General features: G+C 43.8%; 1 protein-coding gene across 2 annotated transcripts; it reads left to right on the forward strand.

The window, feature by feature from the left end:
• Positions 1–30,691: 30,691 nt before the first annotated feature.
• On the forward strand, positions 30,692–55,651 carry NAPG (NSF attachment protein gamma). Of its 2 annotated transcripts, none has more exons than XM_075920983.1 (12): positions 30,692–30,849; positions 36,624–36,691; positions 38,434–38,518; positions 39,369–39,386; positions 41,515–41,545; positions 43,494–43,603; positions 43,739–43,805; positions 44,458–44,528; positions 48,807–48,885; positions 49,705–49,784; positions 50,833–50,962; positions 52,559–55,651. In XM_075920983.1, exons 1-12 carry the CDS (start codon positions 30,794–30,796, stop codon positions 52,703–52,705), a joined length of 942 nt encoding a protein of 313 aa, XP_075777098.1. In that variant the 5' UTR covers positions 30,692–30,793; the 3' UTR covers positions 52,706–55,651. The 2 variants fall into 2 exon arrangements, with proteins under 2 accessions (XP_075777098.1, XP_075777099.1); XM_075920984.1 differs by lacking the exon at positions 30,692–30,849 and adding an exon at positions 33,994–34,794.
• Positions 55,652–72,089: the final 16,438 nt, after the last annotated feature.

Consider the following 72,089-nt stretch of genomic DNA (forward strand, 5'->3'; position numbering starts at 1 on the left):
AGGTGACAGCTTTATGGATTTCATGTGGGACCTCTTCCCAGTCATAAGGGGCAGCATGGGAAAAAGCACGAATGTCTTTACAGGCAGCAGGGGTTGGCAAAATTGGTGGAATAAAGGCAGGAATTGACTTTATAATAAGATATTAGGTCTGATAAGGCAGCCTGAGGCTATTAAGCTTAGGTCTTACTTTCAAAGTCAGGATAAGAAAAGTGTTTTTGATGCAATGGGAAGAAGGGGAAGCAATGAGGGATAATTTAGAGGTGAAAGGCTCTGTAATCCATTCCCAATCCCCCAGACTGTATGGAATCAGTACAGAACTAAGTCTAGGTTATATTACAAGGCATACAATTGAGACCAGCATGGAACTATCAGACTAGTTAATTTCCCATTCTGGTATTCATGGTCCACATTTCTATTTCAGTTATGCACTAGGGTAAATCAAGAGTAACTCCATTATCGTCAATTGATTGACGCCGATTTAAGAGCTTGACCCTGAACCATTAAAATTAATGAGTTTTTCCAGTGACTTAATAGGGAGCAAGATCAAGCCCTAACTGAGATCAGAATCTGGACTTGTTTCACATTAAGAAAGTTCATTGAGAACACTTAGTGTATCTAAGAAAATAAAAACAAGTTTCTACATGATTTAGAAAGGTGACACCGAGAATTACAAACATCGGAGCACCTGTCTGAGAAAATTCACCTCTGTGATCTGTTTTGTTTCTGAGAGGGATGCTTGAAGAATGATTTTTTCCCACCCTGGCTTTCTTGCTTCAGACCAGGTTCCACTCTCCTTGCTCATGTTGAGTATTGCTTCCAGTGGGGATCCTCACAGAGCATGGCTCCACTCCTCAGTCGGGTTGCTAGCCCTGCCCATATCAACAGCTCTTTGTATATGCCTAATGCTGACCGGCAAAACTATTGGGCTATGTCTACACTGCTGCGATCTTGCACCAGAAGTATGCAAATGAGGCTAAGCGTGGAATATCACGAGCCTCATTTGCATATCTAATGAGCCGCCATTTTTGCAGATGAGGCTCTTGCACCAGAAGGCGCATCTACACTGCCCCTTCTTGCGCAAGAAAAACCCTCTTGCGCAATGCCGTGATTCCTGAAAATAATCAGTGTAGCAGCATTGTGCAAGAGGGTATTTCTTGCGCAAGAACAGGCAGTGTAGACAGCTCCTTCTGGCGCAAGAACCTCTTCCGCAAAATGGCGGCTCCTTAGATATGCAAATGAGGATCAGCGATATTCCACGCTTAGCCTCATTTGCATACTTCTGGTGCAAGATTGCACCAGTGTAGACATAGCCTCACTCTTTGACAGTCTCCTGCTTCCTCCACATTCACTGGCCTGGTTTTATTCTGAGGCAGCCAAAGCCAGAGGGAGAGAAAAAGCAAAGCCATCACAATAGTAAATTTTAAAAAATTTACAGAGATCCTGACAACAGGAAGAATTGATTCTCAGCAACTAATGGTGGTTCCTAAGAAAGCAAAGTTAGATGTTCACTCACTTCAGCCTTCTTGGACAGACGAATATGGATTTGTTCAATATAAAGATCATGCTGTTTGTGCTCTATGTTATGAGAGCGTTGTTGAATGACATTTTCAGACAAAGCATGAGAAACGCTGCAAAGATGAGCTGGACAAAGCTGAGTCAATCAAACAGGTCATTATGAGGTACAAAAAGCAAAGCAGTGTTTTCACTAACTTCTCTGTCAATAAAAATCAAGCTACAGAGAGAAGTTACAAAATTGCACATTGTGGTACAAAACATGGAAAGCCATTTACAAATGGAGATGATATAAAAGAGGCTTTTCTCAGTTGTTCGGATGTTTTGTTCAATGGGTCGCTTAATACAGACATAATTATCTCCAGAATAAAAGACTTGACTTTGTCTGCCAGTTCAGTGGTGAGGAGGAGAAGTGAAATGGCAGAAAACATCAACAGCAGACAGTGGCATTAAAACATGCAGTGGTATTTAGTGTTGCGCTTGATGAATGTGTGGACCTAAATGAAGTACCACGGTTAGCAGTTCTTGTGAGTTACTGTCCTCATACAAAGTTTAAGAAGAGCTATGCTTCCTAAATTCCATGCATGGCAAAACAACAAGAGGAAGATATAGCGAAGATGTTTATTAATAATTTTGAGGAAAGAGCTATTGACATCACAAAAATATTTTCTGTGACAACTGATGGATCATTGAGGATCAAATTGACCACCTGACGATAAACTTTGATTGTATTATTCACCAAGATAATCTTTTAGCCAAGATTTCTAACTCTGAGTTTAAGAATGACTAGAGTAGCCAAGATTGTGAATTTTCTTGTCGCTTGATCTGCCTTGACACATTGGCAGTTTCAAGCCCTGCTGGAAGAAATGGACAATGAATATAAGGACATTCTGCTTCACAGCGATGTTCATTGGTTAAGCCATAGGAAAGTTTTGACATGCTTTGTGGACTGTCGTGATGCAATCAAGATCTTTTTGTCAGAAAAAGGTCAAAACTACCCCAAATGTTTTTAACTGACATCACCACACAGCTAAACAAACTCAACCTCCATCTGCAGGTTGCAGGCCAAACTGTTATGGGTCTTCTTGAAACATGGAAGGCATTTGTTGCAAAACTTTCCGTTTATTCTCGGGACATAGACACCTTGACTTTAAGATGCTGGAAATAGCAGAAAGAACTATTGAAACATCCCACTGTCCTCATTGCTGAGATTAAAATGTACATGCAAGAATTCTCATCAGAATTTTCCATCTGATTTCAAGATTTCCAATATTTTGCCCTGATGTTTTCCTTTCTGATCAAACCTGACAACTTTGTTGCCAGTGACATGGATTCAACAGGGTTTCAGTGGATGGGTGTTGAGGATTTTGAAATGCAGCTCATTGAGTTGCAATGCTCAGACTTATGGATCTCGAAGTTTAGGAATTTGCATCACACACTTGAGGCTACTGAGTCTGATCACAGGGTCTCTATCATGGCCTGTTGGAATTCTTTGCCTGTGAAATTTGACTGCTTGAAGAAAGTGGCATTTTCACTGCTCTCAGCCTTTGGATCTACATACCACTGTGAATAGATGATATGCTGACATATGAAGACAATTCTTTGTCCATCCCAGAGCTGCTTAACGACTGAACACTCAGACGTTTGTGTGCTGCTTAAAGTATCAAACTATGAACACAAGATTGGAGAACTCAGCAAGGCAAAGCAAGGCCAAGGATCATACTAAAAGGTAATAGCTGCATCTTTATTTATTTACTAATGAAGCTGCTGTATGTAGGACTATTATGGACTTTTAAAAGTATCACCGGCACTTGGACACATACATAGAGGTGAATAAGTCAAATCTCAGCACTCCACCTCTGAAAGGTTGCTGACCCCTGCTCTAGAAAATAGCAACTACCAGGATCAGTCCACCTAGTCTGATGTCTTGTATCTAGCAACGGCCTATAACAGGTCCTCCAGAATAATGGGAAACTCACCACAAAATATCTTCTCAATTAATGCAGAGGGAGGGACGGGAAATCTTCCTAATCTCCATGTATGATTATATACCGTAGCATGATTTGAGCAAAAATTTTGCACTGCACCTATCGTGTGATGTTTTTAAAAAAAGTCTTTGTGCCACAGTGGTGGGGTTGGATATATCCAGGAAACATTCCAGAGCAGATTATAACAGTCCTAAAGAGGGTCACTTTGGAGTATAAACTACTTAGAAATGTGCCTTGAAGCTGTTGTTCAGAGGTGAAATCTTCCAGGTTATGTTACTTTCTGTAGGAACAAGTAGACAACACTGATTTGCCTTTTGCAGTATTACAGCCTATTTAGGGGTTAGCCAAAAAGCATGAGCAGGATGAAGGGGAAAGACAGAAGAAAGGACAGGAAAGAGAGAAGAAATATTTAAGGGTTTGATACTCCTAAAAAGAAAGTGCCCTCATATGTGTAGATCTGAAGGAAGACATCCCTTAATGGAAGCCATAAAATGAAAGATTTTTTTTAAACTGCTAAATGAGAAACAAATGTGCCTTTTTAAAATCTCCCCCCCCCCCCCTTTCTGGTGTCAGATATAATGTATCAGTCTTTCACTCTACCACATATAATAAACTATATCTAGCTTTTTACATTCACAAACCTATATTTGCACCAGAAGGAAATCAAATGCCAAGAGGCCTATTTTTAACTGATGATACACAACCTTGTTATGTTCAGTTTTCATGTAATTTACACAGAAAAGGTTGCAGATCTCACTTCTTTTGGTAATTTTACATTGAACTGGAATTTATTAACACTGACTACTTAGAGTGAAAAAGGGGATGCTTGTCAATACTAAGTCAGGATGGTGAAGATACTGTGGAGTGGTACAGCCCAGAAAAGGGAGAAAGTAATAAGGTAACAACAAAAAGACCATTAAGCAAACATTTGTTCACAAATGAAACCATATAATCTTTTCACAAAAGTTCAATGATAGTCGATTTGCTCAGACCAAGGTAACAGTTCCTTGGCAAACAACCTTTCACATACCCAATGTCTTTGTACATCCTTGCTGTAATGTTTCATGCACAAATGTGCTTTCTTTTCATAGCTGATGGTTCTGTGTTAGTCCCAACTTCTAATTTTACAGAAGAAAGGCATTTGTGGCACTTTGTGCAGATATTCCCATCTTCAGTTGTGCCTTCCAACTGGTTCCAAAGTATTCCAAGGCACTGATAAAGTTCATGGTTTTGTTCCACATTCATGTGAAGGGCTTCACAATCACAATTCTGGACTAAAGAACAATGGGTCATCATTGTATAATTATTGTCTTCATCAGCAACTTGGAAAAGAGATGACTAAGAGGGTGGGGGAGGATATGCTAGAGTTCCATAACATCATGGCTAGTGTGGAGAAAGTAAATAAGGAAGTGTTACTTACTCCTTCCCATAGCACAAGAACTAGGGGTCACCTAACAAAATTAATTGGTGGGGGTATGTCTACACTACAGCGCTAATTCGAACTAACTTAATTCGAATTACCGCATCCAGATTTAAAAACTAGTTCGAATTAGCGTTATGCTAATTCGAACTAGCGCGTCCACACTGATTGGACGCAGGGGCGCATTTAAGGGCGGCTGAAACCGGTTCTGGCAGGGCATCAGGTCAGCAGTTGCTTTGTGTGGCTGCTGTCTGAGGCTATCTGAGGCTCGTGCTTAAAGGGACCCCCCCTGGACAGCTGGTTCTCAGCTTTTCCGCTTGCTTGCCTACCTCGCCGAGGGACAACAAAGTGTTTTTCTCTGCGCCCATCTGTGTCGGTGGTTCCCTTCGGGGATGCTGCCGCAGGTGGCAACATGGAGCCAGAGCTCGCCCTGCAGTTTCTGGTGCAGTTTGTGGACTTGCTGCTGCAAGCCTGCCAGCAATGGCTGGAGGCAGCCTGGCACCACCTGGTGCACGTCAGCCCTCTGCCTCTCCACCTGGCCTCCCTGGGGGCTGTGGAGGAGCCGCAGCAGTGCCCAGATGCCGGCGTGCCCCGCCGCATCTGGCGTCTGGACACCAGCACCAACTGGTGGGACCGCATCATCCTGGAGAGCTGGGGAGACAGGCAGTGGACCCAGAACTTCAGGATGAAGAGGAACACCTTCCTGGAGCTCTGCAAGTGGCTCGCCCCTGCTCTGCGGAGAAGGGACACTTGCATGAAGCGCGCCATCCCCCTCCAGAAGCGTGTGGCCATCACCCTCTGGAAGCTCTCCACGCCGGACAGCTACCGATCTGTCGGGAACCAGTTCGGAGTGGGGAGATCCACCGTCGGAGCAGTGCTCATGCAGGTACAGCACTCGCCGGCCACTGGGCTGGGGGGGAGGAGGGTTGCAAGGAGGGGATGGGCCGCCCCAGGGAAAATGGGGGAGAGGGGAGGAGGAGGCAAAAGTGCCCCGCACCAGAGAGGTCGATCTGTCCCGGCCGTACTACACACCGCCCGGGGGGGTTGCTTCCGGGAGTGGGGCACGGGGCATTGCCAGGGCACGAACACTCCCAGCCACCCTGGTGCCCCAGTGATTCGCACTTTGCTGTGTCTCTCTGCAGGTGGTCAAGGCCATCAACCGGGTGCTGCTCCGCAGGGTGGTCCCCATCCGTGCCCCGGAACACCAGGCCTCCCGGTACGTGAACCGCAAGGGGTACTTCTCCGTGCTCCTGCAGGCCGTGTGTGACCACGAGGGACAGTTCACGGACATTAACGTGGGCTGGTCCGGCAAGGCACACGACGCCAGGGTGTACCAGAACTCCTCCGTGTGCCAGAGGCTGCAGGCCAGGACCTTCTTCCCCGACTGCCAAATCAGGGTTGGGGACGTGGACATGCCCGTGTGCCTGGTGGGGGATGTGGCCTACCCCCTACAGCCCTGGCTCATGAAGCCCTACACGGGGCACCTCAACCCATCCCACCAGGCCTTCAATGCCAGGCTGACCAGGGCCTGCATCATCATTGAGGGGGCCTTTGGGCGACTGAAAGCCCGATTTAGATGCCTCCTCACCCGTCTCGACCTAGCAGAGCACAATATCCCTCCCATGGTGGCAGCATGTTGTGTGCTGCACAATTTGTGCGAAAGCAAGGGGGAGGCTTTCCTACCAGCCTGGATGGCTGAGGCTGAACGCATGGTTGGACACTATGCTCAGCCCTGCACCGCCACTGTCCGGGAAGCCCAGCGGGAGGCCGTCCGGATCTGGGAAGCCCTGCGGGAGAGCTTCCATGTGGAGGAGGAGGACTGAACTCTCCCTGCATGCCCCACTGGGGTCTTCTTCCACCCTCCCTCCCTTCCCCTCCATAACCCTCCTTCCTAATGTCAAATAAAGACACCTTTTTTTGCCAACAAAATTCTCTTTTTATTTTACATAACTGGGGTGGGGGGAGGGAGGAATGAGGGTGGGAGAGAGGAGGGGGAAACCTGGGAGGAGGGAGCTGGAAGGGGAGGAAAGGGAGGAAGGGAAGGGAAAGCTCAGGGTTGGGGGTCCGGCTGGCTCTCCCATCTCGCAGCACTGTGGGTGCGGGGGCGTCGGGGGGGAATGGGTGTGGAGGGTGGGGTAGGAGGGACGGGGAGTGCAGAGGAAGTGGGAGGGGTAGCAGGGGCAGCAGGGGCAGGAGGAGCAGGGGCAGCAGGAGCAGGGGGAGCAGGGGTGGAAGGAGGAGCGAGAGCTGGGGCAGCCGCAGGAGCCGGAGCAGGAGGAGGCAGGAACCTGTTGACCAGGGTCTGGAGGTGGCCTCTGAGGGCACGGCCCTGCTCCTCCAGCGCTTCCAAGCTCCGCTGGTGCAGCCGAAGGTCCTCCTGGACCCAGTGGTCCTAGGTGCGGAGCTGGTGATCCCAGGTGCTGCGGCTGTTGTGAAACAAGAGCAGCGGTCAATTCTCCTTGGGGACAAGGTGGGTGAAACCCAGAGCCCCTCTGCAAGGCCAGGGCCCCTGCATGACACCCAGCTCCCACTAGTTCGAATTAAGGGGCTACACACCCCTTAATTCGAACTAGTAAGTTCGAACTAGGCTTAAGCCTCGTAAAATGAGGTTTTCCTAGTTCGAACTAAGCGCTCCGCTACTTCGATTCAAATTCGAACTAGCGGAGCGCTAGTGTAGCGGCTATGAATGTTAGTTCAAACTAACGTCCGTTAGTTCGAACTAACATTGTAGTGTAGACATACCCTCTCAGTCTTGGCCTTCACAACGTCCCTTGGCAAAGAGTTAGGGGACACCCTCCCCAGGGGAGTCTCCTCAGCAAGATAGGGCTCGTGGACACCTCTGGGCCTAGGCTGCTCCAAGATGGGAGCCTCTCGACAGGGTTGGGGAGATGGGAGAAACCTGTGGGGAAAGGTAGCTGGGCCTCCCTGACCTTCTGCCACCAGAAGCTGCCTGGCTGCAGGAAGTGCTCCCAGAATCTGTCCATTGGCCGGAGTTTCAGCGGGGGCAGGATAGGCTTGCATGGACTCAGGTCCTGGTCCTTGAGACATCAGCACCACAGGGCACACAGTTACTGCAGCTTCTCATTAGAGGTGTAGCCCATGATGCCGAGCCCCCTCCCTTGCTCCATCCCGTGCACCCGGGAATCCCGCCTCGTGCTGCTCACTGTGCTCAGCAGCCACACCAGGACTTGTGGCCGCTGGAGGACGCGTAGCAGGGCGAAGGCACTGCTGGCCTTGTCCACACCATAGGTGCCACCACTCTCCATGTTGCTACTGCCCCACTTGAGCCCCTGCATCCCTCGGCCCTGCCCTGAGGGAGGGGCCCAGACCTGGACTGGCTCCGCTGCTGGGTCTGCCCTGCCCGGTTGCTGGGGGAAGGGCTGGGCCAGGGCAGACACCTTCCATCCATTCCAGGAACTCTGGTGGGGGGCCCCAGTAGATGGCAAAAGCCGTTGGGCTCTGCTGGGCTGGGGTATGGGCTGAAACACAACCTTGCCAAGGACAGGGCACTGCAAGGGGTGTTCTCTTGTGGCATCACCATCACACATGCTCCTTGCTGCTTACCAAGCCATGCGCAGGACCAGTGCTAGAAGCAGCTTCTCAATACTTCTGGTATCTTGTGGGAGAGAGAACAGTAGCGTGCAGCCACTTCTAGCTGTGTTTTGAGCCTTGGGGCTTTCTGGGATATTTTGGTGCTATATGGGGACACCGGGAAAAGTGATTTAAAACTGGGAGTGCCCTGGAAAATCCAGGACATATGGTCAGCATATTTATATCTCTTTAAGGCCATTTTACATTGGCAGGTTTGAGTTAAAAGGGCCTTTGGTGTAAATGAAAATCAGGCCCAAATTCTCTAGCCTTTCCCAGAGAGGTAATGAGGTTACACTGTATTCTGGTACAGATGAAGGCAAACACGGAGCTTCCTTTACACCAGGATTTGAATCATGCATACACCCAGAGGCAACTGCCATCTAGACTATGGTGTGTTACTCAGTGTATTTGTTGAAAATGCTTATCTCCTGTCTGGCTCCAGCAAGGATGCATACATATCAAGTTGAAGATGCAATTTTTGGAACGGGTGGGAGGAACTGATGGATGAAGCTGTTTTATTTTGAGTTAAAATCAACATTTTGCAGATAAAATACAATTTTTGGCCATGGCAAATGAAAGTGGGAATTCAGAGATCAATAAAATGGAGAATCTTATTGACTTGTAACATAAACATTTGTCATGTACAACAGTAATGCACACGATTAAATACCAGCCAATCCTGAGACTATTTTGTTGGGTCACAGTTATGCTCCCTGTCACAATAACACTTGTTATGTTGCACAGATAACATATCACTCATCTCCCATAAAAAAGTCAGTCCAACAGATATTAATATAGGACATTGTAATTATTGTGCAAAATTAATGAGATTCATCCTCTCCTTTTGACTAGAAGAACACAAAATCCCACTAAAAGGAAACAGATGGAGTGAGTTGTTTTAAGCATTTCCAAAGGAAACTGCAGTAAAGTATAAAACATCACTGTATAAAAGCCGTATGTGTCATGGAGATGTTCTGATATTGTTTTCATTTGCCAGCTGTGTGTAAAGTGGGGGCTTATGCCTGTGGCCAGTAGGTCTTCCCACATCACAGCACTAACAACAACAAAGCTAGGGAAATATTAGGAAAATGCTAACTTTACCTCCAAATGCACTTGATTTTCCTAAACAAGGAACATGTATTAGGAACCAGTCCAAAGAAGAAGAGTCAAGATTTATAATACTTCATTGAAAAAATAATAGGAAGAAAAACACATTATTAAAGTGGCCCAATCTGCAGCCAGGCTAGCCAATAGGCAAGATATAGTGGCTTACTGCTGCTGGACATCCTCTTCAGCCATGCTTTGCTAACCTCTCCCTTCCACAGGGAGAACACAAACCAGTGTAACTGGACAAAGAGATGCTGTATAATCCAGTGGAGTTTTTGTGGGACTGGAATTCAAGTAACCTGAGTTCTAATACTAGTTCTACCATTGCTTGGGGTAAATTATCACAATTTGTGTTGAAGTAGCCCTCAGGGTCCAATGTACAGATATCCAAAAGCAGTTCTTTCCCCAGAAAATTTAAATTATTCAGTGTTCTGTGCCTTGGTTTCCCTACTATAAAATGGGGAGAGTTATACTTAACAAACACCTTTCTTCAGCTGTGGTCAGGGCTTTGGATTTATATTTTATCTGAAAATTGATATCCCCTTGCATCACACTGCGCTGATACTGCCCTGAGGGCACTTCTGCATAAGCATGAAAGATTCATAGCACAGCCATGGCTGGTCCACATTAGCTGACTAGGTCTTGTGGCGTTTGTGCTGCAGGGCTAAAAATGTCCTATGTAGATATTCTCTCTGAAGCTGGAGCCTGAGCTCTGGGACCCTTCACTCTTTGCTGGGTCCCAGCACTCAGGCTTCTACTCAGGCCTGAGTGTCTGCACAATTTTTCAGCCCCAAGACCAAGCCCAGTAAGCCTGAGTCAGCTGACCCTGGCCAGCTGCAGTTTTTTTATTCCTGTGTAGACATACCTTGAGGGAACAATGATTCCCAGGAAAGAGTGCCATCTATAAAATCATTAAACACCACCCTTGCTTTTCCTTGCCTGATTTCCTATCAAAGTAGCGACCTTATCTTTTCTGGTGAGATCAGATCAGAGCACAGATGGAGGTAATCTGACTGCAAGCTGTTAACCTTCCCTTAAAATAATTGGTGAAGGGGCAACGTTCTTAAAAAATGGAGCACAGGATCTGGCCCAACAGATAAATATAACTGGACCACTTGGAAATAGTGACCATAATGTAATAAACTTTAACATCTCTGTGGTGGGAAAAACACCTCAGCAGCCCAACACTGTGGCATTTAATTTCAGAAACAGGAACTACACGAACACGAGAAGGCCAGTTAAACAGAAATTTAAAGATACAGTGACAAAAGTAAAATCCCTACAAGCTGCATGGAAACTTTTCAAAGACACCATAATAGAGGCCCAGCTTAAATATATACCCCAAACTAAAAAACACAGGAAGAGAACAAAAAAAGTGTTACTGTGACTTGACTTAAGCAAGTAAAAGAAGCAGTGAGAGATAAAAAGTCACTGTTTAAAAAGTGGATGTTAAATTCTAGTGAGGAAAATAGACAGGAACATAAATGCTGTCAAATTAAGTGTAAAACTATAATAAGACAAGTCAAAAAGGAGTTTGAAGAACAGCTAGCCAAAAACTCAAAAAGTAATAGCGAAATGTATTTAAGTACATCAGAAGCAGGAAGCCTGCTAAACAACCAGTGGGACCCCTGGGCAATCGAGATGCTAAAGGATCATGGAACTCCTTGCCAGCAGATGTTGTGAAGACCAGGACTTTAACAGGATTTTAAAAAGAACTAGATAAACTCATGGAGGTTAGGTCCATCAATGGCTATTAGACAGGATGGGTAGGAATGGTGTTCCTACCCCTGTTTGTCAGAGGCTGGAAATGGATGACAGGGGAGGGATCACTTGATGATTACCTGTTATGTTCACTCCTTCTGGGGCATCTGGCATTGGCCACTGTCGGAAGACAGGATACTGGCCTAGATAGACCTTTGGTCTGACCCAGTATGGCCGTTCTTATGTTCTTATGACTTTGAATCACACAGTTACACCATTGGGTATGTCTAGACTACAGGGTTTTGTCGACAGATACTGTGGACAAAGCTTCTGTCGACAAAGAGCGTCTAGACTACATCCAGTTCTGTCGACAAAGTAAGCCGCTTTGTTAACATAACAGTGTGGATGCAAAGGACAGTGTAGATGCAATAATGCCTTCTATCGACAGAACTCTGTCGATAAAAGGCGTTATTCCTCGTAGAATGAGGTTTACATACGTCCACAAAACTGCTGAGTTTTGTCGACGTTATGTCGACATAACTCAAAGGCAGTGTGGACGCAGGTATAGTTTTGTCGACAAAAGTCCACTTTTGTCGACAAAACCTTGTAGTCTAGACACACCCATTCAGTGAAACTTTTAAGCTACAAACTTTTAAATGAAGAAATACAGAATTCTTGAAAGTGCAAGGTATTTTCTTAGGTATGAAAAGACAGGTGACATAAATATGCAAGATAAGGGAATACAGCACAGCTGATGTCATATAAATGCTATTATTATAAATATTATGACTGCAACAGTCAAAGGGAAAATCAATGGGAACCATCTCCCGTGGGCCCCTCTTAAAAACACTGGTGTATCAATGATTTATTTTGCATCTGTTCATTGCAGTTATCCGATTTCTCCTCAGTCAGTTGTTAATCTGACACAGACACTAATTCCATTCATTCCATTTCTCTTCATTCTTTCATGTTGATCACTTGATGGAAGAGATATGTGAAGGCAATTCTACTACGATGGTGTTAGAAAAATGTCCTGATATTTTGAAATGAAAAGATGCCACTTTTAAAAATGATTATCTGGGGAGGGAATGTCTGGAGAGAAACTTCTAGTGACCCAAACAAAAAACATCCCTGAACAATGACCCTTTCAAAGGACAGACAGGTTCATTCAATAAATATCTTGTTAATCAAAATCCATCTGCAGTGTTAATAAAATATAGGAGGCCTGTTAAAACTTACCCATTAAGGATTAGCTCTGCAGAGAGGGAGTTTGTTTAATACAATGTTGTTTTGCCTTTAACAGGTTTAGATTTTTGTGTGGTGGGGAGGAGGAGGTGGAGAGAAAGAGAAAACTCTCATTCTCTTTTTGTACATTAACAAGGTACCTCGAAGGAGATCAGCCACTGTGGTATTAAAGCCACTGAAATGTCTCCTCGGATCTTTGAGAGCAAGAGGTGTGAAATGAGAAAGCGGATTGGCAATGGGAAACACGCCAAGGTCCTTTCCCTTCAATGGATATCAGCTCCAAGAGTGAGAGGAACAAAACTAGCTCAGATGATCCTCTGTCCTTAAGGTAAATATGTCAAAGTTAACAAATATAACAAATATTTGTTATCTACAATAAGAAATGTATAACCAGTCCTTTGATAAAATAACTCTTGAACAAACATGCTGTAATGTAGCACTAATGAAAAAAAGGGATTCTCTTGACAGCCTTTTGCAGAGGAGTCTCTTGACAGCCAGCTCTATACCACTTGCTCCCTACCTCTACATAAGGGCTGTGTCTACATTGGCACCCTTTTCCAGAAAAGGGATGCTAATGAGACAAGTCGGAATTGCAAATGCCGCAGGGGATTTAAATATCCCCCGCGGCATTTGCATGAACATGGCTGCTGCTTTTTTCCGGCTCGGGGCTTTGCCGGAGAAAATCGCCAGTCTAGACGTGATCTTTCGGAAAATAAAGCCTTTTCCGGAAGATCCCTTAGTCCTCTTAAAATCAGAAATAAGGGATCTTCTGGAAAAGGCTTTATTTTCTGAAAGATCCCATCTAGACTGGCGCTTTTCTCCGGCAAATCCCCGAGCTGGAAAAAAGCGGCAGCCATATTCATATTTAAATCCCCCGCGGCATTTGCAATTCCGACTTGTCTCATTAGCATCCCTTTTCCGGAAAAGGGTGCCAATGTAGACACAGACCTTGTGACCAGTGCTCCTTCTAAGCTGCAGGGCAGCACAGATTCACAGATGATTACTCAGCCCCACCCAGTCAGAGGCTCAGGGCTCTGTGCATGGAGCTGACTGACTGGGTGGGGCTGATTAATCACCTGTGAAGCTGTGCTGCCAAGCATCTTAGAGGGAACACTGCTTGTGATGGGTTGTAGGGTTAAGGGGATGATGGCTTGTCATTAAGGGTACGTCAAAATTACATGGCTCCATCGATGGAGCCATGTAGATTGGCATACTCGAAAAAGGGAAATGAAGTGGTGATTTAAATAATCGCCACTTCATTTACATCAAAATGGCTGCCGCGCTGTGCTAATCAGCTGTTTGGTGGCACAGGGCGGTAGTCTGGATGCTCCGCTGCCTTGTAGAATGAGGTTTACCAGGGCGGTTGACAAAGGCTTCCCTTGTCGACTGTGGAGCGTCCAGACTTCCGCGCTCTGCCGCCAAACAGCTGATCGGCACAGCACGGCAGCCATTTTTATGTAAACGAAGTGGCGATTATTTAAATCGCCGCTTCATTTCCCTATATCTAGAAACCTCATCTACATGCCTCCGTCGACAGAGCCATGTAGTCTAGACATACCCTAAGATACTAGATTGAGTTTCAGAAAATGTCGATTCAATTCCCAACTTTACCACCAACTTTCTGTTTCATCTGGGACAAGCCATGGGAATCAGTCTGTTTCCCATCAGTAAAATTTAGATAATAATACTTCCTTATTACACTGGTATTCTGAGGACAAATTTATTAAAGACTGTGAGGATCTTAGACACCACAGTGATGAAGCCACATACATTTATAAACAGATAAAATTCTAGAGACTGGAGAGAGCAGGTACAAGACAAGCAACACACTTGTCTTGCATCCCATGCCACTCATTAAAAAAGGCCACAAAACATTCATTACCAGTGACAAGAGGCTAGGTCCTCTCCATGCCCATGAATTTCTTGGCTTCCGTACCATGACTGCCAACAATGGTGCCAGTGGTGGTGATCATTTTTGTGATGGGAAATCTTGTGCAAGATGAACAGTACTAAAGCTACCAGTACAGGCCATTGAATAGCTATTAAGTGGCAATTACTTTTGGTCATTATCAGGCTGAGCTGCATGCACTGAGATTAAAAAACTTTCATAATAAAATGAAATAGAGAAAATCTTTCCAATAACAACCAACTCTTGCACATGCAGGTGAATGTAAATGTGTATAAGAACAGGCACACAAAGCTAAAGGTGGGTGGACTTGATTAGGCATAAAAGTACTGTAGAATTGAATAGTCCAACCAGGATTGTGTACTGACACTAGCATATTGCATAGGTATGTCCTCAGCGTGGCTGGCTCCTGCCGCTGCTTGTGCCACAAAAGTTACACTCTGTTTTTAATATGGTTTTTAGCACTAGAATAGGTATGTCTCTTCAAACTAGAATTCACACATTCAAGCTTTATTGTAGACATACCCTAAAAGAGGGACAGAATTTGTGACAAGCAATTAAGGCCTAATTCTATCACCTCTCTTTGAAATGATTATAATCCGTTCAATGGAAATCAAAGAAAATGTTCAGAGGCTTTAGTTAGTATATAAGCATGGCAGAACCTGGCTCTTAATGGAGTTTTTTATTAACTTAATGACCCTTCAAGATTTACCTTTTCTGCACGGGTCAATTTAATTGACATCTCCTCAACACTTTATTAAAGCATCGGAGATTAAATAAAGGCTGAATTCATTTCCTTGCACTCAACTCAAAGTAATTGTTTATAGTAATCAATTTTTTCCTTGTCCTTCCAGACACATGTTTCTGGTCAGGAGAGCACATTTATAGTACACTGTCTTGATTTGATATTATCTCTTTTTTCCAATACACTTACCAGGTGGACATGCTTTTCATTTTGTGCCATTAAAGCTTTTAATGGCCACAGGGCTTTTTTTTAATTAACAGCCATCCATGGCATTTTTTTGGTAAGACTTTAAGAATCTATTAGTGTCTTTCTGTGAAAAATGTTCTCCGTATAACATTTTACTCTGCATTAGTTTATTGAATTTAGTGTGGTCAACCCTTTGTCTGCTGATAGACTAAAGCTGGGTAAGGCCAAAGGAGCAGATTTAGTGTGGGACAGGAGATGCTCCCTAGCTTGCTCAGGAGATGTGAGAAGAGCAGAAGAAGAGCCCTATTTCCATACATATCTGATAATTCGGAAAGGGGAGGACAGAGGTGGATGCCAAAGCTGGAGACAAAACTGACTGGGAGTTAAGAGATCACTCAAATTGGAGTTAGGTGACAAAAATCCTCAGAGGATCTAGGGTTAGGAGTCTAATGATGATGTGAATGAAGTGAAATTTGTTCTGTGGGAACTGAAGAAGAGATAGGAGGATTGGACATTTCAATGAGGAAATGGCTGGGGAGATCAGGATTTGGACTGGCTGGGGAGATCGGGATTTGTTACTGATGCTGCTAAAGGAGCAGCAATCTGTAGCTTCATGGATGGATTACAGCTGATGAGGTAAAAGAGAAGTTGAGCAGGAAGGATTGTGTATGAAGAGTGGCATCCAAAAGCTAAAGGAAGGTGCCAAACTTGGAAGATGAGAAGTAGGAAGTGCCTGAAAGTAAAGAAAGTTGGTCAACTTTCAAGGAGGAACAAAACTCAGTAGCCCAGACCAACATTTGCAGCAGCAACATGTGCAGCAGCACCATACTCTCCAGACCATTGTGTCCATCATACCCCTTCTACCCACCTACTTTCCTCTCTACACCCAGAAAGGCAAATGATGAGCAAAGTAGCCTTCACATTGTTTCTCAGCAGGAATGGCATGCTGCCCAGCTGGGGAATAGGTACACAATTTCCATTGCTTGGAAACTTCCCATGTAAGAGAGGGTATGTCTACACTAGCCCCCTAGTTCGAACTAGGGAGGCTAATGTAGGCATTCGAAGTTGCAAGTGAAGCCCGGGATTTAAATATCCCGGGCTTCATTTGCATCTTCCTGGGTGCTGTCATTTTTAAATCCCCCTTAGTCCGAACTCGTGCTCGTGGCTACACGCGGCATTGAGTAAGTAGTTCGAATTAGGATCTCTAATTCGAACTACCGTTACTCCTCGTGGAACGAGGTGTACCGGTAGTTCGAATTAGAGATCCTAATTCGAACTCCCTGCTCCGTGCCGCGTGTAGCCGTGGGCACAGAGTTCGGACTAAGGGGGATTTAAAAATGACAGCACCCAGGAAGATGCAAATGAAGCCCGGGATATTTAAATCCCGGGCTTCACTTGCAACTTCGAATGCCTACATTAGCCTCCCTAGTTCGAACTAGGGGGCTAGTGTAGACATACCCAGAGTGTATTAGAAGCATTGCTGTGTAAAAGATCTGCTACCATACAGATTCCCAGCAAAGGACCAGTGAGCATAATAGAAATGAGTTATGTGATAATACAGAACCCTTTTTGTTTAAAATATCATTTAATAATAGATTAGAAACCTGATTAGTTGAATCAGTCAGGCCAGAACAACTAAGTTTGGATAACCAGGAATTAATAGATATTCAGCAGAATAGGAAGACACAAGAGAGTTCCAAGGAAAAGGGACTGAGATATATGAGGAATTGGGTTATCAGGATTCCACTATACTTATATATATGTAGCACATACCAACCAGATAATCCTAGGTGCTTCACAAATACAGAGTAAGTGTCTTTAAACAACTGAGACTAAAGATTACCCTGGGATTTCCCTGCATGTAGAATCAGTTTTGTTTTCCTTGTGTTTTGGGGGTTTAAAATATAATGCTAAGTCCTAGTCAAAATAATTTTATTATCTTTGTTTTAAAACAAAAATTGTATTGCACAGATATATGGTAAAACCTAGGGCTAAATTCCACACTTTGCACAACCGTACTGACTTCAACAGGTTTGCACAGAGAAGAAGCCAGTATAGAACTTTCCCCATTCTGTATGACATATAGGACCAAATTCTGGCATACTCCATGCTCCAGAAAATCAATGCACATATATCTATGCAGTTGCAACAGTACATGACTGAAAATGCCTCATACTACCCAGTTCTGGCGTTGCTTAAAATCACTTGGGAGCCAGTTGTAATTGGCACTTTAGAGACGCCTAAAGGGCATGGTTTGTATTTTATGCCTAGGAGCATGTGTGGATGCCTATGTAAGAAGTCTGACCAAGTCCCAACTCCTACATGAAGCCTCCATGCAATTCAATGCTATTCGGAGTTTGAAATTCAACCCTGCACAGAAGGCGAAGGCTTACATGTCACTTAAATCCACTTAAACACTTAGGTGTTTAAGTGGGACTTAAGTGGTGGATAGGCCTTGAAGGCTTAAGTGGGATTTAAGTAGCACATAAGCTATGTGTTGGCATAAAGGTCAATTTCACATCCAGAGAAAGGAATGTGTACAGGACTTTTTTTCAAATTGTTCACAGCTAGATAGAATCTAGTTGCGTATGAAGAAGCTGGTGTTACAGCTTGTAAACGTGCTGGGGAGGATGATGCCTCTATACAGGGCTAAGCAAGAATATGGCTCATCATAGAACACTATCTAATACATACTATGGTAATACAATATTAAACTACTAATTATTGTATCAGTGCCACTCAATAGCTAAGAATGCAACATCTTCCGCACCTAGCCAATTCTGAAGGCTTCTTATTCTGGTTCTAAAAATCTCTAGTCTGAACGTAGTAAACAAGAGTTTTTTTCGTAACTTAAGAAAATATGGCAAGATTGTGCTTTAAAGTGACACTTGAATAGAAGTTTAGTTTCTAACACAGCACTCCTTAAATAGTTTGTATCCTTAGGGTTTTTTTTTAAATAAGCAGTGAGGGCCTGTTGAAGTTTATAGGAATATTTTTCTTAATATAGAAGAAACTAACTTTTCGACGATCCAAGGAAATGGTGGAACTTGATTGTGCTGTCAGATGCATAAAATAAACCAGCTGGGAAAATAGATAAATGTGTTTTAACTTCTTTCAGTTCACTATTATAAGGGACTCAGGGTAACTACAGTAGATGCATAATTTTCTGACAACAATTCAATTTCCAAGTTGGCTGAGGGGGGATGTGTACTGCTCCACATGGGACCTCTCAACCATTGTGCGGGTGGCACCTGATTCTGTCAGAGTATGGGAAAGAAAGGCCCTTTTGCAAAGTCATATGTAACCTGGCCTATATGTCATATATTTTATCCTCTTCTCTTAAAATACTCTTTCTACCACAGGATTGTGCACAAAGTCATCACTCTACTACCTTCTGATCATGAATGTTATTCCCTATGGAACAAAATGCAGGACAAAGTAGCACTTTAAAGACTAACAAGATGGTTTATTAGATGATGCGCTTTCGTGGGCCAGACCCACTTCCTCAGATCAAATAGTGGAAGAAAGTAGTCACAACCATATATACCAAAGGATACAATTAAAAAAAATGAACAAATATGAAAAGGACAAATCACATTGCAGAACAGAAGGGGGATGCAGGGGGGTGGGAAGGGGGAGGAAGGAAGGTAAGTGTCTGTGAATTGCTGATATTAAAGGTAGGGAGAGTGGGATGTTTGTGAGTTAATGGTATTACAGGTGATAATTGGGGAAACTGTCTTGGTAATGGGTGAGAAAGTTCAAAGACTTGTTAAGTCCTTGTTGGCAAGTGTCGAATTTTAACATGAATGACAGTTCAGAGGATTCCCTTTCAAGTGCAGATGTAAAAGGTCTTTGTAGCAGAATGCAGGTGGCTAAGTCATTTAGAGAGTGTCCTTTCTGGTTAAAGTGGCAAGAAACTGTTTTCTCTTTGTGATCTTGTCTGATATCTGTTTTGTGGGCATTAATCCTTTGGCGAAGTGTCTGAGATGTTTGTCCAATGTACATAGCAGACGGACACTTTCGGCACATGATAGCGTAGATTATATTTCTGGATGCGCAGGAATATGTGTTCTTGATCTTATAACTCACTTGGTTAGGTCCAATAATGGTATCAGCAGAATGAATATGTGGACAAAGCTGGCAACGGGGTTTGTTGCAAGGGAAGGTACCAGTACTGATAAGGAATTTCAGGTCCATGATCCTTAAGGCACACAGATTTCCTACCTGTTATGTCACAGCAATTACATATCTCGTAATCGTTCACTTTTGCAGATCAAGTGTTAAATAGTAAAATGGCAGAAATCTTCCCCATACCATGTTCAGTTCTAGCACTATCTCTTTTTGATGTGCTGAAGTTCATATGCTGAAGGGAATAGAATGCCAAGTTCTTTGTGGTTTCTCACAGTGGAATCACTTATTGTCTTATATCCATCCTACATTTCCAACCTGGATTTATTTAGCAAATCCACACTTGTATTACGGTAACAGACAGATTTATTTCATTTTTATATTTTTGGGACACTCATCTGAAAAAAATACTGGGATTCTAGGGTGGCACCCTCCTAGCTGTGTGTGCAACACCTAATGTGGGCAGTGTCAGTTACATATAAACATCCAGAAGGAAAATTTGGTCTCAGGTCAACATTTTCTCCAGGACTGACATGAACTCAGACTCCTACTAAAACTGTGGTGTCCAACCAGTTCTGAAGCAGTAGCTACTATAGTGGCTCCTGCTATCGTGAACTAGCCGCACTCAATCGGCCAAATAGCCACATGGCTAGCATGTTGGACACCACAGCACCAAAAGATCAGAGATGATCTTGAATCAAAACCCTTTATCCACACACTTTTGAAATTTGGGCAAGTTTACATACAAATCTGGATCAGAACTTAACAATTCATGCCCTCCAGTGCATGCCCACTCTGTAATCAGTTAAATCAAAAGCTTACATCCAAACAGCATCAAATTTGGCAGAAATTCTGATCTCATCCAAAATTCAAACGCTAAGGCTTGGGCCCACCTCTATAAAGGACTGCAGTCCTGCCTTCATGTGTGGCTGGAATTTTTTCAACCGCACCAATGATTATAAATAAAAGATAACCCACTTGCCAAGCACAGCATGTAAAAAGCATAACAAATTAATCTTTTCTTGCCTTTTGTGCACCTTGCAGCATTGACCTGAATGGAAATGTTTGTTCTTCCTTCAGTAATATATTATGACCTTTCCTCTCACTAACTGAAGTTGTTCAAGGAGAAGAAAAAAAGAAAAGAGCCAATATTATTGCAGGCAGTCCCCGAGTTACGCGGATCCGACTTATGTCCGATCCGCAGTTACGAATGGGGCCCGTCTCCCTGGTCTCCAGCAGACCAGGGAGAGGAAGCAAAGCGGCGGAGCACGCGGGCAGCGGACAGCCCAGACACGTCTGGGCTGTCCGCTGCCCGCGTGCTCCTTGGCTTTGCTCTGCTTTGCTCCTCGTCTCCCTGGTCTGCAGACCAGGGGGACGGGGAGCAAAGCCGCGGAACACGCGGGCAGCAGACAGCCCAGACGTGTCTGGGCTGTCCTGCTGCCCCCGTGCTCCACGGCTTTGTTCCGGATGCCTGTGGTACAGCAGCTGGGGCGCTGCCGGTTGGTCCCGTAGCGCCTCTCTGGGCGTTACTGGACCAACCCGGCAGCACCCCAGCTGCTCTGCCCCAGGCGTCCTGATTCAGCCACTGCTGGTCAGTTTCAGCAGCGGCTGAATCAGGACGCCTGGGGCAGAGCAACTTGGGTGCTGCTGGGTTGGTCCAGTAGCGCCGAGGAGCAGCGGCGCTACTGGACCAACCCAGCAGCACCCCAGCTGCTCTGCCCCAGGCGTCCCCAAGTCAGCCGCTGCTGAAACTGACCAGTGGCTGACTACAGGAAGCCCCTGCCCCGGGCTTCCTGGAATCAGCCGCTGATCCGTTTCAGCAGCAGCTGACTTGGGGATGCCTGGGGTTCTTAAGTTGAATCTGTATGTAAGTCAGAACTGGCGTCCAGATTCAGCCGCTGTTGAAACTGATCAGTTTCAGCAGCGGCTGAATCTGAACGCCAGTTCCGACTTACATACAGATTCAACTTAAGAACAAACCTTCAGTCCCTATCTTGTACGTAACCCGGGGACTGCCTGTAATTATAATTAATACATTCTTGCCAACCGATTTTTTTCAAAAGGAAATAATAGACTGTGAAATAATAATCTGTACTAATATAAACCACAATCCACAAATCCTCTTGTTATAAAATTTCCATCCCAAAGGAGAGAAATTAATATATTACTTGCAAATTAATATATGACGTGCTAGTTCAATGTAGCTTTATATTTCTTGACAAAAGAATGCCACTGAAGAAAACCATTAATAGTGAAAACTGTCTGAAAACACCAGCATAATAAATGTGTGTATTAGAGGGGGATCTTAAATTTAACGCCAATCAAAATTATACTAGAATTTTGGTGATCCTTGACAGATGGAGTTGCCTATTGGAGATGGTCAAGGGCAAGTTGTACCATGGTTTTAATGTAATTTTCATTGTATAGGGTAATTTTCTTTTCAAATATAAGTTTAAAAACCTGTATATAATTATTCACACTAAAAGTGATTCTTTGCTTTTCATTTCAGCTTTGCTCCTCAACATTATATCTTCATAGATGCACCCAGCTTTTTCCAAGTCAGTGGGTTCTAGAGATTGTTGCAAAAAGATTGCCTTTCTTATTCACCGTGGCTATGTTTATACTACAAGTTTTTGCCAAAAGAGGCAATGAAAATGAAGCGCTGATTAGCATTTTGTTGCGCTTCATTTGCATAACCTATTCCGAACTGTACAACAAGCAGTGTGGCTGTGTCCGTTTTGCACAAAACCTCCTTTTTGTGCAAGATCCTTATGCTCTCCCGGATCTTGTGCAAAAACCTCTTGTGCAAAAACAGCTCGGAACAGATTATGCAAATGAAACTCAACAAAATGCTAATCAGCACTTCATTTGCATTGCCACTTCCGGCAAAAGCTCGTAGTGTAGACAAAGCCCTTGTCTCTATCTGCAGCATGAAGACATTGTTCCTGTAAAATGGCTTAAAATACAGGATGTGATTCCCCAATCGGCAGAAGATTATGAGAGGGTGGACAGATATGGAGCAGATCAGCTGTAGCTGGGAAATAAATCACATATGCACAGACTGAAGCTCAAGAATACTTATAAAACTCTACTCCTCAGTTAGGTAATTTCTTTGATGGGCAAGTGAAATATGATGGCTATGTCTACACTATGAGTTTTCTCGGCAAAAAATATGCTAATGAGGGACTCATTTGCATGAGTTGCGATCTTATTTGCATATATTTTGCCGATGCTTTTTTTGCTAGGATTTTTGCACAAAAATAAGCAGTGTGGACGCTTTCTTTTTGCACAAAAACTACCCGACTTGCAGGAAAAAGGGTTTTTGCGCAAAAAGAAAACATCCACACTACTTGTTTTTGCACAAAAACCCTAGCGAAAAAACAAATCGGCAGCAAATATGCAAATGAGATCGCGACTCATGCAAATGACTCCCTCGTTAGCATATTTTTTGCAGAGAAAACTTGTAGTGTAGACGTAGTTGATTTGTTTTTCATCATCATCATGAACAAGTAAATGTTTTGCCTGAGCTGGTATATTTTTCTGGCAATTACTATTTAGTATGTATATTGCAGTAATTTCCAAAGGTGCCAATCCAGATGAAGCCCTAAGAACCGTGCCAAAATAAGGGAAGGCCTGGTTCCCTGCTATGCAGAGTTTATAGTCTGAGATTGCAAGGCTGAGCTAATGCACGTCTATAAAACAGGGGAAATGTGGATGCGCAGACAAGGAGCAAGCATAATAATCCACTTGCCATAATTGTGGTAGCTAAAATCTGGGAGAAGCTACTTCATAAAGGATGAATGGTAAAAACAGGAACTTTACATTTTTGTGAGTGTTTTTTATTGGTCTGGTTGAGCCAGATCTTGCACATTTTATTCCAAAGCTTCTAACTTCTAACCCTGACATTTTTAAAGCACCAAACAATAATAGCCAGAGCACTGATTTTGTAGGGAAAGTTTAATAACAAACAGGCAGCTAAGAAGATCTCACAACTCTGAGTTGCAGTACAATTTAATGTAGGCTTATATAACACTAACACAGCATATTGTTTTTGTTTGGTATTACCCTGGACTCTTCCAATATATATGTTCAAACTGAGCCCTCTTGTGTCTGCTAGAGTTCATTACAACACCTTTAATGAAATTAGAAACCCATTTTATTGATCCATAATGTAGATTCGTAGATTTTTTTTAAGTCTAGAAGTGACTATTATAATAATCTACTGCAGCAATAGACAACCTAGGCTAGTGAGTGGGCCACATGAATGGCCCTCCTTCATCTCGATAGACCGCAAGACTTTCATAATCAAGATGGTTTTCAGGGATAGGCTAGTTTTGCTAACTGTGCTTGTTTATAGAATTTGCAGGGTGAATCGTAGAAGTGCTTTGATTGGATAAAGAGGGAGTACACGGCTTTTATAATCAAAGTTGGATATTTTGCTATCAAGGCTTTCAGACAAGAACATAGCGTTAAGTGTGATGACATTAATATGTTTAACACTGCGCCTGTTCTTATGATCCCTGTGATCAATTGTGACGTGCTTAAAGTAAGTGTTTTGGAGATTACCAAGTTTAACTACTGTCTGGGGTGGGGATGTCCTAAAAGCAGCTGAGTTGGTCTGCTGGATTTCTCTCACATACTACTTAACATTTTCCATTTCTGAGCCATTCCCAGCCCTTCTTGTACATGCAGACTGGTAATCGGTCATGTGTCCCATATATTAAACTCCACAGTAGTAAAGCCAAGGTATTTATTTCATCAGAATAAGCCAAACAGAAAGGAAAGGAGAATTATTTAAATATCTGTCACTATAAATATTAGTTTTAAGAAAGCTCATGTAAAATACAAAACTACAACTAAACCAAAAGAAAAAAAAGGTTAAACAGAAATTATAGGAAAGGAAATATAGCATGTTTGCTAATGCTTTATCTGTAGTTCACAAGATATTCGGAGATTACACTACTTATTATTCTGAAGGGTTCAAGCAGGTTATTCTGTTTTAACTGCTGGTTGTCAGTTCTAACGAGCAGCTTATGATATATCGGCAGTTTATCACTACTGTGTCAGACAGACTAAATTCCTAAGAGCCTAGCCTTCACATTCTTGAATGTTGTTAATAAATTCCTGCATCTTGGTAGACAAAAATGTCCTTTGTAATCAACAGTATGCCCATAAGACACAAACTAAGAGATATTTGCTTTACAGCCCAAGCTGCAAATACTCAGTATTTAAAGTACACACTTTAAATGTTCATATTGGCAGCTGGTGCAAACTCAATAAATTTCATAGCCCAAACAGACATTCCTTAGCTAGGACACTTCACCTTCCAGTTAAAATAGTTCCCTACTATGAAAGCTGGCAAAAGACCATGGAAATTAGCTCTGTGCTGTTGATTCAATAAGAAACTGGCTTTCCAACTGAAATCCTGTTTTTCTTTTTTCATCCTTTGGTTACAAACCTTTTGTCACAGCAGCATTGTTCTGTGCCTCACTCTGTGATAGGGCAGAAGCCCTACTCCTCATCTAGGTTTTGGTTTGGATCCAAACTAGAGATGTAAAATCCCGTTTAATCAGTTAACTGGTTAAATGTTATGTTTAACTGGACAGCTGCTTAAACGGGGGCAGGTGAGCTGGAGCACCCCTCCCCCCATTGCAGGAGGGGGCTGCCCCATTCGGGCACCTGTGGTGCACTGCTGCAGCGGGACTGGGCCCTCTGCAGACAGGGGCTGCTTCGGCCTAGCTAGAGTGTTCCCCGCACAGGGCGGGCCCTACCTGGCTGGAGTCCCCTGCCCACCGGTTAACTGGTTAACCATTCACATCCCTAACCTGAACAAGGGCTGGGAGCTTGCAGTCCTTATTTTGCAGCTAGGGCTGGGGATGCTGCTTAGCTCCTGACTTGAGCAGGGGGAAAGGTCTCTGGCTGCTCTCTCCTGCCTCTGCCGCCCCCAAGTGGATTTATTAATGGCTACATTGAACAGGAGCAGTGATTGGCATTTCCTAACGGCAGCACTCCAGGCTCACCCTTGTTCCAGCGAGGCCTGGAGGGGAGAGGCAGATTTTCATTTGAAGAGGCCCAGTCCTCAGTTTCCCAGAGTCGATACATTTTAAACATGCACACAAACACACTCTGTGAATTAGATTGAACTGAACAGGAAACCACACCTGGGCATACATAGGTAATCTTACATCTCCAGAATGAATGCCCCTCACCTTGCCTCTCAGCCTGGCAAATGAAGAGTTTCCTTCGATTTCTCACACTTGCTGTAATTTTTATTGACTCTGAACCTAGCTAACCAAATCCCCGGGGTTGGTTTGTTTGCCCACACTAGGACATCAGGAACGAGCTGACCTTCCACAGATTGCTTCCTTCCCTCGCTCCCTGGCTGGGGCTTGCTTACATCAGAGTTTGTGCAGAAGTAGGCTGCAATTCAGAACTTACAGGCAGCAAGCGAGCTGGGAGAGGCAGATTTGCTAGTCTAGCAGTTCGGGATCTCTCTCCCTTCCTTCCCCTCCCCCTTCCCCCCAGATTGATCAGTGATGCTGGGTTTTCAACTACAGGAAGAGGCGAAGATTGGGAAGAGTGCAGGGTGGCAAAGGAGGCAAAGAGAGGCAGGCAAGGGATGCAAACCCTGCCCCAGCCCTGGGGAGCTCGAACCTTTCTTTTCTGCCTGGTTTTCTTGCCAGTGATTTTTCCCAGTGTCTCTCTCACTCTGTGGAGCTTGTGAGGCAAAGGGAACATGGTGAGTGCTAGTGATAGAGTCTGCACCTTGCCCTCCCCGCTTTATCCAGCTGCTCCTTTATTATTTAGCCTCATTTCTTTTTTCTTGGTCCCGCGGGTCAGGGACCACTGTGGCTCTGCATTTTAAATGTAGTAAGAGCGGCCAAACTACAGAAGCACAGTGGGGGTAGCTCCTGGACCGGCATGAGCTGGGACAGAGCTCCTTCCCTTATCGACTAATTGCGTAGTCGATACAAATTGTATTGACTACATAATTAATCAGTTACCCGCTTCTTAACATCCTTAGTTCACGATGCTTAAATTGGAATAGTTATGTTGCTTGTAGGGTGGCTAATTTACCCCTCTGAGTGACATAATTTATGTTGACTTAAACTGTAGTGTGGCCATAGCCTGAGTCAGCTGACATGAAGTGTAGACACACTCTGAGGCTACGTCTATACTGCAGCCTTCTTCTGCAAAAGCTTATTCAAATGAAATGTGGAGTAGAATATTGCCGAGCTTCATTTGCATAATTAATTAGCAGACATTTTGCGCAAGAGGCTTTTGCGCAAAAAGGAGCTGTGTAGTCGACTCCGTGCTTCATTTGCATAAGCTTTTGCGGAAGAAGGCTGTAGTATAGACTTAGCCTGAGAGACCCAGAGGTAGGAATAATGACCAGTAACTACCCAGACCCAGTGGTGCTAAGGAGCATTAGATCCAATTGCAACAGACTGATGTCCAATCAGAGAGCAGGGCTGAACCAGTTTGTGACATGCATACCCAGGGGAAAGACAGTTAGGTAGGGAGCAAGTTTTTCTGGTGTGCTAGCAATAACATTGTACAATTAACAAGATCTAACAGAAAATCTAATTGTTTCTACACTAAGTCAAATTGAATGTGTGAGACTATAGTTGTAAAAATTTGTTATTCCCTATACTATTGTAGTAAGTGCACATTTTTTAATAGAGTTCCTGGCCATTTTAAAACAAGTTACTTATGTACAAATCAAATTCACATCAAAGATCATAATTGAGCCCTCTGAGATGTAAAATCCTCTGAAAAGCAACAGTTTCTTCTTGTAACTTCTGGGACTATACAATAAAAGTTTCCCAGGAATACCCCTGTTTCATAAAATACTACTATCTTTGGAAATATTTAGCTGGTCATTCCAGTAATGCATAATGAGACAGTGCAGATACGTAATTAAACAGCTTTTATTAACCAGACAACTGAACAGTGTTGGAAAATTAAAAGAAACAATTTGATTCAGAAGTATTTATAGGGGTCATTTTATGCCTACAAAACAGCAACTCTCTTATTTCTTGTTTCTACTAATTCACTTCTGTCACGTTATTGGATTTTAAAGTGAGCAGACAGATCACTGTTGCACCCACGAGTGGTGTTTGCCCCAAATTCTGTACAAAGTAGGCCATGTGAGGTGTCAAATAGAAGCTTATGCTTTACTGAGTCTATGTATGCTACTCATGTACTTGTATGATGTTTGTATGTGAAGTTATGAACATGGGCTCTGTACTTGTACTGTAAATGTTCTCTGTCTAGGAGGGAGCAATGGGCCTGGACTGCCTATTGTGAAGAAGGATTGTTCAGTGAACAGCTGTGCTAACTAGCACTGCTTCATGGATAATGCAGGCTTCTAGATGCATTCCTCAGGTGTCCATTGGAATGTGTCTGGAAGCCTGCAGACTAGCCAGTGCCTCATGGCTGCTTGCATGGGAATCACAGATAGGTCACTAGATCATGTGACCAGCTCCATATTTGGGAAGCACCAGGAATATAAAAGTGCTATGAGGATGTCTCCATTTTGTCTTCAATCTTGCTACTGATTCCAGATGCATCCTTGCTATGGGACAGAGAGCCAGGAAGGATTGCTGACCCATCTTAATATAGCATGTACACCAGAATTCTAAGCTAATAGTTTGTAACATCTCTGCTAAGAACATGCATCAAGAGCTTCGTGATTGATGTATGTAATGTATTCTCCTTAACAATCTTACTCTCAGCCTTTTCTTTCATTAATAAATCTTTAGATTTTAGATTCTAAAGGATTGGCCCAGAGTGCTCTTGTGGGTAAGATCTAAAGTGTAAATTGGCCTGGTACTGTGGCTGGTTCTTTGGGACTGGGAGGATCTGTTCGGAGTTAGTAAACCTTCTCACCTGTGTGTAAGGTCCGGGGTTGATTGCGGCACAGGGAGAGCTGGAGTGTCTGAGGGGCTTGTGAGGCTTCCTGCTGGCCAGATTGGCAGCTGAAGTGCTCTGTGTGACTGGTTTGTGGCCTATTTGGGAAAGGTCTCCAGTCGAGGGCTGTAAGTAGCCCTGGTTTTGAGCAATTCACCCTGAGCTGATGCTCTCACAATGCCCAGATCCGGCTCGGTCTGTCACAACTTCCCATATAAAAATATTTATTTAAAGGCACAGCAACTAGGAAAAGTCATACTTCTAGGGCCAAATTCTATCCTGTCTGCCAGAACTAGGAAGACGGTATCTCTTGGGTCATCCTCTGCTACAAGAATCTTGCCAGTTGCCACTCAGAACCCACTATACACTCCTAGGCTGTGTCTAGACTGGCCACTTTTTCCGGAAAAGCAGCCGCTTTTCTGGAAAAACTTGCCAGCTGTATACACTGGCCGCTTGAATTTCCGCAAAAGCACTGACGATCTCATGTAAGATTGTCAGTGCTTTTGCGGAAATACTATGCTGCTCCCGTTTGGGCAAAAGTCTTTTTCCGAAAAACTTTTGCGCAAAAAGGCCAGTATAGACAGCAGAGATTTCTTTTCTGCAAAAAAGCCCCGATCGTGAAAATGGCGATCGGGGCTTCTTTGCGGAAAAGCGCGTTTAGATTGGCAGGACGCTTTTCCGCAAAAGCACTTTTTGCGGAAAAGCATCCTGCCAATCTAAACGCGCTTTTCCGAAAATGCTTTTAACGGAAAACTTTTCCATTAAAAACATTTCCGGAAAATCATGCCAGTGTAGACGTAGTCCTAGGGTATATCTAGACTACAGGCTTTTGTTGACAGAAGTTTTGTCGACAGATACTGTCGACAAAGCTTCCGTTGACAAAGAGCGTCTAGACAGCATCCAGTTCTGTCGACAAAGCAAGCCGCTTTGTTGACAATAGTGTAGACACAAAGGACAGTGTAGATGCAATAACGCCTTCTGTCGACAGAACTCTGTTGACAAAAGGCGTTATTCCTCGTAGAATGAGGTTTACTGCCGTCGACAAAACTGCCAAGTTCTGTTGACGTTATGTTGACAGAACTCAGCGGCAGTGTAGACGCAGGTATAGTTTTGTCGACAAAAGTCCACTTTTGTCAACAAAACCTTGTAGTCTAGACACACCCCTAGAGGCTACCAGCTAGTTTTGTGCTTGTAAGAAACTCCCTACTCTTTTGAGGATGTTGTGGGCAGGATGACCCAGCAGCTGGCTGTTTCTTTTAGTGCTCTCTTGAACACTCTGGAGGGAACTGTTCTGCTCTTGCCAGACTATGTACTAACTGACCCATATCATGTGATGGGATATTTTGAATCCTGACCTACTATTTTGTTGCTACATAGTCTTTCTCTCAACGTTTCCTATAGGCTCCTGAAACAGTAATGCTCCTGGTGCAGGTTTGGTGAGTGATCATCTCACTTGGCCTTCCCACATTGTTGTATCCAGTCTATTTCCTTTACTCTGGCATGTGTTTGATGTAGGGAAAGAACCAGGGGAGGAGGGAAGAGGTAATAAAAAGGGCTGAGTATGTGTGGAGCACTTGTCAAGAAGCACACACCTTACAGGAGCCTGGCAGGAGCAGCAGGTAGCCTTGCTATATCTGTCAACTAATGTTGCTAGTTTTAGATTTTCGGAGTGGAGGAGGAAATGCTGAGCCAATATGTGGCTTGCTGAGCTTATCTCGGTACAGCAAGGACACCATGGGACAGTGCACATGTGAGAGATGGTCTGACTCTTAATTTCACCGGTTTGGGGCCTGGTTAGATATTCATAGCCCTGTGCAGTTTACATACTGTGAAGAGAGGGAAAATCTTACATTCAAAATCAACGAGGTGGCTTTTGACATGAAACATTTGGCCCCTTCTCTGCTGTGCCAGGCTTCTGGGGAATGGGCAAGTAGCAGCTAAGCAGCTCCTGTGCCTGTCCTGAAAGGGGAGCTGGAGTGCAACCAGGAAGACCCACCACAAGCCAAGCCTCTTCTTAGAGTCCCTGAAGGGGGGGGCAGAAGACACAGCTTTAAGCCACGCGACTATACGCCTGTCCCGGAGCTGCGCGCGCAGCTCTCTCCCTTGCTGCACGGATGACTCTGTGCCCCCCCGCCGAGCGTCCGCCTCCGCCAGCCACGTCCCTTTGGGGCACGTTCGGCTCGCCTCCCGCCGCTTCTCGCGCAGGCGCGCTAGCGTATAGCATCAGGTCCCGCCCCCTTCGTACGATACTGAGCTCTCCGGCTTGCCGTAGCCTGTTCCTCTCTGAGGCAGGAGGGGCGGGGACGTGGCGGCGGCGGCAGCTCCTGTCAGGCGCAGACCGGCCCGGTGCGATGGCGGCGCAGAAGATCAACGAGGCGCTAGAGCACATTGCCAAGGCGGAGAAATAGTGAGCGCGGCGCGGGAGGCCGGGGCAGCGAGGAAGCGGCGGGCCTGGCGGTGCCGCTCGCTCCTGGGAGACGCTCGCGGGGGCGGGGCAAGGAGGGAGGCGATTCCAGGCTCCGGGGGCTCTCGAAGCAGCCGTTTCCGCCCGGTTCCTCTTCGCTCCGGGCTGTCGTTCCCCCCCCCGCGCGGCCGGGCGCCTTGGGAGCTGAGCCCCGCGCGCTTCCGCGGAGAGAACTACAGCTCCCAGAATGCCGCGCGCGCGGTGCGGCGGTTCCCGGGAGCCTGGCCGGGGGGGGCGGGGGGCGGAACGAACCTTTGCGGCGCAGCCTGAGGCTCGGATCCTGTTTCCCTGGGGCCAGTCGCTGGTAACCCAGCCTGTTGTGCGCGCAAACCCGGTGACAGCGGGGCCCGGGGCAGATAGCGCGGGCCGGAGGTCCCCCCCCGCGCTGTAGAGCGAGGCAGTGACGGGCCCCTCCGCTGGGTTCACACCTCGGGGAAGCCTCCCCCACTGCCCGGGAATCTGAGACCCAGGCTAGGAGGCTGAGCGAAAGAAAAGAGACGCGGAGTGGCGCTTCCGAGGCAGGTGAATGAGAGAAATGAGATGAAGGAGAAATGCATCAGAAATAGACTGGAAAGGAAACTTGGGACTGGATTTTGCTCAAGCAGTTTTAAGTGAACTTGTCCTCACAGCAAACTTATTTTGAAAGCCAAGCGTTTACACATAACTGCTTTTGTTGCTTGTTCATGTATACAATAATGGCACCAGAAGGCCACCAACTAATATTAGTACTGTTATGCTGAGAACAGTATAGTATAAATCAGGGGTGGGCAATAATTTTTAAAAGGGGGCCACCCTGGAAGGTGCAGAGCCAGGAGACTTCTTGTGCTCCTTCCCCAGATGGCCTGGGGTGGGAGGGTGTGAGAAGTCTTCCCCCTCCATCTCCTGCCCTGCCTCCTAGAGAGAAATGCTAGCTGTTTTAAAACAGCTGGTGGTTTCCCTTTAGGCGCCCAGTAGAAGGTGACCTTGTGCACTCTCCCTGCCCCCAGGCCAATCAGGGCCTGGGGGTGGGGAAGCATGTGAAGTCTACTTGCCCCCGCTAGAGCGCATGGCAGCTATAGAGACACAGCTGGTGTGTCTCTCTAGCAGCCGCACTCCCCTGGCAGGACAGGGACAGGACATGAAAGACTTTGCTTGCTCCCCGCCCCCAGACCCTACTTGGCCTGGGGGCAGGGAATACGCAAAGCTTCTCGACAAAGGTGTGCGGCAGCTAGAGATAAATGTGGTTGTTTTAAAACAGCTGGTGTGTGTCTCTAGCTGCTGTCTGCTTTTGTGGGGGCGAGGAAACTGCATGCTCCTCCGTCCCCAGGCCCTGGTTGGCCTGAGGAAGGGAGAGCAGCAGGGGGCCCGCAGAAAGCCCTTTGCCCATCCTGGTATAAATGCATTCAATGTAATCATTGCTCCAAAAGACATTATGATTTAAGTGCCAAGAGAGACAAAATATTGTAGACCAATGGTTTTTTACCGGTGGGTCCCTTGGAGTTTGCAGACTGTTTAAGATTTCCAAAGGACTTCACATCTCCATTCAAATCTTTTTCCGGGGTCTTCAAATGAGAGAGAGTTGAAAACCATTGCTGTAGGCTAGGAATATGGAGGCAGGAACACAGGGGGGCAGAGGGGAGCCAACTTTTAAGATGGTTCCCTGCGTGTACTAGCTCCCACAAAGCTGATGGCACCTTCTCCTTCCCCTCCCTTCCACTGTTGCCTCTGTGTCAGAGGCAGCAATACAGGGAGAGGGCAGGCACTGGCTTCCTGCCTGTCCCCGATGCTGCTGTTGATACAGAAGCAGTAGGACGAGGGGGGGCTTTTTACATAGCCATGAAGTTAACCTATGAGCCTAATTGGTTAACAGTTTAAACATTAACACCATCACACCCCTTCTGTTGGCAGGCAACATAAACTGTCAAATACAGCATGTTACAGTAAAACTCCAGTGGTCCGGCATCCAATGGTCCGGCACTCCTGATGGTCTGGCACCATCTGGAACCCGGAAGTGCTGGACAATTGGAGCTGCTCTGCCCCGGGCTTCCCCAATTCAGCCGCTGCTGAAACTGACTAGCGGCTGACTCTGGGAAGCCTGGGGCAGAGCAGCTGAGGTACTGCCGGGTTGGTCCCGCAGTGCCAAGGGGTGCATCCCCCCTACTCCACCCCAGACCCTTCATAGCTCTCCCCCTTTCCAATAGTCCGGCATATCTGATAATCCGGCACCCCCTAGGTCCTAAAGGTGCCGGATTATCCAAAGTTTACTGTAGTTAGCTTTTAATGCCAAAACCTATACACTGAAGCAAATTGCTCCACTATTGCTAAGTAAAAATATTTTCATTCCAAACTGCCCATGCATCAGAAATAAGTCTTATCCTGAAAAGAGAGGGTGAAGTTACAGAATGTCCAGAAATGTCTAAGTACCTGTTCAGAGTATGATCAGATGGGGCAGTGAGGCCCAACTATTTGGTCCTTGCTTATTCACCCATAGTGTCTAGCAGTCCTCTCCCCTTTCTCTGTATCTCACATGGATGGGTGAGGATGGTGTCCATTGAAGCTGTCAAAGAGGGTGGGAGCAGGGCTGGCTCTAGGCTTTTTGCCACCCCAAGCAAAATAAATTTTGGCTATGCCCTCCCCCCCCCCCTTTTTTTTGTCTGGGGAGGTTGCATGCGCAAATGCAGTTTGTGTGGCTTTCTGGGGGTGCGTGCGTGTGCAAATGCAGCTTGTGAGGCTTCCTGGGGAGTGGGAAGTATGCTCTGGAGGGGAGTCCAAACCCCAGGGCATTTTCATCTCCTAGGAGAGCTCCAGGGACTCCCCATGAGAGGACAATGGGGGCTGTGTCAACATTGGCAAGATTTAGTGCAAAAGCAGCCGCTTTCGCACAAAATCTTGCCGCCTGTCTACACTGGCCGCGAGTATTTGCGCAAGAACACTGACGTTCTACTGTATGAAATCAATGCTTCTTGCACAAATACTCTGATGCTCCCGCTTAGGGATAAGTCCTCTTGCGCAAGTGTTCTTGCGCAAGAGGCTGGTGTAGACAGGTAACATCAATTTCTTGCGCAAGAAAGCCCGATGGCTAAAATGGCCATCGGAGCTTTCTTGCGCAAGAGAGCGTCTACACTGGCACGGACGCTTTTGCGCAAAGGCACATGCCAGTGTAGACACTCTCTTACTCAAATACTCTAACGCAAAATCTCTTGAGTTTAGAGTATTTGCGCTAAATCTTGCCAGTCTAGACATAGCCCGGGAGGGCAGGTTCATCCACAGCAAGTCAGTTAAAGACTTCCGAAGCATGCAACTGTTCACATCACCTCGTGCTAGAGTCCCGGTCCCACTCCTCACTCTGCAAAGGGATTTTATTATTAGAAGCCTTATAATCAGACTCCAACCCCAACACATAAGCTGTCCAACTCTTGGGGTGTGTCTTAACTACATGGCTCCGTTGATGGAACCCTCAGCAGAGGGAAATTAAGTCGCGATTAAAATAATCTCATTTAACTAATCACGAGGCATACCTGTGCTGGTCGACAAAGGCTTCCTTGTCGACAGCGTCGCGTCCAGACTGCCCTGATCTGCCGACAAACAGCTGATCATCAGCTGGACGGCAGAGCGCGGCAGCCATTTAAATTTAAATGAAGCCGCGATTATTTAAATCACGGCTTCATTTCCCTCTGCTGATCAGCCTAATGTACATGGCTCCATGGCTGGTGTCCATGGACAAGAATCAGCCTCGCTATACGAAACAGTTCAAAGGGACTAAGAGAACTTTTGTTTCAACTCCCCAGCTCAACTTTCTAGAACAAGACAGGCACCAGACAACAAAACCCCACTAGCCTAGGACCTATTCCATGAGTGCAGCCCTGTGTTTTCTCCTTCAGGGATGGACCAAACAGCCTCTGAAGCAGGGTAGATTGATTTAAATAGCTTTGATTTAAATATATAATTTTTAATCATGATTTAAACAGGCAAGCAGAAAACCTTGGTTTAAATGAGCAATTAATCATTTAAATTATACTTTTAAAATATTTTCCTAAAGGATGGTTGAGTCTTATTAATTAGCAACCTTTAAAACATGTTGATTTACAACTAAATATAACCTTTTTGCCAAATGTGGTGCTTCTATTTACTAACCAGGAGAATATACCCAGTGCAGCTACCAACTAAATAAATGCCCAAATAATTGTGTAATTGACATGTAATCAGATTCTTAATTTTTACATTTTTATTCTATTACAAATGGTGTATAATAGGAACACCTTAGGAGATTACCCCATTTATTATTTGCTAAGTAGTGGCTACTTTTTAAAAAACATATGATTTGCACCTACTTCTGTCTGGATGGAAATTCAATTTAAAATAAAACCAGCATTTAATTTTTGTATGAAATAAAACTACCTTAAATGTGAAGGACACATAACAAGTATACAAACACGTTTTGCATCTAAAATTCATTTATTAAACAAAGGAAATATCCTTAGTGAATTTAACAGATCAAATCTAGTCATCATATTCTTCAAGATGTTACAACGCTCTCCTAACCATTTTTTTACTGAGAGAAGAGGAAAACAAGTTTTTCTGCTTCGTCAACTCGCGGTTTTGCAACGGTGAATGAACTAATCATTGAATCAAACTAGCTGATTAAACCAAAGTAATAAAAACATTCTCTCTTCACCTGCAAAAGAAGCTACTGCTGATGTAAACACTGGTTCTGGGTGCTACACAGCAACTTACACTAGTGAACTGGTAGAATTTCTTTAAAAGTTGACAGGAGACATGTTCTATTTACTTTTTAAAATTACTTCATAAGTTATTTAAATAGGTTATGATAAACTTAGGCCATAACAATTTTTAATTTAATTGTAAAGGTATATTATTTAAAACAAAACCTATTTAAATGGGATCACAATTCTAATTTGAATAAAGCTCTCTAGTCCCAGACAGGAAGGCACTTGGGGATATGGGCACTGGGAACACCAGAGTTCTCTTTCCACAGCCAAAGCGGGAGGGAGAATCACCTGGGTCCCAGACAGGGGTTAGGTGGTCAGGGGGCTGGATTTGTGGCGGGGCGGGAAGAGAAGGGTTCAGGGCCCAGAGAATGGGGTGGTGGTGGGGGAATGTTTAGAGGCCCAGACAGGAGATGGGGATCCAGGTGGGCAGCAGAGAGGTGGGGTGAGGGTGGAGGTGAGGGGGAGAAGAGGAGAAGGGGTCCCAGCAGGGTTGTAGTGGGCCAGGAGGTGCTGCGGGGTTGCTGGGCAGAGGCCGAGCCGGAGGAAGAGAAGAGTGAGCGGAGATGGATGGGGGTCGCGGGACAGTGGGCAGGGGCACACAGGCGGGGGAGAGGGACAGCTGGGCAAGGGGGGTTCACAGGCAGGGAAGTTGCAGGGGAAAGAACAAAGCTCCTGGGGCCAAAGCTCCTGGGGCCAGAAACAGGCTCCGAGCAGCCAGGCACGAGACTCCCAGCTCGGGGCGGCTTCCGTGGGGCTCCCTGACTGCTTCTTCTCTGGCCAGAATGTCGCCTCTGGCAATGTGCCACCCCAAGCACCTGCTTGTTTTGCTGGTGCTTAGAGCCAGCCCTGGGTGGGAGGCAATGACCCCTTGCAAGCCTGTCTCCTCTTCCTCCTTCATTGCTTCTTCTTAAAACAACAGCAACAAAATCATATATGTTGACAGCAGGAAGAAGAGTTTATTTTAAACTTTCATTCATTGTTGATAGGTTTTTTTATTTTGCATTTCAGCCTGAAAACTGGATTCTTAAAGTGGAAACCAGACTATGATAGTGCAGCTACTGAATATGCGAAGGCAGGTACGTGTGATTATATATATCAGATTGCATTTCATAGATTTAAATATTCCAGTAATTTAATTTTAAATATTTAAAATGTCATTTTAAGACATTGTCTGTAAATGTATAGGTGACTATGAGGACAGTGAGTAAAATAATAATATCTTTTTAATTTTACATTTCAAACTGTGCTTAGGGATTTAAATAGTTATTTGAAGTGATTAGAACTAATAGAATGTAAACTGAATCTTGGTCCAGATTATAATTTCAGATATCTTGCATGCAAATTACAGTTGAACACAGAGTTAATGGACTTTTGAGTAAAATTTTAGAACTCCTATTGTGAGGAATAGTTAGACTCTTTCTCTTTTCTTTTTGTAAGTAGGGGATTGATTTGGTGTCTGTGTGTCCATGCAATAGGATTCCCTATTGTCTTCAGTGAGAGGTCCTTGCAAGGCATAGCTATAGAATTGGACTTTGAGTGTGGAAGGGAAACTTCTAATGCCGCTTAGAAGTAAATAGCAGAAACTTCTGCAGCTGTGACTTTGAGTTTATTTATTCTTTGTCCTCTTTTTAGACTACAGGTTGGACCTCCCTGGTGCGGCATCCTCAGGACCTAACTGGTCCTGGATAAGGGATTTTGCCAGACCAGAGGAGGTCATTTCTGGCCTCCCTGCCACAAGCCCTGGTCCAGCCGCTGGCCTCCTGGTCAATTCCTCTCTTTCGCTGGCCCCTTCTGCTCCGTTAGCCCTTGTTGCCTCTGAACACTGGGTTCTTGGTGCCATGCCGGGCAGACCCACCATCTCTGTGCATCAGGCTCTCACTGCAGGGACCAGCTCCTGCTGCCACGCTGGGCAGCCCCGCTGCCTCTGCATGCCAGGCTTCTGCTGCCCTATTGGATAGCCCCACTATTGCGTGTGGGACTCACTGCCCTGCTGCTACACATCAGGCTCCTGCTTCCCTGCCACCCTGCAGGGCTCCCGGGTGCTAGCTCTCCACCGGGGCTCTCTGGTTCTGCAACACATGTGGTCCTTCTGAACCAGAGAGTCCTGGTTAAGAGTTTCAACTTGAAATCCTTGTTTTTTGTAAGTCATCAATAGCAACTGGAAAAAAAGTGTGTGTGTGGTTTTTTTTTTTTGTTTTGTTTTTGTTTTTTAATTGTGCTGTCCACTTAAACTGAATCTGCTGTGACTTTTAAAATCCTTTTAGTACCCCTTAGCTGGTTTTTAGTGAGGAGTTTTTATATTGTACTATACCCAGAACTAATTATGAAAGTTGGTATTTATTGCAGATGCACTTTGTTGTTGATAGGGATCTTGATTTAGAAGGGAAATTGAAATGAGGCATCACTTCTAATGTTTTAGAACCTTAAAATAAGAAACGTTTTAACATTATTAGTGATCAGTGAATGGAAAGAATATTAAAGGTCAAGGATGCAGCTGAGAAGAGGGACTGATTATTGTGACAAGCCAATTAGACTACATCTTTTAGAGGGAGACAGTACTAATAATCTAAGAGCGATTCTTATGTGCCTTGATATAAGGTATAATAAATTAATAAATAATTTAATTACTTTCTTTGAGGCATATTTTTAAAGATTTTTAGAAGTGTCTGTGCAGCTGATGCCCATTTGAAAATCTAACTACATCTGCATTTTAGATGGCTAAAATATTTTTTAAAAATCTGGTCACTTGTGTCTTTAACAGTAGATGGAAAAAAGGAAAATGTCATAATTTAAGATTTTTTTTAATTCTTCTTTGCAGGTGTTGCTTTTAAAAATGCCAAACAGTTTGACCAGGCAAAGGATGCCTATTTGAGGGAAGCTGAAGCACATGTGTGTAATAAGGCGTATCTTTTCACTGATGGTTTCAGTATTCAAAGAATTGAATAAGTGTTTAGCAATCGGAACTGGGCTGAGGGAGTGGGTGGTGTAGAAAGATGTAAGAGACAAACAGACTAAATATTAAAAGATTTCTTTTAGCTAACTTCTAAATTGTTTTAAAAGTATGTTTCCATGGGGGCTTGTTCTACTGAATGAAAAACAAGAAGGTTTATGGAGTAGGAACCATCTTCTTGTTCTGCTTGACCAGTCTTTAGCACCGTGGGGTTGGTCTGTGATTGTGATGGTCAGGCACTTAGCATTAGCTATTATTTATTGTATTAGCAGATTCTAGTGCTTGCTTTCTATTCCTGGATTTAGTCCCTGGATTTGTTGGAGGTGTGTTTTTTCCTTCTGCAAGTAGGTGACTTAGAAGGGATCTCCTCCTTGTTAATTAGTAACATGGCTTTTAAATTGAAGAAATGTACTTTAGGGAATAACTTCTTTATTTAATCATTTCGATGGTTTTTGCCACATAGTGCCTAGAAATGTATGATATACATTAAAAGATTAACTGACATAACAGTAACACAATGTAATAACACCCAAAATTCTTCAAATAGTTGAGTGTAATCTAGTTTCTTCAGCATTTTCATATTTGGATATGTTGAATTTTGCAGGTGTTGCTTTTAACTAAAACAAAATTAACATGAACACTTATCAGATTAGTTTTAGAACTGTATAAATGTTATATTTGGGATTCTTATTTAGATGATAATTCACTTTGTTTAATCTTTTAGTAAATTATTTTATATATATATATAAATTGCCTATCATTTTTATGTTGTGTATCCTTAATTTTGGCTCCGTTGCATCCAGTCTCTTTCATGCTGCCAAGTAAGTCTAAATTCCTCAGTTAATTTTACTTGGTTCCTGGTATGCTATAGATTGCTAAAGATGGTCCATTTAAAAGATGCATAACTCAGGGATAAGTCTGCTTTCACTGACATAAATGGCAAAAGTTTAGATTAATTTCACTGGTTCATGATTAGACTTAAGTGGCTTTATCCTAGAACGTTTCTGAGACTCTGCAAATCCCATTGAAATAAATGGAAGTTATGACTTTTCAGTACCTCTCAGGATTAGTTTCAGCATCTCTTGGATTAATCATCAGTGGGATATTACTCAGGATCTGCATATTTCATTTTGAGTTTTGATGTATGAAAGGTAATAATTTGCTTTATCTTCACACACTTGAAATTTCTTTAGTGTCTCTAATCACCAGAATGATGCTTTAGAATTAAGAAGGTTAATATTATATTAGTAATGTGTATGTTTTTTTTTAAAGAAATGTCTTATGTCACTGTGTAGTAAAAACACAATAGGACCTCTTTTATTCTCCCATTCCTCTAACTCGTGGCAAATAGTGAAAAGATTGTCTGATTAGTTTGAAGCAGTGGTGGAAAATTTTCCTTGCCCAGTATCTGTTATAGAAGCAGGGAATGCATCTTTTTGGTTTTGGTTGAGAAACAATGCTTTTTAATGCTTTGACTATGGCCAAAAGCACTTCATCCATAGAAGACAGCACTGTCACAATCTCAGGGTTACTGCACCTGTATCCCCCTTTGTTGCCCAGTCTGGGGGTGCCTAGTCAGATCTCAGGAAACTGTCCATCATCTGTCTCATGGTGGGGACCCATGTCACATACCCATGAACAACTTTCTACCGTACACTGTTATAATCCCAACAAGCCAGCCTGCCAAAAGGCCAGCATCAGTACTATGCTTTCTCTCATGCATACAGCTAGGGATGTGAAGGACTAGTCGACAGGCTAGATGACTAGTCACTTCCCTCCCCCCACCGTCCCTCTTGCTGCCTCTAACAGACTCCTGGGGCCAGACTCTGGGTTCCATGTGGCGCTGCCACTTTGAAATGTTGTGTGCAGCCCAGGGCAAGCTGGAGTGTCGCAAGGCTGCACGCAGCATTTCGAAGTGTTAGCGCTGCATGAAGCCCGGGATCAGCTGGTAACACCCCACAAACCCTGGGCCTCCGTGTGGCGCTGCCACTTTGAAATGCTGCGAGGAGCCTGACGCCGGGCTCCCTGCAACATCTCAAACTGGCAACGCCGCATGGAGTCTGGGATCAGCAGAGGAGTCCCCAGCTGACCCCAGGCTCCACGCGGCACTTTTGCCTTTGAAGTGTAGCAACAGCCTTAGGGATGGAGGCAGAGGTGCCCTGTTGACTAATTGAATAGTGAATGCAAAATACATCGACTATTTGATTAGTTGATGACTTGCAATTTAACATCCCTACATACAACAGGTGTATGCCAGCCGTTACAAGTTGCCACATAGCTTTCTCAGCAGGATACATTTATTTTTAGGACAAAAAGCATACAGAGAAAACATTTAAAAAAATGGGGGGGGGGGAGCCTTACATGTACACTAAATATATCAGAAATCACCCATCAGTAGTATGGAGCTCTGGTAGGCCGTTCTTCCAACACTTCAGCAGGATTTCAGTTCCATTGGATAAAAATGTGACTCTTTGCTGAGTCAGAAAGAAGGACTATTATAAACACAGCCTTTTATATCAAAGTCCTTTCTTTGTTTCTGAGCCTCTGGAAAACCCAGCTCGAATCAGTATATGCAAACTCTTGCTGAGGGTGGTTTGCCCTTTGAGTTGTTTGAAGTATCAGTAACTGGGCCTTAATTGTCTACTGTTTTTAGTTCCAGAAGTGGTATTGTAGTTGCTTCTCCATGGAGTTGAACGCAATTATACATAAATCGTTCATAAACTTACTACAATGCTCCCCAGAGATACCACCTGGGGTTGCAATATCTGTCACTCTCACGTAAGTGAGAAACTTTTTTTTTAAATAAAAGCTATGTATGAAATGTGTGTCACTAAGCATAATCACTTCAGTGATAATACTTGATTCACCTTTAAGACATGTTGCTTAAACTTAATGAAATAACACTGAGTAAACCTAACTTCTTTTTTTTTTTTTTTTTTTTTTTTGCAGAGCTTATGAACAAGCAGGAATGATGTTAAAGGTACTTATTTAACTGGTCACTTGTTTTCAACAAAATACATAAATAATGAGTCTGTGAACAGTTATATTTGAAAATAAATGCAATTTTCATGCAGTGTTCGTTTAATGTGGTACTAGCACTTTCATTGACATTTTTTTTTCCTCCCAAGAATTTTAAATAATTCAACATTCTTTTATCGTTGAAACTTGAAAAATCAAAATCTGGAAGTTTTGAATTTAGTATGTATTTCAAAGAGTGTAATTAATATACTTCATTGGATCAGCAGATCTTTTTTACTTCCAATAAATAATATTGGGTCTTGTCCTCTACTAAGGCTACGCCCCATAAGAGTCAGGAACTTGGATTTGAATTTGATATTCCTTCCTTCTCTTATGAAGGGAGAAGAGTTTGCCTCTGTAGAATGATCAGGGCTGTACTATACTCATCTCTACTTTCAAAGCTCCACAAAGTCAGAGAGCTATCCATGTGAGAACAATCCTATACTGCCTTCCTGAGTTCTTCCATGATATTCTCCCACTAGAACTGTCCTCCGTTTCTGAGTGACATAAAATGGCTAATGATGACAAGGTCATTGTTAACTTCTTAGTTCCTGGGAGTTAGCAGGATTGATAGTGTTGTCAGGAGCAGCCAGTTACTTGTTCTCTTTCACTGTGGTATCTGACTTCCGTAGAAGTAGTTCCGCTAGGCTGAGGGGCAGAGAGGCGTCACTACCATTTCATAGCTCTGCTTCCACTCTACAGATTTTTGGCATGTTGTCTACAGTGTAGACAGTATGAGGAAAAGAAAGAATTCTTGTAAATGTTTGTAAGAGGAAAAATAGTTCCTGTGGGTGGTATAGGTATATATTTGGATTGATGATTTCTTATATAAAAGCTGCTGACTAACTTTTCAGCACAGGAGCAGCAAACACTTGAAAGTTGTGCTATCACTGACCAACATTCTTGATGTATCTTCTTTACATAGTCCAAAATCATTAGCTTTTTCTAACATTGTGGAATATTCTGCATGGCACATAATATTTATTTCACATCAGTTGAGAATTGCCATAAGATCAGTAAACATAGTAAGATACTTTACGTAGACCACCCTTAAAAGGTGAGACTTACTGGTTATAGTTAACTGGTGGAAGCTGAAGCAGCCCAGTGAGCCTCAACTAGTTTAATTGGTTAACCAATTAAATATAAAATTATGTTTATCCGATTAACCAATTAAACAGGATTTTACATCCCTGTTATTTACCTCATGATCCTTTGCTAAACTTACATATTGTAGTTCCCAGTGACAGCTCCCATAACTCTTAGCCCTCCTGCTTTAGCTCAACATAAATCTTAGTCAATAGGAATTGTTTTTTAATATAATTTGTCAGACTCCCGATAGTGACTAATGCAATAAGGACTTGATAACTATGCAGCTTCCTGAATGGGTTTAACCAGTAATTGAAAAAAATGTAGGGGATAGAAAATAAAAATAAGGTAATTGACTACCATAGCCAGTTGTGACCTTGTAACTCAGATGTTGATCAGTTTAAAAGATTTTCAGAGAATTATTTCAGAGTTCAAATCAAGTCCTATAAAAAGTTTGTATATATGTCCACTTCTGATGACGTGCCTTCCTAAATTGTAAAGTTTCGCTACCTGGAAACCAATTTATTCCAACTCAACAAAGAGGAAAAAAAGGCTAACTGCTCTGGTTTTGTACTCCACTGAGCGAGTACTTAGTTATTTCATCATGTAGCTAATCCTGAAAACATCATCAGCCAGCTTTTCTGATTCATCATAGATATGTGTAGGGCAAAGCAGGAGGGGTCTCTTGTTTGCATGTTTGTATTGTGGTGTTGTGTATATTTTCCCTGGCACTGAACTGTACAAATACAATACAGAATCCTTTTATTTAGTTTGTTATAGTAGCTTAGTTTCTGACACTGTGATTCTTCCAACTTTTCTTACAGGAAATGCAGAAACTTCCTGAAGCAATTCAGCTGATTGAGAAGGCCAGTATGATGTACCTGGAGAATGGGACACCTGACACAGCAGCTATTGCACTGGAACGGGCTGGAAAGTAAGCCTGCAGTGTTGACAGCTAGGACAAATCATTGGTGCTATCTTTCTATAGACTTCTAGCTGAATCTTTTAATAGGTGAAAACTTTATTATGAGAGCTGAAGAATAATAATGCTGGCTTGCATTTATTATAGGCTTATAGAAAGTGTGAACCCGGAAAAGGCTGTACAGCTTTATCAGCAGACAGCATCGGTGTTTGAAGTAAGTACTACCATTTTAATTTGAACACTGAAAAAATAAATATTGGCAAGGAAATAAAGAGCGAATAGAAGGAAGAAATGCTCAAGGTCAGTCAGCCTCCCAATAACTGCACACAGATAGCTATAACATGAAGTTGAGTTCTGTGCTCTGTTTTGTTCTCTATCACAGTAGTGGGTGAATAACATTGCACAGGAAGTCTCAGCTCATACTCAGATATTTAAAAGATGTAGAGTCCAGCTTTGCTCTTTCCCTACCAGTACTCTATCTCCCACTTTACAGGAGCTAAACTTCATCTCCTAACCAGTTTCCTTCCACTTCTTGGCTGGTCTAGAGTAGGGATGTGATAATGTACACAGTTAAACGGATGAGCTCAGGCTTCCTTCATGATTACACGCAAGTGCCCCCCCCCCCTCACTGCAACTGCTGCCTCTGTATCAGAGGCAGCAGAAAACAGGTGGAGATCAGTGCTCATGGGGATTCAGCTTTTAAGCAGGCTTCCCATGAGCACTGGCTCCTGAGGAACCTCCTTCCCCCCTGCGCTGCTACTTGTGATACCTCTGGTGCTCACGGGGAGCAGCTTAAAAGCGGGTTAGAATTAAGTTGGATTGAGTTAAAGCCACAAATGTGTAAAACTTTTGTCCTACTCTTTTAGAATGAAGAACGTTTACAGCAGGCTGTAGAATTACTTGGGAAGGCCTCACGACTTTTAGTGAGAGGACGCAGGTATTACTCTATACTCTGTATAACCTATGTTTCTTCTGATTATAATTGAAATCTTTACTCCTGAGTTTCACTGAATCTACGTACTGACTCTTCAGAAGTCGCTACTGGGGAAACAAGATTATGCCAATGACTGTGAAGACTGGGGGCATATCTACACTACCCACTAGATCGATAGGCAGAAATTGATGCAGAATGTGTGCATGTCACTTTTATTGTATCTAAACATGATACATCAACTTTTGAACGCTTTCCCGTCCAATCCAGTACTCCACCAGACAAGAATTGTAGGTGGAGTTGAGTGGAGAGCGACTGTCATCAATTCACTGCAGTGAAGTTGCTGATGTTGCGTAACTTAGATTGATGGCCCGTGGTAGTGTAGACCAGGCCTAGGATCCAGTTTGAGTTTCTGCTTGCTATATATGAGTGCAGAGCAGCTCATCAGTAGTTTTCTTATTTTTGGTGCTATAAAATTTTCAATGTTCCTCGAATAATTATGTATTACTGAGTACCTGCTGTGCTTCGTCTGTAACATTTTTCATCAGTATGAATTATTTCCCATACTGCTGCTGTATAATAAGCACTTAATAGTCTATCTAATTTACAAATGGAAGATCTAAAGTAGAGGAATGAACAACCAAAGCAACCTCTGTGCGGATGTCTGATTCTGAATTAAGGGTGGAAAGATTGATCTTGAATAAACAGGGTGATCTGTTTTTTCTAATACTTTTGTTTGGTTGTACTAAACTTTACTATGAGTTAGCATAAACATGTTAACTACAGCCTATAGCTCACTATAATGCTGTTTGAGTCTATGTTCTAATTATATTTTATCAAACATTGAGTGTGTGCCATAATTGCAAGCAACAATGGTGATCTAAAGGGAAACTAGAAAACCCTTTTTACCGAGGCAGACGGGCTGTCAGCTGAGATGTGTACATTAATGTTTCTAAGGCTAGCTTGATTGTCATACTAATTTATAGGGGCGCACAGTATCTGATGTCACTCGGGGTTTGGCATGTCAAGTAACTTAAATATAATTAAACTGGAAACCAATTGTTATGAAGTGTATTTTGTTGTGTTTTCATTGTTGAATTATCAGTGACAATAGCAGACTGAGATATTTGTGTGAGCAAAATCAGGACAGTCCTAATTTTGCAGATATCATTGATTCTGTTTCAGAAGGGTAGCAGTCTAAAATATCAAAATTCTTTGATTGTTTTATGAGTTTGGGTGAAAGAAATTTTGGTAGGGAAATAAGTATGATCGCCAATAATTATGTGAGTAATATTGAATGATTTAGCTGCTATTTGAAGTCCTTAATGCATTCAGTTATAGTAATTAATAATTTGCATACATACTCCAAATAACTATTTTGAAGTTAGTGATTTATACTGGATAAATGTAACTTGTACCTCTATTAGGGTATGTCTACACTTGCACCCTAGTTCGAACTAGGGATGCGAATGCAGGCATTCGAAATAGTCAATGAAGTGGGGAGTTAAATATCCCGTGCTTCATTAGCATGATCTCGCTGGCGCATTACTCCAAATGCCAGCTGATTCGAAAGTGAAAGTGCACGCCAGGACACGTTAGTTCGAACCAAACCCCTTCGTTCGAACGCGTCCTGGCGTGCACTTTCACTTTCGAATCAGCTGGCATTTGGAGTAATGCGCCAGCGAGATCATGCTAATGAAGTGCGGGATATTTAAATCACCGCTTCATTGACTATTTCGAATGCCTGCATTTGCATCCCTAGTTCAAACTAGAGTGCCAGTGTAAACATACCCTTAGAGTGGCTAATTTTAAATCATGTTTCTTGGTTCCATGCATTTTTCAAAACTAAAGCACTCTTCTATGCTTAAAAAAGGAATATAGTAGACCATAACAGTAGCATTTGTAATAGGGATGTGAAGGACTAGTTGACTATCCAGTAAGCAAATGCCCAGTGTCAGGCTTCTCACGGCATTTTAGAGTGGCAGCACTGCGTGAAGCCTGGGATCAGCTGGGGCCTTTCCAGCTGACCTAGGCTTCACGTGACGCTTTTGCCTTTGAATGGTAGCAACAGCCCTAGAGCTGTTGCTACACTTCAAAGGTGGAGGTGCGCTCTCGACAAATCGAATACTCGATGCAAAATTCATCAACTATTTGATTAGTCAATTAGTCGATATTTAACATCCTTAGTTCATAAGTTCTCTTAAATGGCATGGCTTTTGCACCAATGTTACAAAAGACTAGCAAGTATTTTGATAAATATGTACATATATGAAAATTTTTTAAAATGCCTCTTGAGAGTATTAGGCAGGGTTATTGTCATATTTTGCAACCAGAAATCACCTTTTCTTTTTCTTTTTTTCTTTTTCTTTTCTGAAAAGACCCAGAAAGCTTTTATTAAAAATATTTGTGATCACATTGCAAATGTATTTATTCCTCAGGCATATAAAGGATGGAAAATTTGGACAGTCCTGCTAAATTTTATTTCACTAAATTTATATGTAGATTAAGGTGAGTGTGGTTATAACAAACAGCAGTCTTGTCATTTGCAAATGTGGTTTAAAATATATCATTTAGATACGGAGAGAGAGAGAGTTTTATGAAAAAAATCAGGGTAGTGCCAAACTTTCTCAGATAAATTGATGTTTCAGTAGCTGACATTTGTCCCTTCCAGTCAGCGAAGAACCGGTTTTCCAGTTTGACGCTGATACTGTGCTGCTAAAGATGTTAGCTTTTGGATGAGATGTATCATGAATGTCCTGAGTGCATCTGTCCTCCAGAGTTCCAGTGTGAGCTCTTGGGTCATTATCCTTGATGTACTTCTTACCTAAATATTATTGAGCAAGGATCATTGTAGGGAACAGAAGTGCACAAAGCTCACAAGTAAGCATTCCATTTCCTTTCTATTTTGCATTATTTTTATTTACACCCGTGGGGTGGTGAACATCCTGGTGGAATCCAGCAATATTTAAACTAGAGATGTCAACCTGTAGTCAACTACATGTTTAACTGATACTCCTGGGCTTATCAGTTAATCCTATTGATTACATGCACTCTCCTGCTTGCTTGGAGGGGCAGCCGGCTCTGTGGAGCCAGCTTATCGGCTCCAACTTATCCCCCCACTCCATGCTGCTGCCTTCATCAGAGGCAGCAAGGGTGGGATGGCAGGAGCCAGCTTTTAAACTGGCTCCCCACGAGCACCAGATGCTGTGCAGCCACCTCCCCTACCTCTGATAGGGGAGGCAGCAGTGTGGAGGGTGACTGGGGCAGGCGGGAGCTGGTATATGCAGGAAGACAGGTGGGAGGAGGTGGGGGACAGAGGCTGTTCTGTGAGATGCCAGTGCAGCATCTATCCTCAGGGAGCCTCCTTTTCCCCTTCCTCCCCCCAGTGGATAGGGATTGTTGGTACCCTGCGCTGCTGTCTCTTGTGGGGCTGGTGTGCACTGGCTGCCAGCCCCGCCCCCAGGGACTATCAAATAATCGTGTAACTGCTAAGATTTGATGCAGTTACATACTTATTAAATTAATCGATATCTAACATTCCTAATTTAAACACTAGATTAGACCAAACCTCAGCTCTTCACAGGAGTGTGCCCTATCTGCGTGTCTCTTGCAATTTTGGGTATTCCCAATTCATCAAGATTAGTGTTTTTAATTTTAACAAAGTAATGTACCCTGGATTGTGGCTTCCTTGAATGAGTTGAGTTGATTTCAAAGATTACACCTTTTGTTTTCACATAAGTCTGGCATCTGGCAATGACAGGGATGGAAATGCTTGAAAAGTACAGTACATAAATTTATTGGTACTCTCATTAATATAAAACTAAACTTCACTAATGTGTAGCACTGGATTGCTTTCCCACTGAAGCACTGGTTTCTGGATTTCTTTTTAGTATTTTACCTGGTAACTCAAAAATCACTAAGAGGATTTTTGAAAGTTACATATATATATATTTTTTAACCTTTGCAGTGTTACACTCATGTTCTCAAGATTGGAGACCAAATTAAAACTGATGGTTCAGTGTTTAGATTACTACAGTTCTGAATACCAGTGGATTAAATAAAAAAAGTGACTTCTTTCAGTGTGGAGAAAAAAATTGATTAGAAGATGCAAGTATTAACTTTTTTTAATAGCCTGCAGGTGGACTACTGAAATACTTTTACAGCTGCTGCGCCTTCTTTACCACCTACAAAAAATAAAATGTGTACATCATAAAGATCTCATCACTGTAGTTTCTCTACACTAGTTTCTCACATTTCCATTTGTTTTTGTTCACGTTTTTTTAGATTAGATGAGGCTGCATTATCTCTTCAGAAGGAGAAAAGTATTTATAAAGAAGTTGAAAATTATCCAACATGTTACAAGGTAAATACCTGAGTGAATTTCTGTTTTATAAAATAGAAATGCAGAGGGGGAAACTGATCAGCCTGTGAGTCTGCAGCTACCTGTAAGTGAATGACACTGTGCTTTGAGGTCTAGCATAAATTTCTTGCTAGATGAACACCTTCCAGATGGATTGCCCCTCCTTTCACCCATCCCCTTAACTTTCTTGCGTCCGTACAATAGTCTTGAAAAAGCTGAAGATAGCTCTAAAGCCATTCTGATTTTGTGACAGCTTTCTGATAAACTTACTGAAAATGTTAAAAGATAAAATCTGTGTACTTGAACCTGCAAATACAGTTAAATAATTCCTTTGGGCTTTGTGGGATGGGAGAAATGTTAATTTGTTTTCTAAATGTGTGTTTTTGGGAGGAGGAGATATTTTGAATGCATTAACTTTTTGAATGCATTAACTTTTTGAATTAATGCATTATTTTGAATGCATTAACTTATTTTCTGACTGCTTACCTTGAGCAAAAAAGTAGTTTTTCAAAATTCTTGTTAGAATAATTTTGTCTTCAGTTCTGAATTTGTAAACCAAGATTCAGATAAAACAGAATTAGGACATTCTGATTTTCCTCTACTTTTTTTAAATGGGACAGATCCACAGCTGGTGCAGATAACTTTTTTTTTTCAGTTGGGAATGAGGGTCAGGGAAATGTGTAGAGCAATTTTGCCATTGGTTTTGGCATATCTTGTTACATCTATCCTGAACAAGGTACAGGACTTACGGTATTCAATTAATAATAGAAGTAAAACAGTAAGCAAATTTAAGATAGTGATCAGTCATTTGTTTTATTTTAGAAAACTATTGCTCAAGTCTTAGTTCATCTTCATAGACATGACTATGTTGCTGCAGAAAGATGTGTCAGGGAAAGTTACAGGTACGCATATATTTGCCACATTGTTTTCAAACTTAAATTTGCTTATGGTAAAGATTAATTCATATCAATCTTTATTAAAGAGCTGTATCACAATGCTATATTTCCACAGTTTTTAAGCCTTTACTCAGTGTTTATGGAATAACAATGCAGTGTTCTTTGAAAGGCTCCCATTTGAAAAATGTTTTTAAATTGTCAGATTGTTATTAATATACCATTGATTGAATAGCAAGACATGCATAATCTTAAAATAAACAGTGAACATATTTATATTGATTTGCTATTTGTTTAAAAATTGAAGAGCTAGAAAAACGTTAAGTTAATTTATCTCCCCTTTTTTGTTCCTCCTTCCCATATGATCTGTTTGCTTTGCTTTAGTAAAAGCTGAATAAACAATACAGGATTCTTGCTGTTCCTCCCCAAAATTAATCCTTTTAAGTACTGCCTCATTTAGTATCTGAAATAGGTAGAGAATAGCTTTTATAACTATGTTCAGTACTGATAAGGGACTTTTTGATTGCCTTCAATTGAATTTATGATCTGTTGCCATTTTCTTGCCACTTTTTATCTTGAAATTAGAATTTTGAAAATGCACAATTTCTGAAGACAGGCTAAAATGGCCCTTATCTAATTAAGTCTCACATGCCTAATTCCAAATGTGTGATTCTAAACATGCACCATGAAAGAAGCATATAATCACTAGTTAATAGAAACTTATGAAATTTAAGGTACTTCTACCTTTTGGGACAGTAATTTCTGTCTAGTCTCAAGAAGGTGACTAACTATTAAAAATATTGAGATTTGTTTATAATTTGAATGGTTAAATGATCATCTACTCAAAAATACATTTTTCTTGCCATTAGACATTTTTGTTCAGCCTGGGTTTTGAGACTTATTTAAGCAACAGCGTAACATTTTATAATTTTATAAACTCAAGCCTTACAGCTGCTTGTTCCTCTGTTCTTAATCAGCGTCACATAAACATAGAAGAACTTTGTGCGGTGAGAGGATAAGAGTTGAATGTTTTAAATTAATTTTGTGTTTCATTTAGTATACCAGGATTCAATGGGAGTGAAGATTGTACAGCACTAGAACAGCTTCTAGAAGGATATGACAACCAGGACCAGGATCAAGTTTCTGATGTCTGTAATTCACCTCTCTTCAAGTACATGGACAATGATGTAAGTTAGCATTTCATATGCATTTTCTTAAACACTTTTTCTGGGAGAAAAAAATGGAGCTACTCTGTTTGTCCTGGATTTGTTCCTCCCAGCATCTCATACTGTCTACTTTACTGCTCACGACTTACAAATTTCCACATTTCTCTCATCTGGAAGCTTTAGATCGGGGTGGGCAATAATTTTTTACCAGGGGCCACTTCAAAAATTTTTGAAGTGGCCCCTGGCCACTCCGAAAGGGGCAGGGCCTAAACAGGAAGGGGCAGGGCGACCCCACCCCCAGACCATGATTGGTCTGGGGGTGGGGGAGCCCTTTTGTCCCCCTTCCCACTAGGCGCCCATGCTCTAGAAGAGGCTTGGCATGCTCCACCACCCCCAAGGCAAAGCCCTTTCCCTGTGCGATCAGTGCATGGCGCTACTCCTGGCAGGGCGAGAGGAGGCTTTGTGCGTTCCCCCGCCTCCAGGCAATTCAGGCTTGGGGGCAGGGGAGTGTGAAAAGCCTTCTCCCCTCTGACTCTGCCTTGTGAGCAGTGCACAGCGCATTGGAGCACCACGTGCTGTAAGCAGGGCGGGGACAGAGCAGAGAAGGCTTCATTCGCTCCCTCGCTCCCAGGCCCTAATTGGCCTGGGGGTGGGGGAGCAGCAGGGTGCCCCCCGGATCCAGCCCGCGGAGGCCCTTTTGCCCACCTCTGGTTTAGATGAATGAGTTGCTTCTTATGGTATTAGTAGGGCTGTTTGAAAAATTGACTGGAATATTGTTGAATAGCACTTGAGTTTGCAACAAGGGCTGAAAACTCTTCTCTCAATGTGTCCGCTCAGAAAAACTATACTGTTCGTGCAAATCCATTTTAGCTAGAAATCAGTGGGTTGGCACTAAGACAAGATGGCAAGAGAAGTTGCAAGCACTGCTTAGTTCTCGAGCGGTACTGTAAGTTTTCAGTAAATTACTATGACCATTTTCTGTTTTACAAAAAGATGTCTTGGTTTTTTCCTTTCAAGAAAATAATTGCTGTTTAAACAAAACTCATAAACAAAAAAGAACCAATCCTGCATATTTGCAAATTGTGGAAAGAAGACTTAAGACAGAAAGGCAGTAATGGAAATTTTTGATCATCCTAGTATACGTGTTCTAACCATATTCATTAATTTTCACCTAATAAATTAATCTTGATTGAAAAAAGCTTGTCAGCTAATTATGTGGTGGTTAATGGATTTAAATATACAGTGCTGCACATTTAAAAAAAAAAAAAAACCCAACATTGACGAGACATGCTTATCTTAAACTTCTAGTCAATTGTTCTGTGCAATGTGGCAATGATTATTATATAAAGAAGCAGAATTCATAATACATGTTGAATCACTTTAGCATAGAGAGAATAGTATATGCAGTTGGTCTTTTTATGCTATTGGAACAGAATGCTCCAAAATAATGGATTGTTGCCATTTTAAATGTAGTGAATAGCCTGAAGCAAATCCTGCTCACCTTGCTTAGGTATGTAGTCTCACTTACTTCAGTTTGACTCTTTCTTGAAAAAAGCAAGTGGGATTTAGCCCTATGACAACATGGACACTAATCTGTCGTCTTGTTGTCGTCTTCAGTATGCCAAGCTTGGTCTTAGCTTGGCTGTCCCTGGAGGAGGAACAAAGAAGAAATCACCAGTTACTGCACAGGAGAAAGCAGGATCAACTGCAGGTGGTTCCCATGCTGATGAGGAAGATGACGATTATTCTGGTGGACTGTGCTAGTTATAAATGTGTTTACTGTTAAATATCAGACTTGCTGTTTGTGGATGTTGAGCATATCCAAAGGTACCAAAATTACCAGTGCTTCATTGCAATCATGATATTGGAATGCTAATATTGACAGCTTTTGGGTACTATTACAAAAAGCATGACTGCCCACAACTTGTTGAAGCATTTCTGGATTTCATTCCCTATTACGGTAAGAACTTCCTGAGTACACTGCCTTCCGCTGACTGATATATTTGAGTACTATTGTGATTTCTTTAAAAGCATATGGGTTAAAAGAATCTAAATCCGTTTGGAGAGAGATATTGAAACAACGGGAGTTTCAGATCATGGGATTCTAGCATATTTTGACTGGCTCTTCTGGTTCTCTATAACATGTTTGTGATTTCTTTCCACTTTGGCAGTTTTAAAGGTCATTCATCTTGATGTAATTTTTAGCACGTTGCATATCTGAATAAAGATGATGGACTCTACCAGATCAGATATTTACACAAATTTAAACCTCTGGGGTGTGGACTATACCATTTATTTTGAAAGCATTTTTATCCTATAGTGAGATTTGTTTTAAACACCTTATTTTTATAAGCATTATCCAAGAAGTATAAAAGGGTGTAAAAGGGTATGGAACATATTAAGACAACTGGTATGAAGCTGCCTTGCAAGTTTCTTCAGATACCCTCATTATTTTGTCATTATTTTTTCATCTAAAGAGACAATATTGTCAAGAGGTCTTTGGCCACATACATGTACACAATTTGAGATGCTGTTTGAAATTACATATTGCAAAGGAGAAATAAGCTGCTAATAATTAATTTTATAAAGAAAAGACGGAAGACAGATGTACTGTTTGCTGAGTTTTAAAGCCTCTGAGTGTAAGAAAGCAATTTTGTAATCACTCAAAACACCATTCTTCAAAAATGTGAGGAGTTTGTGAATTTGGAATAGGCAGTACTCCTACAATTATTTAAAGCATAATGTATCTAGTAAGTGGTCTGTTTTGCATTTTGTAGTTTTGGCAAAGTTCCCATTAGTAATCTGGCAAAGTTATTTGAAGCACGTAAATGTAAATCAGCACAAAGGTCCAGTGTATATTCTTCAGGATCAGACTAAATTTGACTACTTCAGTTTGACCAGACCATGACCATAGAGTTCAATTCTGCAGAATTTTTTTACAGAAGAACCCATGAAGATCTACTATACTATGGGATGAAGTCATTCACATCTGAGGGGGATTCATGAAATACATGGCGCACCATGACTCCTAAATTGCAGCGAGGATTAGAGAAGCAAGGTATAAGCACTAATACTGTCACTTTTACCATGTTAAACCATCAAATTATTTCAGAAATTTTGAGAATTCTTGGAACAATTCTGTTTAAGTATGCAAGTGTGAAAAGGCTCCTTTGGATGGATGATATGTGATTTAGGAACGTAGTAAAAAGTTGTGCAAACTTTGAATATGTGCTATATTGGTCATACAAGGCTAGTGTGACGTACACCAGAACCTCATTGATACTTTTATTCTCTTATGCAAGGATAGAAGTTTTTAAAAATGGTTCTGGGCCCAAATTGTATAATAGACTGAAGCTTATGTCTTAAATCTGAAATTGTTTAAAAATAACCTTTTAGTGCTGTGCTTTTCCCATGTGTTCTTTGTCACGTTTATACTGGAAACATATATATTGGAAATTTGCTTGCACTCCTTGACTTCTATAAAATATAAAAAATAAAATTTGGCAAATGTGAGTGGTGCAAAACCTCAGAAGATCTGTGACTTGAACTTTTAACAGTACTAACAATTGTAACTTTGGGAGTAGCTTATTCAAATGAACTCAATAACTTCTGACTCCTTGACTGTTCATGGACATACAGTATTCTCTAGAACAGGGAAGCTTCTAGGATATCCTCGACATTCACAGTACTTCCGTGTGAAAACTTATAGATTACAATGGGAATTTAAGACTACTTGTTAATACATAACCTGGGATATTTGAGAGGGAGAAGAAAATTAGGGATTCTTGTGTGCCTGTATATGTTAGTAAGACAAAAAGTACTGCAGTTTTGTTTAAACTACCCCAGTGATAAAACACTAACACGTTGTGTAAAATAAGGAAACAAGTCTATGCATCCACTTTTGGGAAAAAAAGCACTTTTGTAGCATCTGTTTTTGTGATGTTCAAAACAATATTAGACACTAATCACTAATTTTCCAAGTATCATGGTGAGATTTTAGCTAGATAATTCCCTCCATGTTGGTAGGGGATTTTAAACTAAAACTCATGTACTGATTAAACAAAGTTAAGGGCAAAAAAATCTTTGTACTATGCAAACAAAACTCCCATTAAAATCAAAGGGACTTGTATGCATAAAAGAAAATAATTTTAATATTTGATTGCAATGTTTTCAAGATTGAAATATGAAAAGATAGCTATGATTGAAAACAATTTTATGTAATCTATTTCCCCCATTTTAGGTAATGAAAGTGTATTAGGAATGTTACTGCCTTTAGTAAATGTGTAATTATAAACAGATATCTGTATATTACATATTTAATGTTTGTTTCTTTTCAAAATAATTGGTACATTTTGTAATTTATTACTTAAAAACAAGTTAGTGAAAATGTACTGTTTTGCAGCAAGAAAATGTATTTCAAAAAATGATGCCAACTATTTAAAAACAAAGTTTGCATGAAGATGCTGAAATATAATCCATTGTACATGAAGTCAGATGATTTGTAAATTACCTTTAATATGACTGAATTTGTATGTCCAGATGCAATGTAAAGTGGTCATATAATGTGAAACTGTGCTTTATCCAATGTCCAAACCTGTGATGTGCAATAGAATATGAAGAATATTTGTAACAGCTCTTCAGATGCTGCCTCTTTTGAAAGAGGTTATGTGTTTCATCAATATAGAAATAAAACTTGAAATTACAAACATAGCTTTTTTTCTGTGGTTGTAATCAGCTGGATTTACCAATTTCAGTATTGAATTCCTTTGTTGGACAATTGGAAGAAACCATTTCTTCTAAAGAATACACAATTGCAGCACATATCATAATGCTGCATGAAAGATGGTAAATGAATTACAGCATCAAATTCCCTGAGGGTACGTCTACACTATGGAGAAGATCAACCCTCCGGAGGTTTATCTAGCATTCGATTTAGCGAGCCTCGTGTTGCCCCCCACCCAAAATCAAACCCTGAAGGCAGCCCCCACTGGCGTCCTGAACTCCACATTCTTTGAGTGAGGGAAGCTGATAAGAGCATGTCTTCCTGTTGGCCTCCTGCAATGTAGACGCTGTGGTTGCTCAGCTGAATCCAGCTACACATTTTGCATAGCTGGATGGTGTACCGTAAGACGACCTGCCTGGTCTAGTGTAGACCGAGGCTTAGAGTTGTAATAATATAAGGTAACATCCAACTATGACTTTATGCCAGAGGTTCAGGGTTACAAAGTCAACATCCCAGGAGCTACGATGAGACCTATATAGTCAGGGACTCTGGATTGAACACGCAGTTTCCATAAATACTACCTGTCTTCTCTCAAATTAACTCTTTTTGTGATAAAAGGATGACAACTGCTCCTTGCTGTCGTGTGAATTACTCAGTGCAAAGCATTCCTGCACTACTATTGAAGAGGAAGGGCTTTTTCTACCAGAGCTGTAACACTGTCATGAGAATTTATGGGGGAGATTTCTTCTTGAACCCTCTTGAATATGGAATGTGAACAAAGCCCTTTTCATAGAATATTTCACATCTTGAAAGCCTTTAAGGTGCTAGAAAACTTCACCATGACCTTTTAGAAAACTGTTTTGTGATGGTTTAAAAAAAAAATAACTTTGCTGGCATAAAAAGGATTGAAGCACCTTTGACACTAAACGTTCTGTGTAGCATGTTAATCATCCCTCTGGTGCTGTGAACACACAATAGCACAGAGTTTTTAAAAGCAAAGCTTTTTAAAAAACATTAAAGAGGTTTATACTGTAATAACTAATGCCAGTCAGGAAATGAGTAAGAATATTGGAAAAGTACAGGAAAAAACATGGTAAAAAATGTTAGCAGTTGTCCAAAAGAACTTGACTTTAAGGCCAGTGAGAGAAATTATGATTATCTAGTTGTCCTCCTAAATAACGTGCTCCACTGAATGTCTAGCAGTAATTCCTCAGTGGAGGGAATTTTTATTCCCAGCTACACAGATAACTACTAAACTAGAACATTTGAGGCATAATTTTCAGAAAAACAATGACTTGCTTTATGGCCAGCAGCACTATCTACTTTACACATGGCCAATTTAAGTTGGTTTACAAAAACTTACAAGTAAATAGAGGAATTATAGACGTACATCTGTAGCAAATAGGACAGTAAAATTTTGGCTAAGATTTTGGTTCAAAGATCAGAAACCAGTTTTTCCCTCTGTTTATATGCCTGAACCAGAAGGGCTTTGTTCAAAGATCACATATCAGCCTTAGTTTCATGGAGATATCTGTTGGCTATTTATTACTTCTCCTGTGATCAAAAAATCTGCTTTTTCTGGATCCTATATAAATCTGGCTTGGCTGCCTAGTTTAGATTAGATTGGTACTAGCTTCTTAAATTGCTTTTTAGTTACAAAAGCTTGTCATAACTAATAGACTTATTTCCTCATTCTGAGTTAGATTGAATTGCTAGATGGTTATTTGTTCATTGGTTATTTGTTAGCATTGGTGAGGGCTTCAGAAAAGGCATCTCAAAACATTCTCATGCCTGGATTAAGAACAGGTCAACAGGAATACCAGGCCATATTTTATGCTAGTGACACTTAATATTAAAGTATACAACCCTGTGGTGGCAATACATAATCTATTGCTTATCCTCTTGTCGGGTTATAAAATTAACTATAATAAATCAGAAAGAGGAGTAACCTGGAGCCTGTTTCAGATATTGAAGTGGTTGCCAAAAAACAAAAAAAAACCAACTCTATTCGTTTTCCTCTGGGGTAAAATTAATATAAAAACAAACATACTCCATGTGAATTTTGTATATTCTGAGATTACTGTGTTACAGCAATTCATCAGCAATTTATTCCCTTTAACATATTTTAAAAATAGAGATTTGGTTTTAAATACTGTGCCGAAATATCATTAGTTAACCTGTACATCTAGTGACAAATGGGTTTCTAATTTTTTGAATGTTAAAGTTTACTGTTATTCATCTTGAGGCATGCTTCCCACTGGTATCAGGGCATCATGAATGAGTTCCCAGTGGGGATTCATCTCAAGGAAGACTTTCCCTTCCTTCTTCTGCAGTCTAATATCTACATATGATAGATTTTCAAAAGCTGCTTTAGATTCTTCTTCAAGTGCTTGCTCATGTCCATTCTGAGTGGGTGTACGCACGCCGCGTGCACGGATTCCGGAGCTTTTTTCCTTTAGCAGTATCCATAGGGCCAGCAGGGAGCCCCCTGGAGTGGCGTCGGTATACCGGTGCATATATACCCCTGCTGGCCCCTCCACCCCCTCAGTTCCTTCTTATCGCCCGGGACGGTAGCTGGAACATGCTTTCAGGCTGTTAGCCTATCTCTTAGCAGCTGTATTCCTTATCTCTTGTATTATAGTTCTAGTTGAAGTTTTATCTAGTTAAGTAGTTAAGTGCTGTAAATATTTAGTTAGATAGGGGAGCACATGCCCGTGAGGGGAGGGCGTGCCAGGGCCCCAGGGCTTTAAACCTATGCCCTGAGGAGATCCCCACTCCGACTGCCTAAAGTGTCTGGGTGAGGCCCATCGAGCTAAAAGCTGCTCTATCTGTAAGAGCTTTAAGCCCCAGACCAAAAAGGAGAGGGACTCCCGGCTAAAACTCCTACTAATGGAATCGGCACTGCAGCCTCAGGGCAAGGAGCGGCCTCACTCTGTCCACAGCGCACCCGTGTCAGCCAAGCATCGTCCTGAGACAAGGCACCGAGGCACAGATCGCAGTCCCCGGTGCCGAGGGCCTCCAAGAGCTCGAGGGGACGCTCGGCAGAGAGGAGTGCCCAGAAGGTGGGGCACCTCTCTTCTAAGGCCTCCAAAAAGAGGTGCAGCCCAGACAAGGGCAAGAGCCCGGGGCAGTCCATGGGGATAGGAGAGGTCCGTCGTCCCTCCACCCCAGAAACCTTCGAGGCGGCCCGGGACCTCATCCAGATGGCTGTGGACGAAGGAGAGGGCCCGATGCTGTAGGAGCGGACCGCGCCGGCATCGGCCTCAAGTGCCCCCCAGCAGGCTACGGCCGAGTCATGGGACCCTCTGGGTGAAGGGCAGGCCTCGGCCCAGCAGCAGCTTTTCCTGGTGCCGGGACGAGCGCCGGCACCGACCCCGGGCCCCTTCCTGGCAGCAGCGGCACCAGGAGCGAGCGCGCTTGCGGCGCCGGCGGCACCGGCACCGGTGCAGGGATCGGTGCCGCAGACGGGCCCTTGGGCGGTGCGGAGTCCCGCACCGTACTACACGCCGACCGCGGTGCCACAGCCAGCGCCCCGCACGGCACCAACGCTGATGCCTCTCCCGGCACTGATCCCTGCTCACACCATGGGAGTGCCAACCCAGCAGCAGGCCGCGGTGCCGCAGCACGTGGCGGCACCGGCGGGTTACTTACCGGCCTATCAGATACAGCTGGGCACGGTACCGCTACAGCAAGGACCTCCGCTTATGCCCCCACCGGCACCGCGTGCGGTGCACAGGGGCAAGCCATCGGCCATGGAAGCACAGTGAAAGGTGCAGGCTTCATCGGCGCCTCCGTGGTCGGCATCGGAGTACTCTTCAGAGTCTGAGGCCGAATCGGTGGCATCGGCCAGGTCATCATACAACTCACGATCCTGCCATAGGTCTCGCTCATCGGTCAGATCATCTCACCGGGAACCAGTGGACCAGCAGCAGTGGCAAGGGCAACCTCAGTGGTCATTCTGGACGCCCTGGGCATACCATCAGGCCCAGGGGCCTCCCCCTACGGTGCCGGTGGCAGGGTCATCCCGTAGGAGCAGCACCCCATCTGCCACCCCTTTAACAGCCCCTCCGCCTGGAGACAGCTCGTCCATGGTGGCGATGCCAAGACCTTCGGTAATCGGTCAAGGGCAGGAGGCTATGTCCCAGCCGGGCTCAGTTTATATGGACATCTTGGCCCAAGGGGAACCAGAGGCACAGCTCGTCGAGGAGGAGGCAGTCCCGTCAAGAGAGTTCTCGTCATCTTCGCCGGACGAGGCCCTGGCCGACCCCACGCCCCAACCCCCGTCAATGGACTCCAGGGCGCACCAGGAGCTGCTCCGAAGGCTGGCGGTCAACCTTGCGGTCCAGCACGAGGAGGTCCACAAGGACCAAGATCCTATGGTGGACATCATAGCGGCAGCGGGCCCTGGCCGAGTGGCGCTCCCACTGAATAAAACGGTGGACAAACTGTCGAAAACTCTGTGGCAGACGCCGGCTTCCATTGCGCCGACCCAAAAGGGAGTCGAGAGAAGGTACTACGTACCCCAAGCAGGGCACAAGCATCTTTTTAACCACCCGGCACCGGGATCCATAGTGGTACAGGCCGCAGGGCAGAAGGAGCGCCAAGGACCCCCAGGTCCTACACCGAAGGCGAAGGAGCCCAAGAAATTGGACCTGCTTGGCCGGAAGGCCTACGCCACGGGGGGCCTCCAGCTACGTATAGCTAACCAGCAACTAATGCTGGGACATTACGCCTTTAACACGTGGGCATCAATGCAGAAATTTGCCAGCCAGCTTCCCACTGAATCCCGCCAGGAGTTCGGGGCCCTGACGGAAGAGGGGAAGGCAGTGACGCGTACCTCTCTCCAGGCGGCCTTGGACGCGGCCGATTCGGCAGCCCGCACTATGGCTACAGGGGTGGTCATGAGGCACAGTGCGTGGTTGCAGGTGTCTGGCATCCCGCTCGAGGTGCAGACCACTATTCAGGACCTACCTTTTGAGGGGCCGGGCTTGTTTTCAGAGCAGACTGATTCCAAGCTTCATAGCTTGAAGGACTCAAGAGAGACGTTGAAGTCGCTAGGGAAACATACCGTGGCACCTCAGAGGCACTCCCTCCAGGCTAGACCCTATCCCCGACGGGAGCAAAACAATGATAAGGGTCGCAGGAGGGGCCGGTACAATAGCCGCCCTGACCTCTTTAGAGGCAGGCGTAGGGGCCCTCAGTCAGACTCCGAGAGAGGCTCAGGACCGTCACCCGGTCACCAAACTAAGCCCTCATTTTGAAGGTACGCCAGAGAGCAGAGTACCAGTCGCACTTACCTGCCCACTCTTTGGGGGACCGTCTTTCCCTCTTTTACCAGGAATGGATAAAGATCACGTCGGGCCGTTGGGTCCTAGACCTGGTAAAGCAGGGATATACTATCCCCTTCCTTTCCTGCCCTGCCTCCCACCCCCCTCCCCTTCCCTCTTCAGGGACCCTTCTCATGAGACACTCCTTCGGCAGGAGGTGTCCAACCTGTTGACGCTAGGGGCCATAGAAAGAGTGCCCCCAGACATGAAAGGAAAGGGTTTCTACTCCCACTACTTCCTAGTACCCAAGGCGAAAGGGGGCATGCGTCCCATATTAGACCTCCGAAACCTGAACACCTTTATAAGGAAAGCAAAGTTCAGGTTGGTGATGCTAGCTTGCATCATCCCATCGCTCAGAAAGGGGGACTGGTATGCTGCTCTTGACTTGAAAGATGCGTACTTCCATATTTCAATTTTTCCAAGTCACAGAAAATTCCTACGGTTCGTGGTGGGACAGGACCACTTCCAGTTTACGGTCCTCCCATTTGGACAGTGTACAGCCCCGAGAGTCTTTACCAAATGTATGACGGTGGTAGCCACGTTTCTGTGGCGGCACAGGGTCCAAGTGTTTCCATATCTGGATGATTGGCTGATAAGGGGCAAGTCTCAAGAACAGGTATTGGATCATGTCTCACGGGCTAGGGCTTTGTTCGAGAGCCTCGGCCTCCTCATAAACGATGCCAAATCATTGCTAGATCCCACGCAAGTCATAGACTTTGTGGGGGCCCATCTGGACTCGCCTTTGGGCAAGGCATCTCTACCGAGAGACAGATTCATGGCTATCCACTCGCTGGTAGTGGGGCTGCAGGAGTTCCCAACTACGACAGCGAGGACCTGTATGAGGCTCCTAGGCCACATGGCGGCGTGCACTTACGTGCTCCAACACGCCAGGCTGCGCATGCGCCCATTGCAGGGGTGGCTCAGGGTAGCGCACAACCCCTTGAGGTCGCCGCTAGATGCAGTAGTGACTATTCCTCAGGACATTCTTCATTCGCTGGACTGGTGGAAGGACGAGGGCACGGTGTGTGCGGGGGTCCAATTCACCAAAGCGTCCCCGTCAGTGCAGCTGGTCACGGATGCTTCGGACGTGGGATGGGGCACTCACCTGGGCACCCTCAGGATGCAAGGTACGTGGTCAACAGAGGAGGTTCACCTCCATATAAATATCAAGGAACTGCGGGCGGTCAGATTGACCTGCAGGGCATTCCTTCCCCACTTGCGGAACAGAGTGGTGGCGGTGCTGACAGACAACACTACGGCCATGTTTTATATCAACAAGCAGGGTGGGGCGCGTTCCTCTCCCCTGTGCTGGGAAGCCCTAGATCTATGGGAATTGTGTATAGCCCACGGTATTTACCTGGAGGCATCTCACCTTCCGGGAACCAGGAACGGGCTAGCGGACAGGCTCAGCCGTTCTATCCAGGCACACGAGTGGGTGCTAAGGTGGGACGTATTTCACGGGGTCTTCCAAAGGTGGGGGTCTCCCTGCCTGGACCTGTTTGCAACTCTGAGCAACGCCAAGTGCAGGGAGTACTGTTCGTACATGGGACACGGTCTGGGCTCTTGGGGCGATGCGCTGCAGATCAGCTGGCCCAGGGGCCTACTCTATGCCTTCCCCCCGTTCCCTCTGATCCACGACACACTCCTCAGAGTGCAGAGGTTCAGGGCCCAGATCATCCTGATAGCGCCAGTGTGGCCTCAGCAGTACTGGTTCACCGCCCTGCTGGATCTGACCATGGAGGGCCCGCTCAGGCTACCCCTCGTGCCGGATCTAATCACTCAGAGCTGCGAGGCCGGAGTAGCACTCCACCCGAGCCTACCATCTCTGCACCTAGCAGCGTGGCTCCTCAGTGGCTCTCAGTGACAGAGCGAGCCTGCTCCAGAGCAGTCCAGGAGGTCCTCCTAGAAAGCAGGAAGCTGTCCACTAGGGCCCTTTACAAGGCTAAGTGGAAGAGGTTTACCTCATGGCTGGAGGGCAGGACGCTCGCTCCAGGTGAAGGAGCGGTTCCGACTGTCTTGGAATACCTTCTCCACCTGCGGAAACAGGGCCTGGCCACAGCCTCCCTAAGGGTATACCTGGCGGCCATACCGGCTTTCCACGCCGGGGGGGCCAAAGGTCTATCTTTGCCAATCCCTTGGTTAAAAGATTTCTGAAGGGAATTGACAGAATGATGCCATACAAGAGACCTCCGGTCCCGACTTGGGACCTTAACCTGGTCCTGACTGCCCTTATGAAGCCCCCGTTTGAGCCTCTGGCTTCATGCTCTTTGAAGCACCTGTCCTATAAGGTAGCTTTCCTCGTGGCCATTACCTCGGCCAGGAGGGTGTCAGAGCTTAGGGCTCTCACCTCAGAACCACCCTACACGGTGTTTTTTAAAGATAAGGTGAGATTGCGTCTACACCCGGGGTTTCTTCCCAAGGTTGTCTCGCACTTCCATATGTCCCAGGATATTTACCTGCCAGTGTTTTACCCCAAGCCACACGCGTCGCCCAGGGAACAGGCTTTGCACTGCCTGGATGTTAGGAGGGCATTGGCTTTTTATATAGATAGGACACGAGAGTTCCGTAAGTCAACTCAATTGTTTATTTCAGTGGCGGAAAGAATGTGTGGGCAGCCAGTCTCGGCGCAGCGTATATCCTCGTGGATTACTTCCTGCATTCGACTGTGCTACGAGGGCGCGGGTAGATCACCACCGCACATACCAGCACATTTCACGAGAGCCCAGGCAACATCGGCGGTGTTCCTGGCCTGCGTGCCGATCTTGGAAATCTGCAGGGCAGCAACCTGGTAATCGGTGCACACTTTTGCAGAGCATTATGCAATTATGCAACTGGCCAGGGAGGATGCTGCCGTCGGGAGGGCAGTTCTGTGCTCTGTAGAATGATAAGGGAGTAGTTAGTCACCTTCCAACCCCACCTCCGGAGGGGGGACACGGCTAGGGATTCACCTAATCAGAATGGACATGAGCAAGCACTCGAAGAAGAAGAAGAGGTTACTTACCTCGTAACTGTAGTCCATTCTGCATCCCACCCACCTCCCCGTGTCGGAAGGAGCTGGCAAGAAGGAACTGAGGGGGTGGAGGGGCCAGCAGGGGCATATATGCACCGGTATACCGGCGCCACTCCAGGGGGCTCCCTGCTGGCCCTATGGCTACTGCTAAGGGAAAAAAGCTCCGGAATCCGTGCACGCGGCGCACGTACACCTAATCAGAATGGACATGAGCAACACATCTCGAAGAACTACAGTTACGAGGTAAGTAACCTCTTCTTGCCTGCTATATGTATTACCAGAATGATGTGGCTGTATTTATCAGTTTGGTTTAAATTCTAGCCCCCCACTTCAGAGATTTAGAGTTACTCCTGCACTCGTCATCTGAGTGATAGCCAAGACTGGATAAAATACTGGATTCTCACTTTCTCTAAACTGTTACACAATACCCTTTAGACCAGAGCTACTCAACTTTGGAATCCACAGTGATACTCACAGCATATGCCGAGGGCCGCAACTTAAGTGTGGTTGTATGTACATGCAAATATATATGCAAATAGCTTTTTTCACACTGACAGGTATGAATACAAAGATTAAGGCAAGACTACACAATACACTTTTAACATGGTTTTGCTTGTGCTTTGTTTTCATCTTATTTTAATTGTACTTTTAGACTACGCAGTTGTACTTTGGATCCAGGGAGTAGCCGAGTTAGTCTATACAGGATAAACTTAAAAAACAACGAATAGTCTGGTAGCACTTTAAAGACTAACAAAATATGTGTGCAAATCCGGTTGTATCTTAGGGCTTAACTGCATACAATAGATTGAGAAATGTGTCTGGGATGGAAACTGTAGGCATGAATGTAAGTGTAGCGATCGGTGGATTTCCGGTATAGCATGGTGGAAATTTGTCCATTATTTAATTGTACTGTAGTGTCCAAGAAGTGGATTTCCTGTGTGGGCTAGTCCAGGCTGAGGCTGATGGTGGGGTGGAAGTTGTTGAAATCCTTGTGAAATTAATTCTTCAAGAGTCTCTTTTCTGTGGGTCCATATGATGTTCTGGGGGATTGGAGCACTACTATGTCATCACTAGGTGGTGCTGCAGAGTTAGGAATCAGTGTCAACTTTATATAATGATGTGTGCAAGTGTTGAAAGACACTGTTGCTTTCCAGCTGGGTTACAGCTCACTTTTTAATTTCCTATGGTGAAGTGTTAATATAGCAACAAAGATACGCCTGGGGGACCTGTTGTGGATGTCTTGTGAATCAAGTGCTGCATCCTTGACCAGACCAATGGTACCTTTTTTTTTTGTTCTGTGGATAGCATCGTAAGAGAGATTTCCTGTGTATCTTGTCTTCCATGCTGCCTCTTGGCTTCCTGTCTTTGAGCAGTTTTGTATGTTGGTTGTATCAATTGGATTACTGCACAACTGAATCAAGATATTTCATTGTTCACTATACCATAGTCATGGTGGCAGGATTGTAAGTAATTTCTACAGATAATATTCCCACTGAGCTGTAGGGATTATCTACCACATGACCTGAATTTTATACTTTACAAAAATTTAATTTTATGTGTTTATGTTGGAGGCTCAACCCAGATAAAACACCAGATCCTTAGTCCTAATTGCACTATACTTTGGCAGAGAACCCAGTAGTGGAGGGAAGAGACAGTGGCTGCAAGCTACCATTTCTTCTTGCCTAATCCTGGGCCTGGCTATTGGCTGAAATCTCCCCCCCCTCCCCTCCCCCCGCATTTTGGAATGACCAAAGGGTTACTGTAAACCACTTTTGTAACCACTCTGCCCACTGGTGATGTTCAGAGTTCGTTGCACTCCAGCTATGCTGCAACATGACCCTGATGTTTAAGTTGGTACTGTGAGGTTGGCTACTCCAGCTTCATGTCCACCCCGGTGACTCTTCCCTGCTGGCAGGGTAGTCCCAAACTGACTGCTTAGGGTAGGTCTCCATTTCCACTACCCCACTGGAGCAGCTGGGAGAATTGTCTGCTAATCTTCCTTTGTAAACTTTCTGTATTCTTATGAATCTGATCATAAGAGAAAAGACCCAGCCTATAACATCTTTCTGGGTCAATATTGAGCAGAATCCATTCTTAGATCTCTCTTCCCGTCCAGGAAGGCTGTACTGGTGATGGGAAACTGGGGTAGCTGCTATGTCTACACAACAAAGAGTTATGCCACCATGTGTGCATGATACATACATATAGCCACACAAACAAAAAATCTCAGGTTGTGACATTTCAAGAATTGTGTCGTTCCTTTGTCACCAGCAGACCACAATTCAGGAATTGAAGATGAAAATCCTGCAGCAGGATTCGGGAATATTTTTTGTACAGCTGGCAACTTTCTAACCAGGGATTTCTCTGCTGCATTTCTCTACTGTCCCAGAATAACTGTGTTAGTAATAGTCTAGCAAAGAACTCATAAAATCTACAGATGGACAGTGCTCCATGTGTTCTGTACATGCCAAGTGTCTTATTTTATTGACAAAAACTGTCCAGAATTTCTCTGGCACCAGTCTTCTGACAGTGAATGGGATCCAAATTGAACAGCTAGAAAGAATGAATTATGGTTCTCCCATGCTACACTGAACCTCAGAGCACACATTTTGGCATGTAAGGACAGAGTGGTTACCTTAAGTGGATTTTGAAGGTGCATTCTTAAGGCAGATGTGCAGGAATAGTAAGGCAAAGCAAAATATTTTAAGGCCTTGATAACGGAGCTATTTGGTAAGCAAAACTTCAGAGCATAGAGTGGGGGTATTCTACTTATATTATGGTAATTTTAGTATTTTTCTGTCCAGATTGGTTTTAAATTTATAGTTCTCTTTCTGGCGTAGGTCCAAAGAATTTCACTGAATATTATCACCAATCTGTAACCTTAGGGGGCAAAATCAGTCCAGATTTCAGAGGGGTTAGATTTAGAAGCACCATGGAACAAAGAGGATCTCAGAAAGTGGGGGGATAATTCTTAATGAGTCATTCAATCAGCTTTGATTTTGCCTTCTACAGTGTCAGCTCCAAAATGAGGATTTGTGGCCCTATTATTTTGAAAGAGCAAAATTGTTGCAAGTATTATCAAGTTCTCCCAGTCTGCTTTTTATCTGCCGGCAACTCTGTTGCCACACATTTTTGTGAGAGACTTCACCTTTGGGTCTTACTTAGACAGAAACAGCAGAGGAGTTAGGATGATATATAATTGAAATATGAACAGGTGTATCATTGTTGCTACCACTGTTACACAAATGCAACAAATATTATACAAAGTATGTCATGTAAAGTATCAATGGAAAAGTTAGTCTATCAAAACTAATACCCAATTATACATGTGTCATTTTTGTATAGAAAGTTATGAATATTGACTATGTACCTGGATTCCAAATGTGTCTGTTCATGGGGTAACACCCAGCAGATAAAAATCTACATTGAAGCCAAACAGTTTTGTGTTGATGGCCCATCAGAGGCAATTGATTCTCATAGTGGGTCACAGAAGAAACTCATGCCAGCCATATGGCTCTTCCTGTAGCTGCCTTAGTCTCCTAGGGTATGTCTGCACTACAGCACTAATTCGAACTAACTTAATTCGAATTAGTTAATTCAAACTAAGCTAATTCAAATTAGTGCATCTAGACCTAAAAACTAGTTCAAATTAGCATTTTGCTAATTCGAACTAGCATGTCCACATTGAGTGGACCCTGAACCGAGGTTAAGGCTGGCCGGAAGCAGTGCCGGCAGGGCATCAGATTAGGATTTAGAGCGTGGAGCTGCTGTCTCAGGCTAGCCGAGGGCTGTGCTTAAAGGGACCCGACCCCCACCCCGGACAGACAGTTCTCAGGGGTTTCCCGCTCGCTTGTCTAACTCAATGAGGGACAGCAAAGCAGTCCTGGCTTGGAGTGCCTTGAATGCCCACGCTCGGCACATCACAGCACTCGGCCATCAGCCCGGCTGCACTTGCCACAGGCTGCCATCCGGAGGGGGTGTCAATCGGGGGGCTGCAGGAGAGCTTACACCCCAAGGAGCCTGCAGAGCCACCCCAGTTCTCCCCATCGGGGGCTCATACCCCATTCCTCCCTCACCTCCTTCCACTTAACCCTCCCTAGCCCCCCTTCCTGATGTACAAAATAAAGGACACGTGTGTTCAAAAATAGAAACTCTCTTTATTGAACAAATCTCGGGGAGACTGGGAAAAGGAGGTGGCAGAGGGGAAGAGAGAGGGTGGGAGAGGGGAGGAGGAAACCTGGGAGGAGGGAGCTGGAAGGGGGAAGCCAGGGGAAGGAGGAGGAGGGGAAGTATCAAACTATGGTACGCCATATCTTCAGTACTGTGTACAGATATGATCTCCTCACCCCAGAAAAGATATTTTGGCCTTGGAAAAGGTTCAGAAAAGGGCAACTAAAATGATCAGGGGTTTGGAACAGGTCCCATATCAAGAGAGGCTAAAGAGACTGGGACTTTTCATCTTAGAAAAGAGGAGACTGAGGGGGGATATGATAGAGGTCTATAAAAGCATGAGTGGTGTGGAGAGGGTGCATAAAGAAAAGTTCTTCATTAGTTCCCATAATAGAAGAACTAGAGGACACCAAATGAAATGAATGGGTAGCAGGCTTCAAACTAATAACAGAAAATTCTTCTTCACAAAGCAAATAGTCAACCTGTGGAACTCCTTGATGCAGGAGGCTGTGAAGGCTAGAACTATAACAGAGTTTAAAGAGAAGTTAGATAAATTCATGGAGGTTGGGTCCATAAAGTGGTATTAGCCAGGGGGTAGAAATGGTGTCCCTGGACTCTATTTGTGGAAGGCTGGAGATGGATGGCATGAGACAAATGGCTTGGTCATTGTCTTCAGTCCATCCCCTCCAGGGTACCTAGTGTTGGCCGCTGTCGGCAGACAGGCTACTGGGCTAGATGGACCTTTGGTCTGACCCAGTACGGCCATTCTTATGTTTTTATGTTCTAAGCTCAGGGTTGGGGTCTCACTCGACCACCTTGATTTTCATGCAAACCTGCTCCTGGGTGGCCAGGCTGGCAGCTATCCTGCCCTAGACAGCCACTTTCCTGTGCCTAGTGCGGAGGTCACGGACGTTGGAGGCTTCCCCCCAAACCTTGATGAGGTCCACGATCTCCGCACTAGACCAGGTGGGCACCCGCCTCTTGCGGCCCCGGGCAGGCTCCTGGGAGCCGCCAGCCTGGTCCCGGGAAGAGGCGGAGGGCTGGGTGGCAGCGGGTGGCTGGCTCGTGCCGTTCCAGGTGCAGTGTCTGCTGTCTGGGTGCTGGCAGGCTTGCACCTGGCACGGGCACTGTAGCCAGACTGTGCCCCTTTAAGGACTCCGGGGCCGGAAGGGGGGCAGACGAGTTTCCCTGGTGGTGCGCAGAGTGGCCACCAGGGAAAGCTGGGGAGGGCTAGCCTCCCACTAGTTCGAATTAAGTGGCTACACAGCCCTTAATTCGAACTACTTAAGTCAAACTAGGCGTTAGTCCTCATAGAATGAGGTTTACCTAGTTCGAATTAAGCGCTCCGCTAGTTCAAATTAAGTTCGAACTAGCGGTTTGCCTGTGTAGCGCCTATGAAAGTTAATTCGAACTAATGGCTGTTAGTTCGAATTAACTTTGTAGTGTAGACATACCCCAAGTAGCCAGTGACTTGTCCCTGTGAGACAGCAAGTCCTGTAAGGGCAACTGACCCTGAGCTCCATTTTGTGCCTGTACTTTTCCACAGATTCTGCTGTGGGGTTTTTTTTTTGAGGGGGACAGTAAAATACTATCCACATAGGAGAGGGTATATGATTCTGGAAAGCTCTACACTCTGTCTTCATTACTTTGGGCTGTATTTCTAACAAAGAAGCTCTAAAGAAGGACTGATGATTCTCAACCTTTTTGGGTAATTTCCAGAGAGACTTTTGCAAATTAGCAGTTTATTCTATTACTGCCACAAACCTAATGTATGTAAGAACTTTACAATCACTTGTATGTATATGATTCCCTTAACCATTTTCACTCTTTCTAGTCTCTTATAAACAAACAGCATGATTAGTGGAAAAGATCTGTGTTATATATTGACCAGGTTATGAAGCTGATCTCTTGGGATCAAAAGAACCTTTTGTTTGATGAAATTGGTTTTCAGTAACTGCTCTTCATGAAGTTTAGTGTCCGGGGAGTGAAATAAGTGCTGGAAAGCAATATGAGACTGCATTTTGACTTCTTGTTAACCAGCGTTGTGAGACAGAAGTTTATTTTTGTCACAGGTTTGTATATCTTAGGATAAAATAACTACTGGTTTGGAGGTGAGTCTGCCTATTTCTCAACAGTTTATTCTGAATCTGGTATTCTCAGCTGTGACCCCACCTGCCAGTTTGGGGGCATTATAATAATTTGCACAATATGCCACACTTTTGCAGTTTACTGTCTCATGATGGATGGAATATTGGAGCTGCTCAAGTGTGTGTGATTATGCTGTAGCTTATTGAGGATGTGTTGTGGCGGGGTTATTTGTTATCGTAGAAACTCAAAACACAATGTTAAAATGCTCCTTAGTGAGTCAATGCAGAAGTTAGATATTGTATTTTAGTCACTTATAATTATGACTTTTGAGCATCTGCACTATCATGCCTTTAGATAACCCTGGATATATAAAATACAAGATAAATTATATTGTATTACTTCAGAAGCAATGTGAACATTTAATTCAAGATTGTGTTGAAATGTGTGTATATATAGCAGAGCCAGTTAAGGTCATCCTTTCTATCATTAACTTTCAAATGTCCCGACTTTTGAATCCTGTAATCTTAACATGAGGAGTGGGGGCAGGAGGAAAAATAGCTTACCTGCCATTCTTTTCTTTAAGATTTTTTTGGAAGGGGAGGATAATATAGAATATCTTCATCTCAGTTCTTTATTAATCCCTCAGACTGTTGTGTGCATTCACATCATTATGTTCAGTTGCAGAATCTGGTAGTGCTGCTCTAATAAAATAACTGATTCTAATAAAATAACAAATTCAATTTCTCAGGGTCTTTCAGGACCATTTAAATGTAATAAGCAGATTGGCAAGAAGCTGTTTGACATTTTGTTTTCAAAATTAAATTCCTTAGGGAAAAAACAATTTCTTGTAATATTTTTCAGTGGAAGTAAGTGTGCTTAGCAAGAGGTAGAATTTGCCTGTTGCACCTAATAAGAAAAGGCTAGAGTCCACAAAATCCCACTGATTTCAACAGGATTGTAAATAGCAAGGTTTCCATTGTGCAAATTTCTACTGACAATTGTAAGCAGCCTAACAGTTTGTCAAAATTGTCATGTATGGTAGTGACTGAGAATATTGCCCCCCTTTAAGAGCAAATGCTGATTGCTTGCTGATTACTGGGGCTCAGCCCTCTTTGCTCAGGCAATTAGGAGCCTATAATCAAGGCAGCCATGAAGCTGGAGTGGCAGGACTATACAAAGAGCAGCCTGTGGCTTTTGAATGAACCTGTAGGAAACAGATATGGCTGCGAGTGCCCAGAGCTGTTGTGGGGTCTAGTTAAAGCAAACTGACTGGACAAACTTCTAACAGGTGGGTCTCTGAAAGACTCATTAATGAAGACTAAGGAATTTGTGCTGGGGAGGGGTTGATTAGGGCACGGAAGAGGGCTGGGTTGAAGCTGTATGGAATTATCAGATTTGGCACCTGTGTGCTCTTTATTTTAATACAGAGTTCACCCTTGGGATTGCTGTGAAGGAAGGAATCCTTTCTTTCCCCTTCTGCATTAAGAAGGAAGGGACCCTGGAGAGTACTGGAATTACAGTGTATCTTTTGGATTATTTTTGTTTGCCTGGAAGGGGAAGATTTTATTGTTTGAGTGAAGGGGGAACTGATCTACCACAAAAGAAATTGAAGCCTGGAAGCAATTTGACAAAGGAAAGGTAAGAGATCTGAAATGGGGCATAATATAGTTTCAGATAAATGCTATGATGCATTTTAATCTGATTACATCAGGTGTTATCCTCAGAGATCAAAAGCTTTCAAGCATTACTGACACTCATGGTGACTTGCATGTCACAGCTATATTTATTGCAAAGTATAGTGGGGAAAACGATATCTTTCTCACTGTCCTT

This window comes from Pelodiscus sinensis, chromosome 2 (genome assembly GCF_049634645.1).
Source record: "Pelodiscus sinensis isolate JC-2024 chromosome 2, ASM4963464v1, whole genome shotgun sequence".
NCBI lineage: Eukaryota > Metazoa > Chordata > Testudines > Trionychidae > Pelodiscus > Pelodiscus sinensis.

Excerpts from the sequence above, each read along its gene's own strand:
- NAPG (XM_075920983.1), top strand. The coding sequence starts at position 30,794 with ATGGCGGCGCAGAAGATCAACGAGGCGCTAGAGCACATTGCCAAGGCG. Across the intron at positions 30,850-36,623 it reads ATTGCCAAGGCGGAGAAATA|CCTGAAAACTGGATTCTTAA; the intron begins GTGAGCGCGGCG and ends TTTGCATTTCAG. Across the intron at positions 50,963-52,558 it reads TCAAGTACATGGACAATGAT|TATGCCAAGCTTGGTCTTAG; the intron begins GTAAGTTAGCAT and ends TGTCGTCTTCAG.